This window comes from Lonchura striata, chromosome 1 (genome assembly GCF_046129695.1).
Source record: "Lonchura striata isolate bLonStr1 chromosome 1, bLonStr1.mat, whole genome shotgun sequence".
Lineage (NCBI taxonomy): Eukaryota > Metazoa > Chordata > Aves > Passeriformes > Estrildidae > Lonchura > Lonchura striata.
This window is the reverse complement of record NC_134603.1, coordinates 93,108,499-93,180,228: the sequence shown is the minus strand read 5'-3', so window position 1 is coordinate 93,180,228 and position 71,730 is coordinate 93,108,499. Positions and strand designations below refer to the sequence as shown.

Below are 71,730 nucleotides of genomic sequence, written 5' to 3'. Positions count from 1 at the left end.
TTGTGTTTGCAGTCATTCACTGGGATTCAGTGGGAGAGGACTGGAAGGAGATACTGGTAAATAATATATGTTAAGTTCCAAAAAAGTTCATTAGTGAGGTGGTGGAATTTTTCTGGGGGGGGTTCGGCCCTCCATCCCTCTGAAGTTCTGCAGTGCCATATGGCTGGTCTGCACTCTGAGCAGCTGGCACTAGGCTTCCTCTCGGGTCTGAGGTCTGTGCTCAGCTGGTATTAATTTGTTGCTTTTTCCACATGATATATTTTATTACACGTAGCAGTAGAAGCATTGGAAGGTAGAGTTTTACGGATTCAGTTTCCCTGTGATGAAGCCAGTAAAACCAGCTTTGTAAGGATATGTCTGCTCAGAGGGATTTGATTTCCATGCTGAAATATTTTGATTAAACGATGCAACAGTGCACAACCAGCTGTGGCAGGCTGCATGCTTACTTTTGGCTTGTGTGCTCAGGCAAGGGTCTCACCTGTGGTACTTTGAGACACAAAAGAAGCGAGGCTGAAATTTTCTGTGTCCTGCAGATTTTGGTTACAGGTAGTGGAGGAACTGATGATGAAGAACTGTGAGGGCTGGATTTCAGAATACCAGGTTAACTCATAAAGTTAGCTCAGAATTTATTTCGACGTCTCTAGGGTATCGCTGGAAAAATAAACACATAACTTAATGACTCATTGTTTTCACAGTTGTAATTTTGGTTCTCCTAAACTGCTAGTAGACTTTCAAAGCAAAAATGCCGACCCTTTGCCTTAGCATCTCGTTACTTTCCTGGTCTTGACATAACCTTATGTTCCTTGTGCTAATCTTCGTGTCCTCTAGAGGGAGGAGTAAGTTCATGCTCAGACTTAGAAAGTGCCAAGGCTCCTTTAATATGTCAAAAGTGCTAATTATGTTTCAATCATCTACATAATTTTCTAGAAGTTTTGATGGAGTTGTACATGCACTTAGATGTTATTTTGGCTTTTCTTTCTCCTGTTCTTGGACAGTTTTATATCTTCAGGACATGCGGGCATAATTTATTCTGGGCCAGGCCAGGCCTGCAACAGTGGTATTAATGCTGGGTTTAGGAGGAAGTTCTGGATGGCATATGACAAACCAAAGAGAATTCTTTCCCCCTATATAAATGATGAAGGCTTGTGGTAAGAATCTAAAAAATATTAAGGATATCATTCTTCAGCTGCCCAAATTCACAGGCATAAACATCCATCTTTTGTGTAATGCAATAGGTAGCAATCATTTTGCCACAGTCACTACCCTTAAACACAATTTGAGTTGTTGACAGATGCTGATTTGTTTCTTTTTTTCCCCTTCCTCACCTCCCCTCCATGCTTGTTTATTTTCAAAGGACTGACATAAAAACAAACTTGGCCTTTCTTCCTGACATGCAACAACCTGCCTCCAACCTCTGCAGCCTGCCTGGAACTGTAAGCTCTCCTAAGCAGCAGTGTGAATGTTAGACCTAGCCTGCAGCAGTAGGTTTAAGGCTATCTCTCTAATCTAGCCCAGAGATCCATGTCTGCAGAAAAGGCCACAAGGCTGGGGCTTGCAGTTGGCGGGTATTGCTTGGGGGTTTTGTGTGTTGTTTCCTTTTTTTTCCTCTTTTCTTTCCCTCCAAGACAGCAGGCTCTGGTTGCAGCAGGCTGCTGCAGAGCGGGAGGAAGGATGGACAGTGACCCTTCTCCTGGCATTAGGACTGGGTTAAGGGCTGGCGTGAAGGCCAGTGATGGGCACATGAGGACAGGAAGCCTTATTCATGGTTATCTTCCAGAGATTCAGAGCATTTACTTGCCATTCCTGCTCTTGGGCATTCTTTTCATCCCTTTGCCTAATCTGAGCCTCAATTCCTGAAGCTGAACTTTAGCCCTGTGCTCTGTGCTGTCACTTCCCTCCCAAACTCTGCCTGGGCAGATTCTCTGCAGCTGACTGCAGCCCCCTACCCATTAGGGTCTGGGGGAAGATCTGGTTTTTTAGTGCTCCCACCCCTGAATGTTAACCCCAGTTCCAACTCTAGCCTTGCCCTGAAACTGGAATGTCCAGTATTCCCCAGACATCATTCTGGGAGGTATGATCAGCACCAGCTGGCACCTAAACAAGGCAGATACAAAGCTGGTTCTGCAGCCCTTTCACTCCATAACCTATACCCATGATCAGATGGAGCCAGCAGCTTGCCAAGCTGGAAATGTCCAGAATCAGCCTAGTTTGGTGGTACTTCGAGGATCCAGAAATTAAATTCACTGTTCTTTCCTCTCTGTCTTTAGCCCTGGCTGTGGGTTGCCTGAAAGATGGATAAGACTCAGGATGGGCATCTCTGTGAAGTCTGAGTGCTTGATGCTGAATTCTGAGCAGGGAGATATTGCAGGTTTGCCACCAGGGCTTTGGTTAAGGATGTGGACAGCAAGTCTACAAAGGTGTAGTATCTTTCTGGATTCTTCACTGTGCAGACTGTAGTTTGTATGGTATGTAAATTAAGGCTGTCATATTCATAAGGTTGCTGTTGACCTATAAATAGTCAAAGTGGGTTGGAGTCATGGCTTGGACAGGGAGGGCTGGGTAAGCAAGCCTCTCACTAGATCTAGTAAGGATTGAGTGCTCAGGTGAGGTTTGGAATGTAGAGTTGTTTGGGGTAAGGTTTGCTCTGGGGTGGTAAGAGGACCAGTTTTGGTCTGCATGCCAGGGTTTGCATTTGGGATGCGCAGAGCCCAGAGAGCTGTGAGTTGGCAGGACGAGATGAAGGCTGATACTGACTAGAACTGGAGAGCACAGGGTTTGCTGCTTGTCGCTGTTTGAAAGGAAAAAGTCTAATTTATGTGTTTGACAAAAGATGCTGCTTCTAATTATTTTGCTTCTTGTTAGGAAAGAAACTTAAGGAATTGTTTGTTCTCTCTCCTTGTCAGGTTTCTCATTCTGTGGTTTTCAGTCAGGCATGAGCTTGTGGAGTGTTAAGTGGACACATGTTACAGAGCACTGTGTCTCTCTGGGCTATGAAGAGGCCTTTATGTGGACTTGAGAGCTACCACTGTGCACTATGGACCTCAGGTATGACAGATTTCTGGACCCTCAAGGAAATGTAAGGAGGTGGTACCATACTCTGTGAAACACACTGTCTGTACAACTTGCTGTGCTCTAACAGTGGTGAATATGGGGTGAATATCGTTCTTTTGGTGGTAGCTCAAGCGATGGAGCAGTGGTTTGTAGACACAAAAGTAGAGGGGAAAGAGCAATTGAAGAGGAGAAGGCATTGTCACTTTGTGGTTCTTCAGCCTCTTTTGCACCACATACAATCCAGAACACCATTGTTTGTTCTGGATGCTGTAGCCAATTGATATTTTCTAGTCCTCCTGCCTTAATGATCCAACCTTGTCTCAGGTCCTCACATTCACTACAGGCTACATGCCAGCTACAGATGGGGAAGAACAAAGAACAGCAGGGAGAGTTGGAGTCTCTTCTCAGGGCAGTTTTGAGTAGTTTGAAAAGCCACTCCTTGTGGGAGACAGGTGGCAGATTTACAGTGACTTGACTCCCTGACATCAGGTGCATTGGTGCAGCACAGGGTGCAAGTCAGTACTGGGGATGGGAAGGGACCAGATTCAGGGCTCAATCCTGCTGAAGACTCAGCTCCTGGTGCAACTGAATGAAATGGAGCTTTGAGCCTGACTTAAAGTGGAGCTGAATAGCTTGCAGCAGAAGAAGGGGTTTCTTGATCATGTTACATTTTTGGTGTTCTGGCACATTAGTGTTGGTGGAGTAGAAGAAAGTGAATGGTTCCTTCAAAGTTGTTTTAAAAGTATTTAAAATAAGAGTTCTGAAGAATCCATTGTGTATTTTTTTTCCTTTCCCTGAGCTTCTAAGGATTACTGCTTATAGCCCTGAAAAATTAGAAAATTCTCTCTTTGTGAAGATCTCTTTTCAGCCATCCAAAGTGATTGCATTAAGATGCCATTCAACATTATACACATGGTGGAGAGAAAAACCAGCCCTGGTCTTTCCCCAAAGTTGAACAGGCTCCAGCCTGTAATGGAACTACTTTTTTATTTGAGAGTGAAGAAAAGAGAGACAAAATTTTTTATTGCGTAAAGGAATTAGAAGCCAATTTGAACTGGCCTTCAGTGTTGGCTTTCCAAGTATTTCAATATAAAACTTTCCCAAGATCCTGGAAAATCCCTGTCAAACTTATTTTATGGATTATTTCCTTTCCCACAGGTGAACCAGGATCACTCTCATCCTTTTTTGCATGTGGGAAAACGAGTAGCAATGCTCACAGATGCTACTGCAAAGCGATTTCAACCTCAGTAAATAGAAATGAGATGTTGGCTTTCTGTGACCAGCCAGGCCCTTTTATAGGAAGCCCATCAATTACATTAAGTGCCCTGTGGCTGCCTATGGGTTGTGTTGTGCAGAATTAAGGGATTACAATTTGTATGGGATTAGCAACCTGAGGTTATCTTAGTTGGTCAGATCATGGGGCTAATAACACCAAGGTTTTGGGATCATTCCCTGTATGGACCATTCACTTCAGAGTTTGGCTCAATGATCCTTGTGGGTCCCTTCCAACCCAGAATATTCTGTGACCTGGAAATAAATTAACTATTTAAACAATGTTGGTGCTGTTTCCATTGCTCTGTGTATTGCTCAGGGAGATATTTAATGTCAATTTTTTGACAGCGGTGAGGCTGGGTGATGTGATGTTCTCTTGCTTTGTACTGGCTGGGATGGTGAAGTGTTAGAGGTGGGAGCTGAGAGGAATTAAATCAGTTTGGTGGCAAGGCTTAAATGAAAGTGAAGTGCATTTTGATTAAATCCTGAAGGTAGTTGATACAGGGAGAGCTGCCAGGAGAAACCATGGTTTTGTACCAGAAGGAAAGGGGACGAGTGAAGGAGAAAAATAAGATACCACGAGCGAAACCCTTAAACATGAAGGCACAGAGTATGTAGAGTCATTGATCAATGTGTGCTATGCTCTCAGCCATGCCTGCCTTTAGGGTGCCAGTGCACCACAACAGCACCTTCAGACTTGGCCACTCTTTGATGATGCTTTTTGCTACCTCACAGTTATGTTACCCAGGGCCATGAAGGGACATAAGCTCTCAGACCAACATAGCAGCTCTTACAAAAGCCTCCAGTGGGTGGTTCTGGGAGTTTGCTTTGGATTTGATGGGTGGTACAGGCAGAAGACACAGATTCATGTGGGAAGGCAGATCAAAACTGTAGCTTGTTAGGAGTGGTTTTTCTTCCAGGGTAGCCATATCCTTATATCACCGAGTGGCCCCCAGCTACTGGGTCTGGCAGGGTTCATCAGGCTGCACCAGACAGGGAGACTGAACTGCTTGTGCTTGGATGAAGCTGTGATGCCCACTGCCTTGTGGTTGTACATTTTGGTGCCTTGTCTGAGAGAAAAAGCTGCAGAGCTTTTCCAGGCTTTGTCAGTGGCAAGACCCACAAGCTGAATTAAGGGAATTGCTCCATGGGCATGGGTGTAGGAGCAGCTTCACAGTTCAGGGCTATGAGGGAGTTTTGGTACAGACTATTTACAGGCTGCTTTGGTAGCTGTCAGCATTTGTGGGAGAGGTGAGTGTGAAGGAGTGGTTTAAAAGAGGATGGATAGAGTGACACCTGGAATTCCTCTCATTTGTAAGAGGAGGATGAGCAACTTCTGTGGGCAGGAGATGGACAGCAGGGGATGTAGTGTTTCCATTTCAAAAGGAGGATTCCTCCCCATCCCTCTTGCAAGTTATAGTGAAACCCTTCCCAGCACTACAGGCCAAATTTTATTCTCAGTTACACCCATGCAACCTTACTGAAGTCAGCAATTGTCTGTTTTGCAACCCTGGCCTGATGCAATAACTTGAGGCTTACGTATCTTAGGGGCTCAAGATGTGCTTGCATTCCCAGCACGGTGCCAGTGAGCAGCGCTGGTCATGAAATTGCTGCTGCCCAAGTAATTGCTAAAGAATAACTGAGGTCAGGAGCATTGCATGGATGTAACTGACTGCATGGGGCTGGGAATACTCACGCAGCATCTGGGAGTTCACTAGGACCCAGGAGAGACCAACCCATCTCTCCTTCCAGCTGGAATGCCACTTTCCCACATCAGACACTCCCTTCAGTAATTATACCCTTTTTAGACTCACCCTTTAGCAATTACTCGTCTAAGCCCTGCCTCGAACTGACATCATTGGAAAGTCCAATAAAAATATGACAAGCTTTTAAACCATCCCAGAAAAGCATAATGCTGTATTATTAGCAGCATTTCAATGCAGCTGTTTGATGATGATTTTCTTAACCTTATCTCTTAACAGGAAGAGTTTGAGTTCCCTCCCAGCAAACAGCCTGAAGGGTCAGCAAAGGCCCTGCCTCATCCTCAGTGACGTACTGGCCTGAAAGGGCTCCCTGTCAGTTCCTTTCTGTTTCTTCTTTTTAACTCATCTTTGCAGTGCTGAACACATTCTTCTTGAAGACCCAATCTTAAGCTTCTCAGACCTCAAAATATTGTCCATCACTTAGTCAGTAGCTGTCTTGATTCTTCTTTTTCAAAATACTACTATGTTCTCTCTTTCAAATTTTTTAGCTTTATTTTCAAAATGACCTCTTCTTTGAAAACATAAAGCCATATTCAGAACTTGCACTTGCTCTGGGAGAGAGGAAACAACAGTAACTTGCTTTACTTTCTGAATTACTTTTCTTTTTTGAGGGAGAGGGTGATAAAACTTCAAATTATTCCATTAATTGGACCCTCTATAAGGACACAAAGTTATCACTGTTTTTGCTGCAGCTGAAGCTGAAAAGTTGAACCTGAATCAGAGCAAAGAGTTGAGAGTTTTGAGGTTTCTTCTATTATGATCCTGTCTGAACTGGCACATGGCTCATCCTAATGACATCAGAGTTTTTTGGGGTTTATATTTTAATTCTTGGTTTGCATGGAAACAGTAGTCTAGAAAAGAATTTTCCAAACAAATAATAAGAAAGGAAACTACACACTTAAAAAAGTCAAGGGAGCTAATTGGAAAATTTAGCAGGAAACGATTCCTGCTCTGTAACACCTGATGATGGAAGCATGAGGCTTTGCAATTGTAAACAGATTTTCTTTCCACCCTGCTTGGCAATCATCTTCATTTTTTGGGTGTAACCCTTTCATGTACGCAGCTGCACTCCCCATTCCCACAGCGAGGCATGCCGGGTACACCCTTTGATCTCTCCTTCCAGCCTTTGCTTGCTTGCATTGTGTTTATTACAACTTTTTCAACTCCTCCAGAGCAGGGCGTGATGGATGATCCTTGAGGATCTGCCCTCTAGATCTCTGTGATTGTACTGAGTGGATGGTTTCTCCCTGACAGGTGCGGGCATGTTGATTTAAAACCAAAACAAAACAAAAATCTTTTTAGTAAAGCGAAACCTACGTGGTGTTAACTCCTTACTCTGCTGTTGTGCTCAGGGCAGGAGAGCAGAGGCTTTGCTGGGCTTCCATTTCTGCCTCTGGCACCATCACCCCTTTGAATCACAAATGCCTCACCCAGTCCTGGCTCTTGTCATTTGCTACCAGCTGTGGTTGTTCCTCAAGAAGTGGGATGCACCAACCCCTGTTCCAGCTCTCCATCTCTTGGCAATGTGTTTCTGCTTTTACTTTGTTCTCTGCAAGTTGTTTTGACTTGTGTTTTCTGTGGTACTGGGCCACGGGCCATGGGAGTCAAGGGGCTTCTCCTGCAGCTTGCAGCAGGCTCGAGGAAGGGGGTATATCAAGTCCTGTACTCATGGCACAGTGAAGCCTCTGCTAACATAAATCTCCATACTCTGCCCTGACAGATGCTCAGACTGTTGAAAAAGGTACTGCTGGTCTTTCCAGCAGCTCCCCTGCCCCTGAGCTACAGTGGTATTTGCAATTGTTCATCATGTTTGCAAAATACCAGAAGTTAAAACAATTGTCCAATTCTTCCCCCTGCCCCCCCCTTCCCCCCCCCCCCCCCCGCTTTATATACTTAAAAACTAGTTGCAGACCTCAGGCTCTTTGGTGTATTGGCAGAACTGTAGTTGTCTGTTGTAAGAGAACATGGAACCATTTTCTGCATATGCAATTTGTGAAGCAATATCAAAAAGCACATTTTAAAATGTATATGTTATCCTGAATGTTTATGTAATTTGGAGTGAGGTGCTTTTGGTTGGGCATGTATTACTTCAAGATGAATCTTTCAAAAAACGTATTGTGGATTTTTCTTTAATAAAGGAGGAAAAAATAAGTCACATCCCCAGTCCACCATTTGATGCCTGAGGAGTTTGGATTGAATTGTACATTGAAAGAAGATGATATACAAAGAACATGCATCAGCTCAGCTACTTTTTAATCTGTTCCATGATTTGTCCACACTCAGCAGCTTTTTTTTTGGCTGCAACAGAAAGCCAGGGCAGTGCTTCAGGCAAAGGCGTCACCCAAGCTACCTTAGTTGATGAAACTAAAGTTGCTTCCTGAGCATTACTGTCCTGTACATTGCTGGATGAGTTGGCTCTGCATCTGTGGCCAATTTGGATATCTGCAAGTGATTTACTGTGCTCTGAAATGCAGCTGCTTCATATACAGCATCTGATCTGCGACCACCACTGGGAGTTGTCCTTGCTGAAAGTCAGGGAGAGATTAAAGCCAGCTGAAAAAAACAGAGATTATGGTCATTCTGGATAGCATTTTTCCATTAATGCTTTTCATAAAAGATGGAAAACTAATCCTCCAAAACATCTGAGCTCCAGGTGTTTTTTTTTTTTCTGGTGGTTTCCCTTTGGTAGTGAATTACTGGGAGATGGCAGGAAGACTTGCAGAGGGCTGCCTCTTCTGAAGCCTGTGCAAGAGATTTCTGAATGGGAATAAAAAAATCCAACATTTTTGCTATTTCAGGACTGAATTAGCAGGACAAATTCATTTGGATGCATTTGATCTTGATGATTTGAAGGCAACGATACTTCACAGCCTTGCAAATGGGGAAAGCCCACAGGGACAGGCTGAGAAACAGCAGGAAATCCCATCTCCCTTTTCTCTTATTTTCTCATAGTTATCTGAGATACACTGACTACCCTTAAGAAAGGTTTAGTTATCATGTTTGTTGGCAGCAGAGTGTGTGTAATGTAGGTACATGCGAAAGCATTTGGTGTGAATATTCCCAATATTCCCTGAAGTGTTACTTAACTAGTACTTGGATAGCAATACTAGATACAGTCCACAACCACTGTCACAAAAAAAGCATGGCCTGTCAAGTATGAGTGTGGGTATTAATGCAGGGTTTAATACAAATTTGTGTTATGCAGAGAGATACTGACCTTGTCTGTGCTGATTTGAAATTAAATATAAAACAACTATGATAAAAGAGGTTCATCAGAAAAAAGTCAATATAGAACAAGATCAGAAAATACCATGTTTCTTAATTTTAATGAAAACAGATGGTATTTTTCCAACTTTTGAGTCTCTGTAAGAAAAAGCCCCAACAACTATTGGGGTTTTTCTTTCAGTGAAAATTATTCTATGTAAAAAGGTGCCACAAATGTCCTTCTTCCAACCACAATTCATTGATGTAAACCTCATGAGTCTACTATGTAGGACATATCCAGCTTTAACTATTTAGACCATTAAGAAAAACTCCCTTTTGATATTTTTTTCTGGCTGAGAAGTGAAGATAATACAAATAATGTTAGCATATCTACAAAATCCAGCAGTGCTGGCACAAATATGGAAGTGTCTTAAAAGAGAAAAACACACACAAGTGTGTAGGACTTATTGTGAGGGTATTAACATTTTGGAAAGAAAGTAACAGACTATTTCTTAGTTATTTCCATTCTATATTAGGGCACAGTGTGCTGTCCTACAATGATATTTTTGACCAGATCATGACCCTTTGTGGGCATGCACTTAACACTGAGATGTGTGTGCAAACTCTAGCAAGGAGGGGGTTGCATGAAATAGATCAATGTTCTCCTGCATATTTTTTGGGTATGAATATGTATCTGACCTTTGCTAAATCTGATTTTGTCAGACAAGCCTGTATTCCCCACGTGGGCGCTGTGCAGCCGCTGAGAAAATGAGTATTCCTCAAGCAAGTGTGGAAGCAAATGTCATTTCCAGTTCTTGTCTGACGGAAAAGTCAGGTTTCTTCTGGAAGAGGCTGTTCTGCAGGATGCCTGGTACCCCTCTGCTTGGTTGGTTGGTTGCTCACTCTCTGGGGAAGGGATGGAATGGGGAAATCAGTTAGTAATGATGATGATGATGATGATTGATTGGACTGGACTCTATTTCAGTCACAGAGAAGCAATGCTCACTGGTGTCAAATGCAGCACCAGCAAATGTGTCAGGCATTCAAACCACTGGTCTGCTGGGAAAATGGAGCCTCCAGGAGCAGCACGAGGATGTCTGTGGAAAGCCTCACTGAACCAGGAGATGATGTACATATGTGCTTACTGAAATCGACATTTGGGTGGAGTATAAATCCTAATTTTTATAGGTATTCTTGTGGATCTGTTTTTCTATGCGTCCATTACACCCATAAATGCCCATACAGGAAGAACAAAGTCAGTTACTGCCATGGTAATTAAAGAATTATAGAAACACAAGGAGCTTTCACCATTTACTAGGAGAGATGTCACCCCTGGGGGAAGGCAAAGTCAATGGAGAAGCATGGGCACGGAGGGATGTCATCAGTGGGGTGAGAAAATCTGCAGGCAATTCAGATGGATGGATGGATGGATGGATGGATGGATGACTGCTAGAGGCTTACACCAATACCTGTGATATAAAGGAGAGAGGGAGCTCTTTCATGAGGCCCTGTGTAGCCACAGCAGCCCATTTTGCTCCATATCAATGGCAAGAGAAGAGCAGATAGGAAAAGCAAGGCATTTCAGGACTTGCTCCTCCTCCATTCACAAATTTTATAGTACTATTTCCTGCATTGTAGAAAGGTTTAAGCAAGTTTGGGGTGTCCTTTATGCTGTAGGAGCCTCTTCCCAGAAGAGGACAGAAGCTTAATAGGTGTGTGATAAGCAAAACTTGGTGGGGAGAAGGAACACCATCAGTATCCCATGTTGCTATGTGAGATCTCACTGTGGTTCATCTGGGACTGGTGGGAGCTGGGCACACAGAGAGGGTTTACTCAGCCTCTTCCCCAGCCAGATAAAAAGGTTTTCAAATAAGGAAATTGGTGAAATAAACCACCAAATCCAGCAGGCACAGGCATATGCTGGAAACAGTCCCTTGCCTTTTTGTTCCTCTTAGGAAAAAGAGTGTAGGAGTAGGATGGGACTCATAGAAGCAACATCCTGAAAGATTGGTTTTACACACAGCCATGGGGGTGAGTCACAATCTGGGGTGTTGTAGCAAAAAGGACTGGACTCTCCTGATATCACCTGAGACACTGTTCTTCCCCATCCATTCCTGAAATGGAAGATACTGCTGCTTTCATTTGGGCCAGCCAAGAGTGTAGCAGGTCAGGACTAGCTGGAAAAGAATGTGTTCATCCATACCAAAATGTAACATACTAGGGAAAATATTCTTGTAGCAGAAGCTTACCTGGCCAGCCTAACTAGGAAGATCTCACTGGGCCACGCAGTGATGATGTGGATTTTCCCTCCTTCCCTCTTTCATCTTCCCTCTTTTGTGTAACTTGTATTCTTTGCAGGCAAGGGGCAATGTCTAGCTTGGTTGAGATCTTGCTGTGATAGAAAAGATATTATTCAGTGCTCATTATTGGTACTGTTTGCTTGGATTATATTGTCTTTTCAGACTGAATACACAGTACATTAAAAAGCACACAGTAATAAAAAGTAACAAATAATGGAACTGTAAATATATTTTGGCCCACTCGTCAGTTGCTGTAAATTATTCTGTATGCACTGAAACCTCCTGATAAAGTGCTGCCTTTTTACATGGCGTAGTAAAACATATGTTTAAGCAGGTTTAGGAAGAGACATTAATAAAGCTAAAATCATGTGACAGGCAGTTTGATAAAGTAGCTTCAAATAAAAACCTTTTGACGGAGGTATTCAGCAGGATGGGTTTATGAGCTCTCTTTCTGTGCTGATTATTGCATGTGCTTTTTGAGACAGAAGGAAGACAGGATTAAAAACAGAGCTTGTCTGAAAACCATGTTGAGGGATGACATTTGGTATTGGCAGGAGGCAGCAACATTAAATGTGATTAAACGCTACACACCAATCATGTTGCTTCACATAGAACTCCTTGGCATTCGTTACAAGGCATGAATTGGGCACTGAGTTCTTCCCTGAGCTTCTTACCTTTTTTCCCTTGGCCTGGTATGCTAATGAAAGCCCTGGCCTGCTCTTTCATCTTGTTCCACATTTTCCTTTGTTGATGTGGAAAAGCAGTGAGGGAGGGTGCCTGGACTGGAGAAGGAGAGATAAAGCAAGTTTGTTTTTGGCTGAGTCAGAGGACAGTCAGATGAGTTTTCTTTGTAACTTATTAGCTACGTTAATCACTGGGACTGCAGCTACTCCCACTGATGGCCAGAGAAGGGCTTCAATTTCTCACAACTTTGCTGATACCAAGTTTGCAGAGAGTTCTCTACAAAGGCACTCTCCAAGCACGTACAATTAGAGTGCTTTAATAGGCATGCAGGACATGTGGAAAGATTTTTAATTATATTGCATTAAATACAGCACAACCTCACAGTAGGAATGATCTCTTTATGTAATTTCATATTAAGTGAAATTATTTTGTATAGTAGTGATGTCATAAGAGTATCCCTGGGCAACTGGCTAAGAGTGACTTTTTTTGAGGAAATAAAGTCTGGATTTGGCAGTGCTAGGTTCATGGTTGCACTTCATGATCTAAGAGGTCTTTTACAACCTAAATGAGTCTATCATTCTATGATAATGCTAATACTTTGTCACACTGCATGTACTGACAAGGGGCTTAGTGAGAAGCAGTTTGGTTTGTACTGGGTGAAATCATGGGTTGAACTTCCAGAAGTTTTTGACACTGTTTGAACACACTTATGTCAGGATAATGTAAATTTCTCCCCTTGTTTTCCTTTATGAATAAAAGAAGGGAGAGGTAAGATTTTTTTGGTAAACAGTTTATCCCAGTGGAAGGAAGTTCAGCATCTGGGCTGAACTGGGCTTTGGCAAATACCTATCTGAAGATTTTTGGGCTCCTAATCTTCATCTGGATGGATATCCCTGGTTTCCAAGCAAAGCTTTTCTAAAATAGCTGCCTGAGTAACTATAAAATCGAGAGAAAACAAATGGGACTCACTAATGCCTCACTAAGGCATCTCTGAAAAGTTTCCTTTAAAACAGAGGAACACTTTCCTGGAGGAGCAAAAATGACAGATGATTATTTTTCTGAATGAAAATAGTACAAGGATGAGGGGAGGTGGAGTAAAAGGTCGCAATGCCCTGAATTATCCTGAAGTCTTACTCTTCCTGTCAATGCGGCCAGCATTAGATCCCCAAATGCTGAATTGTTCCAGTTTTTGGGTTTTTTTTGGATGTGCTCAGCCTCTGCTGTGGGCAGGGATAGGTTCAGAGCCTCTAGAATCAGCTCCTTTACTTTCTCCCTGTCGGGTTTCCTGCCAGTGCTCGCACAGGGGGCCAGGTTGCAGCAGCAGAGTCTTCCCAGGCTGACCCTCCCTCACTTCTTTGTCTGGAGCTTACCCTCTTCCCATTGGCACTGCTGACAGTTCCCACCTAAAAAAGCCCAAAGGCTTTCCTTTCTGCCAGCCCTGTGTTTGCTAGAGCCGATGTAAAATCTGAATATGCACAGCACATGGGCTCCAGTTTCTATTTGCTTGATCAACCAGAGCATGTGGGGTTTTATAATGCCCTGTAAAAGTTATAACTTCTCAATCTCTGTAAGTCCCACAGATGAATGCAGGCAATCCCACTTGCTTCCAGCACCAAGTCGGGCAAGTCATTGCTCCTATCCAGCCCCATTGCTGCAGTGTCTGTTTTATACCACAATAGGATTTTTTGGGTTTTCCACCCCTCTCTCTTTCTCCTTTTCATTGTTCACAGTGTGATTGCTAACCTGAGCAGTGATTTTCAGTCTGGAAGGCAAGTGAATGTCAGGGAGGAGCTGGAGGGTGTGCAAATAGAGAGTGGCATACGTTCCTGGCTCGCTGGTACAACACTGTGGCAGAACGGACCTGTAGCTGCCAAGGGAAGTGGGCATTTCCTCGAGTTTGGAAGATGGAAAGTTGGCTGGTTCCACGCTGCAAAGCACTCCCTCTCCACTGGTGGTTGTCCATGTGGGTTTATTTTCAGAGCCACTTTACTGTGGTCCCTTCTCTAATCACAGCTTGCCAGACCTGTAAAAACAGCGCCTTGTTCTCTCTGCAGGGCTGACTGATAATTACTCGCAGCCACCAGTGGCAGAACCAAGGCAGGCAGGCAGCCAGGGGCATGTTCCAACCTGCAGCTCATCCAGGGGCATGTTCCCACCTGCACTCAGTGTGAGGATGGTTTGATAGTGAGGGGATGGGAGGGTAGAAGCGACCTGCCTCCCACACCCATTGCACTGCGCTAGGGCAACTCCATGGCAGCTGCACCAGGGATGCATGGGAGAGGCAAATTCTCCCCTCCTGGCCCAGGAAAAGGGCCTGGCCTTTGAAAAGGTTAGAATACAGCGTGACTTTGGAAAGGGTCAGTGGGAAATAGTGGGAAATAACTCCTGGGGGAGTCTGGCTGGCATGTTGATATGGTTTCTTTTAAAGGTGGCTATACTCTGAGATAAAACCTTTGCCTGGTGAGTTGGAAGTCCTTCACAACTAAGTGTGTGTTGGAAATACCTGTGGATAACCTGTGCTTTAAGGTAAAGGCTTAGAATACATGAAAACCTTTATGTGCAGTGTGCTTTTCTATTCTTTGCAAGCTTACTCTGTAGGTTCTCAAATAACACCTACCAGAGGATCTACAGCATTCTTTTTAAAAGATGGATGTCTAGACCATTGACTGTTTCGGATCACTTTTCATAAATAAGGAGAAAAGGAAAATGATCCCTTCTGATCTCTTGAGAAACAAATGATTCAAAGCACTTTTACAATCATATTCATCAGAGCATTGTCCAAACTTATTTTTTATGAGCAATGTTTCTTTCTGAAGACCAGTGCTGGAGCTAGACGGAAAGAAGGTCTGGGCAAAATTTGAAGCCTCTATGTTCCTTTCCCCATGGAATGTGCTCACCCAAGCTTTGTAGTTTCCACACTGCTGTACTTTCCTAGCCTCACTATTCTATATGGGGATGATGCTCAATAGGGTTGCTCCAGCAACCACACAGAGAGGAGAGGGAGGCCAAGGCCAGCAGGGCCAGAACAATATAGACATAAAGGAGATAAACCCACACAATATTTGAAAACAGAATTTCTGCTATCCATCGGTTATTGGCAGTGCAGCAAATCCATCCCTTGAGCACAGGTACTGATACCAAAGGATTTAAATATAAGATGTGGCTCAGTGGATGGAATTGAACATTTCTTTAATCTGATGATTTTCAGGTTAGCATCCAGGATCACAAGTTGCAGAGAGAGACCGCTGTTCTCCTTGGACCTCCCAAACAAGTTGCAGGAGCCTGGGGAGCAGGGCAGGGGCCTCAGGTCTACCAGGTGATGCAAGAGGAGACAGAGGGCCTGATCCTTACCCTTTTTCTTATGCTTTTTAATTAGCTGGAACTCAAGGAAGCTTACTGAGAACTGGGATAATTTCATTTCATATGTTGGGGGGTGGAGGCCTGCCTGTATTTCCCAGTTCTTTAGGATATGTGTGAAAACAACAGGTATAACAAAAGGGACCATGAATGGAACATGCTATAAAAAGAAGGCAATTGTCTGATGAGATTGCAGTTTATAAATATAGCAACTCTATAATCCAAAAAGGAGTTTCTGTGCCAAATACTTCTATGTTAGAAATAAACCTATTTCATCATAAATCAAATATTTCTTCAGGCAGCATGCTTCTACAAACTGAGCTTATTTGCCAGTCATTAAAATTAGTCTGCAGTTCTTTTGCACCTCAGGAGACCTTGGTTCTTCTGTGCTTAAGTGGAAGAGCTAAAATCTATACCTGCAGTGTGGATGGACACTTACATTTCTTAGTCTAAGTCAAGAGATTTAGATATAAGAATACATAGCTGGTGTCAGACAATACCTAATCTTCTGCTAAGTCCTCCAAGGTACCATAAGCATGGAGTGCTACTTCACAGGATGAAATTAATCCCCTTTTCTTGTGCCAATACTGCTTGTTTCAGTCAGAGCTCCTGGAGGCAAAAGATCATGCTGCAAGAGGACCACCATGAGGACTTCTTGGTTTTGGCCATGCCCCATGTTACCCCTCCTCTTTCCAGGAGGTGAGCTTGGCAAGAGCCAGTTTTCCATTGTGCCAGGCCTCCCTCAGGACATGCTGCCTGCCAGGGTTGTGAGGGGAGGGGAAAGGCACAGCAGTGCTCTGTTGAGGCAGCACCACTTGAATGAAGCATGTCTGAAAAATTCCTAACCACAGACCTGCTGTTAGCTGCAGCAAGATAAAAGGCATATTTTATGAAAGTAACACATTCCAGAGTTGCACGTGTGAGTCAGGAGATGGACAGCATGTGCATGAGTGTTTGCTCTGTTTGACTCTACCATTTTGCCTCTGTAGGATCGAATATTTATTAATTTCTGCTTAATAAGAGATCTTGAGACCATGTGAGCCGCACAGGGGGAGTGCAATATGTTTTGTTATTTTACTGTGCTTTTCTCTTTTGTTGAAAGACTTTTTTTTTTTGTATGCTATTTTCTGAGGTCAAATGCAAGATGCAGGCATAGAACTGTGGTAGCTGGGATGATTTAAGGGTAAAAGAGAAAAAAAGGTTTTTTTTGTTTGATTAAAAATCTTTTGTCAGACCAAGTAATGTGGCTGGAAAGATAGACAAGCTTTCCACCTCAGTATCCCTATGTCATGTCTCTTCTTTTCCCACCTAAGTTTTCCTAGCTGGTCCCATACAAGGTGCTGATTCTCACATAGCAGGGCAGCACTCAAGTGCTCTCGCACTATTGCTAATCCAGGGAGAAGGGGAAGTCAAACTGCCAGCTTCATAGACCTGTGATCCAAAATGATCCTTTGAAGATAATTTTTCCCTCTTGAAGCCCTTCAACACCCGACATACAGTCATCCAAAGTAAAAGTGGAATTGTCTATCTTTCCGAAAGTTATGCTTTAACTCAGCCACAAAATGTAGGTTTGATAAAAGATTAGATTTACAAGGTGAGATAGCATAGTTTGCCCTGTGCCAGGGACCAATTATATTATCAAACCTTCTGGCTTAAAAATGTCATCTCCATGAAAGGTAGCACACTGTTTTAAGCTATGGCTGTATGCAGGATGGAGCATACTTAGAAAATGATCTCTGTTACATCTCTTTCAGCCATCTTGTGCTGGCGTATCCACCTGCTTATTGTGTTTGCTCTTTTCCTGCAAAGTAGTGGTTTGCTGACCTTCTGACAGTGTCTGAGGGTATTCACAGATGAGAAGAAGGTGTTGAAAAAATATCCTCTACCTGAAGCAAACTGAGATTCCTGCAGTTGCAGGGCTAGCAGTTCACAGCTGGAGGCACAAGCTGTGTTTTTGCAGGCTGTGGGAGTCTAGGTCTCTGTAAACCTGCTGGGTTTCAAGCAGCAATAATGTCCACTGTGAGCCCTGTGCCTACCATGCCCTGCATTGCTCCTGAATCTCCACGTTGCCTTACAAGGTTCTGCTGCCAAGGCTCACACTGTATCACAGTATTACTGAAGTAAATCCTTAATACAGGGCCAAGCTGCCCTCTGCTAAAAAAATAATAACATTCATAGAAAACATGTATATTGTATGCAGAAACATGTTGTGTTACTCTTTTCTGCAAGAAATGACCAGCCTTCTTCTTGCAGGTATTAAAGAGAAAGATAATGTCAATAGGTCTGGAGAGGTAAGATCTGTAACTCATACACAAATTTTTTTCTTGAATCCCTTAAAAAGTGACAGAATATCTTCTTTCAACAGAAATCATTGGTATTTAAAACTTGCAGGAAAAAAAACAAAATTGTATTTTTGTAAGTCCTTGCTTCACATCATGGATTATCCTAAGTGCAACTATTGCTGAAGTCTACCTTCCTTCCTGCCATGCTGTCCCCTCACACCCTCTCTCTCCAGGTTTTCCTGTCTCTCTGCACTGAGTTTGGAGCCTCTTGCTTTCACAAGCGATGCCCTTCCTGACCCCTGTCTCCATATCTGCTCACACATTCCTCCCTTATCTTGCTCTCAGGCTGCTCCAGATTCCCTCCGGACCATAGCCCATACTAGACCACACATATTTACAGAGCCCAGCTTGGTGCCTTCTAACAGAACTGGCTTTCATCCTGACACTGAGTCATATGACCTTGCTCTCTTTTTTCCAAAACCTTCTGTATATGCATGAACCCTTTAAATGGTGGCATCCGAAATGTTTCTCCATCCACCTCCATACTTGTAAGTCTGCATATATAATCAATGTTTATATTAGGCAGCTCTTTTGCTATTCTAAGTCTGTTCTAGCTGTATTTTACCTAGACTTTGGTGACCTCTGGGTAAAGGCTCTGCTGTGCATGTTTATAAATCATTAAATGCACCATTGATGCTCAAAAAAGAAGAACATTATTCATCTTTGAAAGGACTTTGAAATTAGTTTTATGTTTGAAGCAGATTAAGTAAAATCTGTGGGGTGAGAATTTAGTCAATAAAGTCAATGGGAATTCTGCCACAGGGTGTTTTTGAGTACAGTCTTACAATTATTTTTTTCCTGTTGCAGGTTTAGGTTATTAGTTTGCTTTGACTTAATTTTTATATAGATAAATATTGTCTATATAAAGCTCCCTTTCTCTCTTAAATGTCACAGATTCAAATGTCTTCTGGCTTTGTAAATTTGTAAAGTTGACTACATTTTGCTTGTTACAATAATGTGATCTCAACAAAACATATTCTTTTCCCAAAGGTTACATGGGGCAGCACCTCCTCTTTCAGGGCAATACCCAGATCCAGGGAGAGAAGACTCTAAAATACACCAAATGTGTGTTGCTATAACATGCCTGTGCCTAAATATGTGGTGCTGTTACAAATTTCAGCCCTGTAGAAACCCTATTGTTCATCATTGTGACAGGCTCCACCCCAAACAGTAATTACAGCGAATCTCCTGTCATAAATCCGCTGGCATCCTAAGTGAAGCCAGTGCTCTCTGGAAACAGAGGTTATCTCCTCCTTTTGCTGCTGGTCCTTTGAACTTCCTGTGGTCAGGGAATCCTCCTGGTTTCAACTAGAATAACAATTATGAAACTATCCCTGCTCTCCTGGCTGGGGTTCATGTCTAATTAACTTTAACAGGAGTCATAATTTTAAGACTGATTTCTCAAAAGCATTATAACTCAAGACAATTAAGGCTTGAGAGAGAGCGCTCGAGACAGGGAAGGGAGGAAAACAGAGGCACTCCTTGGGGCAGGGCACTTCATGCGTATTAAAGAGACGTGACTCATTCCTGCCTCTAGTCCCAGCAGAAGTAATACCTTCTGAATAAGTTCTGCGTGTTAGATAAAAACTTGTTTGCTGGTGCAAAAATTGTATCACGCGTGTCAGAACAAGCACCCTGATGGGCTATTCCCATCAAAAACAAGGGCAGAGAACAGTGGATTTTTCAGTATGTTGGTGTAAATTTTGCACAGGGTTTTCAGCTGTGGAAACTCATGAAAGTCTGCAGAAAAAAGGGATGAAGAAGGAAATGCAGACCAATGAATGAATGAATGAATGCAGTCACTCTTCTGGAGCAGGATGTTTTTATTCTTGTTATGCATTAAATATGTGGAAGTGTATATAGAATACACCCATCAGTCAATTTGATAGGCAAAACCTGATATTCTCGAGGACATGTGAAACTAGAAGGGAGATGATAGCAATGTAGAACATGAAAATCCTGGAAACCCCTAGGTCTGACTTTTTGTATGTTTATTTAAAAGTAGCTCTGCATGCAGCGCTGTATATATGATAGGTATTATCTTAAGCCAGGGCATCCCCCAGACCTCCCATAGACATGATGCCAGGACAACATCTCCATGCATGAAGGATCTAGTCTTCAGCAAACATACAGGAAATCAGGTTTTGTTACAGAAATCTGAAATGTTTGTTTGAAATCTGAAACGGTTTTAAGGAAAATTCCTGCTGCTACTACAGGGGTGATCCCTCTCATTACTAGTAGCATAAGATTCTAGAGGAAACAGGGTGGTTTTTTACCTCAAAATTGGCTCAGAGCAAGTTTAACTGAACAGAGCCAGGCAGCGTACACAAAATCCTCACTGATGTTCCTGGGGATGAGCTGTTGTTGCTAAAGCCACAGTGGACTATTTCACTGAAGGACTGTATCCACAACTTCCCCTGGAGCAGCCTTCCAGTAGCCCTGCAGAAAGCTGCTCATCTGCTCCAGATGAAGCAACACAGCAAAATGAATGGCTCAGTATGGCGAGAGGCTATGAGCGAGCCTACACAACCCATGGTCTGCTCAGGAAGCAAACTCTGACTGCCTCAGGAAGAAAAGTCTGACCTAGGCAGTGGAGCATCTTGTGTCCTTGGAGCTGGAATCTGGGAATTTTGTGCCCTCTGGGAGGGAGAGAATTGATTTTCTCAGTGTAGAAGCCTGGGGGCAAACTAGCATATAAGTGGTATGGACAATCAGGGGCCCAGGAGTGAAAGAGGGAGCAAACCGCAATGATAGCGTGGATGTATCCTAAGGATGATGTCTAATGGTTTTACAACATATTGTTGTAAGTAATGAACATTAATCTTCAACTGTAAATCAGCTTGTTTGCTGTTTACTCATAAGAATTTTGCATTGTTTTCTGCTTGTTACATTTCCAATGTTAGCATAGCTGTTATATTGCCTCATCTCATTAGCTTTTTTGCTCATTTGGCACCTCCAAAAAACAGGGGAAATTTTTGGAAAGTATTTAGTCATTATTGTTACTGGCAAAAATATGACCAGCTCTAATGTTTTAGCATACTTGAATGTGAGTATCACTAATGCTTGGACACCTCTATGTCCCTTATTCTTCCATTATATAAACAATGCTGACGGCTCCACCTTCTAATTGCTATCATCCAGAAACAAGAAATAAATTAAAAAAAACATGCCCTAGGAAAAGCCTTGTCTTTGTCCACCCAAAAGGCAGAAGTATCAGGATGTCTACTGAGTTTGTCAGAATTTGTGTGTATGCTACTGAATAATAAAGAAGGTAATTTATGTCCTTTGGAACAAGGACATTCCAGGACAGATGTGGTGTGATCATGCTGCTAGCAAACCTTTTTGAGGCACAGTGGTAAATGGAAAATCTTTGTTACATGAATGAGAAGGTGTTGATTTGGAATAGTCAACATGGATTTACCAAGGCTGGATCATCAGATCACACAGGCTTTGCAGGACCTCTAGAGGTCTCTCATCCCACCCCTCCACAAAGTAGGTCCAGGTAGAGCAGGTTGCTCAGGGTCTTGCCCAGCTGGATTTTGAGTATCTCTAGGGTGGAGACTCCCCAGTCTCCCTGGGCACCTGCTCCAGTGTTTACCCTCATGGTAAACCTATTTTCCCTAATACTGACTGGCTTATTTTCCCTAATACTGACTGGGAATTTCCCCTGCTTGACAAAACCGATTACTCTGTGTGATAAGGGAAGAAGAGTGGTTGTTATCTGCTCAGAGTTTAACTTAGTTAGGCATGATTTCCTAGAGCACCTTTGTATCTAGGCTGGAACATTCTGGTCTGAACAGGTGGATTAGTGGGTGGGTGAAAAACTGCCTTGCTTTTTAAGCTTAAAGGGTTCATTATTCTACCTGGAGGCTTTTATAAGCAGAATTCCTCTGGAATCTATTCGGGCAATTTAATATCTTTGTCAGTGATGTGAAAGTGGAGACAGTGTGCACCCTCATCAAGCCTGCAGCTGACACCAAACTCACCAAAGGAGAGTGACTGACATGTGCCAGGGCAGAACTGCCAGAGCAGCTGGAGGAAGGGACCAGCAGGAACCTCATGTCATTTGACAAGGACAACTGTGAGGTCCTGCAACTGGTGTGAAGCAGCTCCTTGCAGCAGTACAGGCTGCTGCTGAGCTCTGCAGGCAAAACTTAATAGCCAAATATGTCCAATACACATGAGAGCCCCTTCCTCCTCCTGGCCAGCACCTCTGCATCGGAGCTCTCCTTAGGCACACTGTCTCTCTCATGCCACTTCCCATGTGTGTGCCCTTTGCCCAGCTCACAGAAAGGTGGAGCAAGCGCCGAGTGCTCCCGCTTCTCCCAGAAGAGCCAAGTTGCGCTTCCTCGTGTTCTTGTCTGCATCAACAAGGTGTATTAGCTAAAAAAGCACAAGAAAGCGCAGTGCTCTACACAGCAGTCCAGTTCGTAATTATTATTTTATTGTTTTCTTGCGGACAAAATATTTTCAAGGATGTGGCTAGAGTCTGTCCTGGAGGTGAGGCCATTCCAGTCATGCAACTGGCAGGACTGGACTTGTTCTTAATTTAAACACATACTACATTTAACAGAGTGGTATGGGCAAGTGAAATTTCTGCTTATATCGAGGAAAGTAATGTATATAGTGTGTTACATAGTCTTTCATATTGAGTGGTTTTATAGTATCTGTTCACAGGTGTTTTAAACCCTACTTGAGCACACTTAGGTCACTCAAAGCTATGCACAAGGCATAGGAGGCATTTGTACAGTGAGCTTATCTGATTTCCTACAATCTATTTGGAGGTAATTTTCTAGAAATCCATGCAGAAAAAAAAATAAAACAGTTGACCCCTCAATGCCAGCACAGGAGCTCAGAGCTATGCCAAGAAAGTTAACACAATGTAATCATTTTTCTTCCTTGTTTCCCATCAAAATAATTTTGCATGTATAGGGTGAACTCTGGCTGGATGCTAGGCACCCACCAAAGCCATTCTATCACTCCCCTCCACAAGTGGAGAGGGGAGAGAAAACAGAACAAAGAGTTCATGAGTTGAGATAAGGACCAGGAGAGAGGTGACTCGCTGGACACCATCACGGGCAAAACAGACTCAACTTGGGGATATTATTTTAATTTATTACTAAAAAAATCAAAGTAGGATAATGAGCAGTAAAATACATCTTTAAAACACCTTCCCCCCATCCCTTCCTCTTTCCAATTTCTACCTCCTCTGCTGTGGTGGTACAGGGAGACAGCAAATGGGGGTTATGGTCAGGGAATCAAAGGATTTTCCTGCTGCTGCTCAGAGAGCAGCTTCCCCTGCTCCAGCTTGGGGTCCCTCCTATAGGAAACAGGTCTCCATGAACTTCTCCACTGTGAGTCCATCCCATGGTAACAGTTCTCCATAAAGTGTTCCAACATGGGTCACCTTTCAACAGGGTGCAGTTCTTCAGGCACAGCCTGCTCCAGCAAGGGTCCCCTGTGGAGTCACAAGTCCTACCAGGAGACCTGCTCCAGTGTTTCTACAAGTCTACAGGTGGAAAGAGGAGTCTGCTGCAGGGAGCTTCCCACAGGTTCACAGGCATCCATCTCATCTGGTGTGGGTCTCCTCCATGGGCTGCAGGTGGATCTCCATATCCCCATGGTCCTCCATGGGCTCCAGGAATACAGCTGCCTCCCTGTGGTCTTCACCACAGGCTGCAGGAGAATTTCAGCTCCTGGAACACCTCCTCCTGCTCCTTCTCCACTGACCTTGGTGTCTGTAAGGCTGTTCCTCTCACTTATTCTAACTCTGCTCTTCTCTGGCTGCAAATTAATAATAATTTGCAATAAGCTTTTTGCAATAAGCTTTTTTTCCTTCTTAAATATGTTATCACATAAGTGTTGCTATCACTCCTAACTAACTCAGCCTTGGCCAGTGATAGGTCTGTCCTGGAGCTGTCTGCCACTGGTGCTGGGGAAACTTCTGGCAGTTTCTCATAGAAGCCACCCCTGCAGCCCCTCTGCTACCTCAGACTCAACATAGATGCCAGCCTTGCTTGTTCTCATGCTGCTAATCATGCAAAAAATTAGCATTTTTATGGAAACAGTTGTTTTTTCCTAAAGGGAGATAAATCAACCTAGCATAGAAGTGGATCTAAACAGAAAAAGAGGAAATAAAACAGTAACTTTATTTCCTACATATCTTACTCAGACCTACTTACATAGAGAAGATATTGTAGATACCCACACATCCAAATCAGATGGAGAGCTGGGAAGAAAACATGGATGCAAAGTAGCTTCTTTAGCATCTCATCATATTAGTACTTTAATTCTCTGGTCTCTTTATCACTTTTGTAATTACATGGAGCAGAGAATGAGAAGGCAGAAAACTAAATGCAATTGATTCTGCTATTTGAACTACAAGGCTTGTGTAGGTGTTTGGGGGAAAGAAGCAAAGCACAGCAGCTCCTGAATGCTGAGTAGCAGAACTACAGAGATAAGTGAGGAGAAGAATATTTCAAGTCTGAGAAAAACTTAGGCAGCACTGGAATTTGGTCTAGACTGGAGAACACTTCCACATTTACATCACCACAACTTGAAAACTGTGGAAATCACAGATGTTTCATGATCCCCAGTGGCTGCCTTACAGTATTCTGGTCCCTCTGATGAGAACTGCTCAAGGCTTAAATGAGTTCTAGCAATGGTTGTGCTTTTATAATGGAGGACAATACAGCTGGAATAAAAGAATTCCCATTTCTGATCAACATGACTCAGCTGGAGGGAGGAGAGGCTGACTTCAACTTCACACTGAATTTGTCATTAGAGAGTTAAAGGAGGTGTATGAGAGAGAAGGCTGCCTCTTATTCCTTTCTTATCTCACTTGTACTGCACACTTGATAGTAACAAAATCCCCTGTTGAATTATGAGAATAAGAAGGACTCCTAGGAAACTTTCTGAAGTCAATTTCAGAAGTTATTTATTTGAAAAGGCTTTTTTGCACCCATCAATTCTTACAGCTGCCTTTGCCAAGTAGCACAAGGTCCCTTTTGGTGTGGTGAGCTCTTGCTGGCTGGGTGTACAAGCATGCACAGCTGGAGCACACAACACTGTGATAACATCTGGAATTTGTACAGAAGGTATCTTGGTGAGGAGGCTTCCAATTCTACCAGAAGATAAATTGCCCTCCGTAGCCTCAGGGCTCCGGAGAACAAAATATTCCTTTAAGGATGACACCTCCACTCCTCAGCTGTGAGCAGAACTTCTGGCACAGTAAAGAACTGAATCTTTACTTTCCCTGGTTGTTATCAAAATAGTTGTGGTATGACCCACAAACTGAACATGAAATGACAGGTCTGCTTGCAAAAACTAGTGCAAAGTGAGTTAATTTGCATTCCTTTGCATATATTAGATCCAATTCTCCATTATCCTCCAGACTTGTATATACCATAAAAGTTCAGCATAGGGGAGATGTGCATGAAAATCTTTTAATAAAGTTCTACCCTTCCTTCCTTCATTAAGTTGGTAAAGATGCTTGGAACCTTTATAACTGCTGTGATCTGGTATTCCCTCTTACAAAGTGTTTTAAATTATGGTGGTAACATTTTAATAAGGCTATCGGTGCCTCAGGCCAGTACCATAACCCAGTAATTTCAGATGCTGGGATGACAAAACATCTGTTACGATGTGCAACCTTGCTGATGGAAGATTTGCTCTAATGAGGGGGAACCCTGGGTGTCTACAGGGCAACTGTAGAGGCTCCCATTTGATCCTTCACTTTCATTTCAAAGAATGTACAAGCAGAAGAAAGGGATGGGTGTCAATAAAATCATGGTGCTCCTTATCCCCTTGGGCTTGAAGGCACCTGGGTGTTAGTTAGAATAGCCCCAGTGTGAAGCAAGTGTAAAGATCCCTTGAGAGCTTCTGTTGTCCTACTTCTCACCTTGTGATCTGTGGTTGAACAGCTCTGTGGTATCTAACACCAAGTGTCAAACTGTCTAAATAATGAGGGGCAGACGCACCTTGCCAAAAGTTCGTATTTTACTAAAATACGAATGAATGCATTTTGCATGCATGGGATGTGGCTTGATCCAAGATTTTTGTCCAGCTACTAACTAATAATTAGAAATAGCCTTATAGTGCTCTCAGCACTTTTAAGTATCTTGAGATATGTTAACTTCTCAAGCTCTAGCAAACATCACCTGGTGTTGGTGAAAGAAACAGAATGATGAAGGGAGACTTTAAAGGAACCATAATAATGTAACGTTAAATATTTTACCTTGTACAGTCACTGTTTGAATGCTCTACTTGCAGCAACATGAAATCAGGAGCTGTGTAGAAATACTGTGTGCATGCCCTGTGGGTCATGGTAGGACCATGCTGGGAAAACAATGTCCCATGCTAGTCTTCCTCTACCTGAAGCTGAAGAGGGAGGCATCCTGAAACTTTTTGTCTGGGTAGTCAGTCAGGTTTGACAAGGCTGACACATCCCTTACCGCACCCTCTACTTTTGCATGGTATAGAAGGAATTGTGCAGTCCTAAGCTTCATTCCTCTTGATGAATTCAAAGGCTTTTTTATTTTTAACCCTGACAAAGACTGAGGTGGTAATATTCCAGGGATTGCCTGAAAGGAGCACAGTGGCTCTTCTGGAACTTGGAAATGACAGCTCTTGGCAGGCAGTCCTGGACTTGATACAGGCTCACAGTGAGCACCTTGTACCAATCGTACCCTGCCCTCCAAAAACTCTACAAACATTCACTGGGGTATATCTACATTTTAAACTGCATTTTGCTGCAGGGCTCTGTAAATCTGCCTATAATTAGACACCATCTGAGTGCGTTTAAGATATATCTTCCCCATGACAGGCATACAGCTGAATAAATGGTCTGAGCCTTCTAAGTTTGTTATTAATGATATTTTGGACCATGTCTGCTGTTCTCAGAGGTCTTGCTACTAGCACCAGCCTCTCTTCACATGCACAGAACAATTCAGACTCTGGAGTGTTAGCTGTCAGTTTTCTGGGGAGAACTCTGCCTGAGCAAAGGGAGGAAGTGGAAATGCCCAGGACTGGCTTTCACGTCATCACAAATATGGACTTTGTGAATGCTGCCACTCAGGCGAAGCTGCCTCTTCCCAGGCAGCCCCTGCACAGAAGGGGTGGTGCATATCAATCACCTTATAAAGACACACAGCCAGATTAGTGGCTTGCACGTGCAAACTTATCCTTACTGCACAAAACTGTAGGAGTTAGGAACACAAGAGTCACGTACTGGTTTACCTGGATGATTTGATATGTTTGGAAGGCCAGAGCTGGATTTTTGCAAGCTACAGTAATGGAATCAGTTACCAAGTCATATTCGTATTTGTACTTTGAATGTCAGATGTCACTGGTTATCAATGTGTATCAGCTACTTTAAATTTATTTGGTTTCTATCTGGGCAAGGAGGGCATTAAAGGGAGGATGGCATTAAATAAGCTCAGAACAAGCCACGTGAAATAGGAGGGGCTGGCAACTACTGCCAACAGCAATGAATTAACAAGCCATTGAGGGGAATTTCAGTGTGCCCCTGGGAATTCAGTTCTAAAGATAAAATACAGAGGTTTCCCTGGTATAGACAGGGACCAACACAGCGTGTTAAGTTCAGTTCAGGTAGTGTCCTGAATAAAGACCCATTATCCAGCAGCCTAAGGCTAAAATAGGACATTTGGGTTCACTGTTTGGGGTTGGAAAGGAGCCTTTTATTAAAACTAAAGAGATATGCCTAGCACTAATATTATGTATAAAGGAGACTCTTTCTGTTTACTGAAGCAGTCATCAGCTGCTGACATTTTGCCTTTTTGGAACGGCTGTCTCCTAATATCCTCATGGTGTCCGCAGTTCTAAGGGAGGCACGCTAGGAAACAGGGCTGCAGCATGGACCCTGGCTCTAGCCTGGGTTCAGGTGCCTGTAAGGAATATTAAATCTCCTTTAGACTAACTTGCTTAAAGAGGGGCTCCTAAGATCTATACAATTTTAATAGGTCCTTACCTTAGGAGACAGAACTCTGCTAAAAGAGATGAACTATAAACTCCAAATTAGTGCATTTTATTCTCTTCTGCATGTAGTTTTCTTTGGGAGGAAAATCATATAATCATGTTTTGATTTGAGTGGGAACCCTAAAAGTCAGCTACTTCCAACCCCACTGCCATGGGGAAGGACACCATTGGGGAGGGACACCATGAGACTGCAGTTTGCAATTTACTGGCCATTTGCACTCAAGAACTCTTTGATACCAATGAAAGTCAAGGAACTTAGGATGTGACCTTAGCTGTGTCAGGACCGGGCCTTTCCAGGAATGGTGGAGCAAGATTTAAGTAGGATCATCCAGCTATTATGCCAATATTTTCATGCATTTAGATGAATTTCAAGCAATATCTATGTGACTTGATCCTGCTTCAAGATAACTGAACCCAGCTAGGGTAAGCACCCAAGAAATATTGACTACTTCAGCAAATTTAATAATTTGTATTTATTTATTTCATTTCTTGACCTATTAAAACATCTAAGATAGGAGAGCTGTGCTGCTCACAATATCATCTCAGTCTTAACTTCTCATTCTCATTTCAGTGGGGCTAATTGTGCAAGTAGGACCACCAGAACCCAGTCATTATTTAAGTATTTAAGGATTTTTCTATGTGTCCAGGTGGCAGTGACTCACCCAGGCCTCTGGGTGTATCACACACATGCTGTCTCCATCAGAGATAATGGTGTGTCTCACTGAGCTGGCACACCAATCCAAGCTGAAAGGTGGGGCTGATTTGAGGTGGTGCTAAAACTCAGCAAGAACCTCAAATCAGTGTAATACTATTGGATCGCTAAATTGTGCATAAATATAAATGGACAGCTTTCAAAGGGACTTGCTGGGAAAAAAAAAAAGCTTTATGTTTGTAAGTCTGAATAGAAATGCCTGGCTTGACACACCACCATGCAAAAATTTGACTTTTATGTATATTGGTAGTACCAATTCAAAGATCTATATTTACGTTTCAAAAAGTTTGGACTCGAGTATCAAAGCACAAAGTTTAGGTTTCTCTCATTCTGCATTTCCTGCCTATTCTACACCTGTTTTCTACTTTTTTTCCTTCCTTCTTCACAGCAGTAAGCCTCTATATTTGTTTTTCTTACTCATCCTTGTTTTGTATTCTGCTCCCTTATGGCTTTGAAATGTAATGTCAAACCATCCAATCGTGCAGATGTAATCTGCATTCAAAACAGCATCCCAAATCCACGTATATACACAAATATATATGTATGTCTGTATACATATATATATATTCACTCATATGCAATGATTCACATTACATATTATACAGCATATATATTACAATATAAAAGTCACTGCATGACTTCACATATAATAATGCACTTTGCGTTCTACTTCTTTGTAGCGCTCTTTACAGCTCTGAGCAGTGCCACCAGGATGCCCTTCAGGACCAAACAACCCCAGGTTTCCTTGGAGGAGCTCCTATGCCTCCTCTGTGCCACACTTTGCCCATCACTTCCAGCAGCAGGGCAGATTTTCAGGTGACCTGTCAACCCAGCAGTTTCAGTGGCACTGGGGAAAACTGCACTCGTTTGGTTTTCTCTTGAATAGTTTAGGAAGTCTTGACCTTTGATATGTTTATCTAGATCTTTCTTACGGTCTCATGACCTATCAATTGGGTTTAAAATACCAGGAAAATGAGGAGTGCAGAAAAGACAGAAACAGGCCCAAGAATTTATGCATGTTGTGGGCTGCTGGTAATATCACACAAATTAAAAAAAAAAATTCCAGCAAGTGTGCTGTTGCAGAGCATCAGGTGGCTGATACGGCTGGTTCATGTAGTACACATTGGGATGAAGGCCTCAGGAGTATTTCAGAAGAGCCTGGTACAGTTATGCACAAGTGAGTACTGCTTCTTAAAATCATCTTTGTTTTTCAACACCATGGACACGTGGCCAGACCAGCTGAGGCAGTGTCACTGAGACTAGCTAAGAAATGGTGCTCAGTTGACACTCAAGACTAATCTGATGGTCACTGGCTGGCAACAAAGGCCCCTCTGGGCATCTGACAGTAAACTGCCTTTGCTGACACCCTGTACATGCATGGATGTATTAAAATGTCTTTATCTCCCAAGATATGGCATATTTGAAAGTTAATCACAACTTTCACAGCACCAGAAGGCAGGAATCAAGAAAATCTGAGGAGAAAAGACAACTTCAAATGCCCGTGTCTGCGTATCTTCTTTCTCAGGCAAAAATGAAGTCAGTGCATGGCACTAGTCCAACATTTCATGCACCGGGGCACAAGTTTCAGCCCTGTTTCAGAAATGCACTGGACTTGGAGTGCCCAAAGCCCAAATGTGGGACCGTGTGTATTCTGGAATTGATGAAACACACACGTCGTTTTCCCGACGTGTATCAACACCCTGTGATGCGCAGGGCAGAGGGCAGCTGCCAGCAGACCGGACACATCCTCGACGCAATGGTGCCGATTTACCCAGCGCTGCCTGGTTCAGGCGCCGGGTTCTTTTCGGAGAGGCACGAAGGTGTTTGGCGTCGAGGGCACCATCCATCCTCCCCGCAGCGTTTCCAGCCCTCGGACGAGCCGCTCCATGCTCCGCGGCTTCGGCCGCAGCTGCGGGGCAAGCGCCAGCCCGCAGACACGGTACAGGTCGGGAGGGAGTTTCCAGTGGACTCCAATCTCCGCTGGCGGCTCCTGAGGGCAGCACACGCACCGGGAACGGTGCTGGAAACAGCGGTGCGATGGCGACAGAGGCCGTGCGCTGCCCGGGCGGCCACCGGGGAGCGACACCGCGGCGGGGCGGGGGCCGGGGCCGCCGGGCAACCCGGGGCGGCCGCCGAGGAGGCGCGGGGGACGCAGGCGAGGCGCGGCTCCACGCCCAGGAGCGCCGCTTAAAACCACCGCGGAAAGGTGTGGCCTCGCCTTTCCTCTGCCGGCGGGGAGGGGACGGGACGGGACCTACGCTCTTGCCGCCGCCGCCAGCAGCCCTCGCCGCCCGCCCGGCTCCGCAGCGCGCCCCTGCCCTGCCTCACCTGCGGGCCGCCCCGACCGCCGGCTCCCGGCCCTTCCCCGGCCCTCGGCGGACTGCGAGGGAGCGGCGGCACCGCGGCGGGCGCTGCCGGCCGTGAATGCTCGGCCTGCCGTCGGGTCCGGCTCAGTGTCCCCTCGCTTTGCCCCTCGGCCCGCGTCGCCGCGGGCGGCTCCCCCGCTGCCATGAGCATCAACGGCGGGTCCCACCCGCGCATCAACACCCTGGGCCGGATGGCGCGGGCAGAGTCGGGCACCGACCTGCGCTACGAGATGAGCTCCCATGTGGGGGGCGGCGGCGGCGGCGGCACCCACACCCACACCCACAAGACCTACTACTACCAGAAGACCTACGGGGGGGACTACGCCTCCGACGGATACGGGTAGGTGCGGGTCCAGCCGGACCCCGCCCCGCTCCCTCGGGGCCGCCTTCGGACAGCTGCCGTGAGCCCGCTCGCGGTGGGATTGCCTAGATGTGCGGGCTTGCAAGTTTCTTTTTCCTGTTCCTCCCTGAGGCGTCTTAACTTCTAAAAGGCTTTTAAATGCAAGCGAAGAACTTGGTGGTGACTCTAGTTGAAGAGAATAGCAGCACTAAAAACAGCGTCTCCCATTTGCGCTGGGGGCTGTAAATGGATCTGTGCTGGCTCTATTGACCCAACAGTTCTGTGCTGATAAACCCCTGCCTTGCTCAGTGACGCAAAACAAGCCGAACTGAAGTGAATTGTTTCATACCCCATACACCCAGGCTCTGCCTTCCCCAACTGGTTGCATAACTAGGGCTATAAAACCATTTTAAGTAGTGGGAAATGTTCTCTTGTAAATTTTTGAGTTTGTTTCTAGCTTGTGTGAGGCCTGGGAGTTTAAGTAATGATCTTTTATAGAGCCGTCCCTTACATTTGGTGGCAGGGCCAGAGGTACATGACAAGCAACATCAGTCTGCTCTCCTCGCCTCTTACCTTTCTAACTTTCTGCTTGCCCTGGTGATGTGAGCACAGTCAAGATCTTTTAGGCAGGGTGCCAGCTGTGAATCCTGGCTTGGGGAATGCCTCTTCTCATGGATGCAGCTGTACCAGGAAGCTGTGCACATCGAGTCTGAGAAAGACTTTCTGCAGAGTGCAGTAATCATGAAGACTTCTCCATTTATCTCCTTGCCTGGGAGTTCACAGGACTGAAAAGCAGGCGGCAGTTACAGTCACTGAATGAAGCAGTGCTGGTGTATGGTACAGCACCATCACAAAGCACAGCTGGTGATGACTGGTTCGTGTGTGTGGAATGGCTGTATTAAGTCTACTGGTTTTGTTATGGATGCCAGTGACTCAGGAATCGATGCAGAAGCCCTGTCATGTATGTTGTGTTAGAACTTAAGCCCTAATTTTATGGATAGTACATAATTAGATTGAAAAAGGGTGGGAATTAAACATACATGGTAAATAAACAGCAGATGAGAAAAGGCAGGCTTTTTTATATCAAGCAGATCCATAAGTGGCCATAGAGAATTAGGGTTATCCTAGAGAGCAGAGTGTGCTCTGCTGAGGTATGTCAGGCCAGTTGCTAGAGGACCTCTGAATGAATGACAAAACTTGCATTCTAGGGATTTTTTGTTTATTACTTTGCCCAGTTCTTAGTTTTAGTTCTTTGTTTGACTTTCGGTTTGTTGTGTGCATAGGTAAGTTAGTTACAATGAATTGCAGCTAGAACACATCCAGTTACCAAAAGAGTAGGATGATATCTATTTACTGCTATATAATAAGAACAATTCAGTACCATAGCATTGGTAAGTACACATGCTAGGACTCCAAAATGCCATTGCTGCACTGCCTGTGTGAGGATTTGTTTTGCTGGTTGTGCTTCATTGCAAATACCTTTACTATTTACAAGAGGCAGCCATGAAAAATGAATGGCAGTGCGTGTTACTTCCTGGCTGTTCTCTTTTCTCTCACTTTAGACTGGTGCAACTCTATTTGGATTCAGGAGGATGATTTCCATATCACTCCCAACTTTCACTAGAGGAGAAATGCTTTCCTTTAATTTAGCATTCTTTGGCTACAGTTACATATTTTAATCCAGCCTGTAGTTTGTTAGGCTCTTCTTTCTGTAGCATTTTGTGGTGGTGTAGCAAGAGTGGAAAGGACAGACCTGATCAAGAAGTTAGCAACCTTACATCAACATTCTCCCGTTTGCTTTTTATAACATAATATTCGTATCTCCTTTCTGGGGAGCTAAGTCTGGCAAGGAGGTTGCAGTGAAAGTTCCTGTTCACTTTATTGTGAGATTTCTGAGTGGAACTAAAGATAGTTATTATTGAGATGAGACAAAAAAGAAAAAAAAAAAGGCATTTACATATTGTTTTGTGTGAAAAAATCTGACCATACCAAATACTTTAAATATTTTTTTGCAACAGAGTATATGTATTTGCCACCTTAGTGAGTTGCATAGGTTTAATTTTAGGCAGTGCTGATATGCATTAAAATGTGTCTCAAAATAAGTGGTTTATTGTCAGTTAATGAAAAAAGCAGTTTTGCCAGATTTTGTATGTGTTTGTGTGCAGAAAATCCACTAAATGCTCTGCATGTTGTGCTGTTGGGACCAGAGCCATCATCTGTGGAACTGGTTTTATTAACTACATTTAGCCTGACATATTCAATGCCAAAGTTTAGTGGCATCTACTGAACTCAGAAAATGAAGGCTTCTTTTTTCCATGGGGAAGATCACTCTATCCTAATTTTTAAATGCAGCAGGATTCAAGTTAGGGTCTAGTCTTGTAAGTTTTGGGGCGTATTCTGACAAACAAGTCTGTGCTGAGTATTACATTACTCACAGAGCAATATGAGACGCTCCCTACCCTTAGGGCTCAGCAAGGTGCTTTTACAACATTCCCCATTTCTTCTGGCTTGGGAACTCAGGATGAGCTTGGCCCGGAGTACAGATACTCAGCTTGACAGTGACTCACACGCTGCTGAACTGCCAATTCATCAGTCAAATATTTATCAATGTCTTTGCTATGGAGATAGAAAATCTGATAAACCATGAGAGAAAAGAAAAAAAAATGCAAAGCTGTGCAGTTTTATTTGTCATTGCTGAGATTCGGGGAAAAAATAGCCTAGAATTCACGCTTACTGAGTGACATGAACATAAATTAATTTACAGAGTTCTGCTTAAGGATTACTCTAACTTCTGTGCTTCAAGTTAGAAAAAGAGTTATAAAATTACCTTCTCTGCTGTGACATTACTCTGGGGAACCAAGAACTCAGGCTGAACCTTTCCCAGGTCTCTGTTCCATAGGGACAAGCAGGTGTGAGAGCTTCTTGTCAGGAGAAGGGGGTTTCCTCTTGTCAGGAGAAGGGGGTTTTCTCTTGTAAGGAGAAGGGGTTTTCCTCTTGTCAGGAGAAGGGAGTTTCTCTTGTAAGGAGAAGGGGGTTTCCTCTTGTCAGGAGAAGGGAGTTTCTCTTATCAGGAGAAGGGGGTTTCTCTTGTCAGGAGAAGGGGGTTTGCTGCTCTTCGAGCAGCTGCTCTCCAGCAGAGGTGTATTTCCATGGTCCAGGCTAAGGCCAGCGTTTGGCACCTGCCTCTCCCAGAGGCGGAGGTGGGAGAGGCAGCGTGTGAGCAGCCTGCACCATCGGGCAGGTACGGCCTTTGGGAACGCTTCTGTTGCTCCTGGTGACTCACACCAGTGGGAAAAAGCATGAGGATTTCTGTGAACAGGTGTGGCACCATCCCTTGTGAAACCATGCATGCTGCGAAGGCACTAAGTCTCGGGGGTCCTAGCAATTCAACAATTCACTAGTGACTACTAGATTATTGCACATTTTTAATGGAATTTAGAGCCTGATTGTACCAGATGCAGGCGTCTTTTGAGGTTTCAAAAGAAGTCCTAGTCTATGTGCATACTTGGCAGACGGGACTAGTTTGGTACGGCTGTGGTGTGCCAAAACTGATCCTAGTTAGAGCAGAGACACATGGGGAGAACTCTTCATGATTTGACAGTTTGTGTTCACCTCCTTCGAGGTGGGAGGGGGAAAGCTGGACTATAGCATTTCAACTCCTGGTTATTTTCTTATGGATATCGTGATTCACCACCTTTATGCCATTGCATTTTCCAGCATACACACACCCAGCTGGCAGGTGGTGGCGGATGGGCGGTGGTATGTGCAGGCTCTGTGCTGGGAATGCAGATTCCAGGTCAGGTTTTTCTTCTGACTTGCCTACCCTGGGCATACCAGGTAATCCCTTTATGAATCTGTTGCTTGTTCAAACAAGTTTGTGTGGAGGGGGTGGGAAGTGTGAAGAAAAAGAAGTGCAATTTTTTTGTTCTTTTTGAGTTATGGGAAGCGTTCAATATTCTGGATCTTCTAAAAGATTTTCTTTTAAAGCTTCCTCCACTCTTTGGATGAATAAAAAAATTTAAAAGCTTTGATTTTTTTAAAGGGCTGAAAGTTTTGTGGAGGGCTTGGAAATTTAACAAGGAGAATTGTAATTAATTTTAAATAGTATATTTGGGACAAGAGCAACATCTTTGTGCAACCTTCCAAAGCTTCAGGGAGTTGTGAAGCTGTGGGAAGGTTCCTCAGAATTGCTGGATGTGTTTCTGTGTTTCCTTTGCCCTGCTTCTCTGGGCACTGATCACACTCTGGATAACCCAGCAGCCTCTGGATGTGCAGTAGCAAAGGCAGACTCCGGAGCAGCCCCACGGTGGAGGTGTTTGTGCTGGGGGTGTGTAGGTCTTGCAGCAGCAGGAGGAAAATGAGAAAGCAGAAGGTAGCTGGCTTCCTTGCCCCTTGGGTTCTGCAGTGGTGATATGAGCTCCCACAGTGGGCCTGTGAGGTTGCACACTGAGTGTTTGAAGAAGGTATTTGGTTTATTCAAAAAATGCATACCTTGGTTGGTGCCAGCAGTACTCAGCCCTGCTATGTTTTGGGGAAGTGGGCACTGCTGACATGTCTGTCTGTATGCTCATAACTCATCATATGGCCATGAACATGTTTCTCAGTCCCTTTTAAGGGAAAAGCAGGAGTAGTTCTTTCTTGTTTCAGTGGAGCTGGGGGTCTTGTAAGGATCACAGGTACTGCTCATCAGTTAAACACAAATCCTTGTTCAGACACTAGGGATTCAACAGTAATGGCTGGATTTAGTTCAGGTGGGATATATTTCAGCAGGGAGGTGTTACCTGAGCTGCTATCCTGCCCAAATCCCAGTGGCAGCAGGGGTTGGGCTGTCTTCTCATTTCTCAGGGGGAGCAGAAGGGTAGTGTAGCAAGGGAGCAATGTGTTCTGCCTTGACATGCACTGAAAAGGGTGGCTCCTGTACAGAATGATGACAGGGAGATGCTGTGCCTTTCCTACGGCTCTCCTGACAGTGGAGAGCAACAGGCCTACATTTCAACACTCCAAGTAAAAGCAATTAATCTGTGTTTTGAAGTATTTTAATAATTTTAAAACAAAGACACTACCCCCTTTTGTTTTCCTTTGTTCCTTTAATAGTTAGTGACTATTAAAATTAAGTTATTTTAATGAAGAACTCTGCTTAATAGGACCTTTTTGAAATTCATGAGTTGCCTTCCAAATAAGTGCCATGGTCTAAAATGAGTTATAGGGACAAATACATAGTTGAAGTCAGAAGCAGTCCAGTCTGTTTCCCTCAGCACTGTTCTGCAGGGTTTACAAAAACAAAGCAGCACAGCAAATAGTCAGGTTATTGCAAATGTATGTATTTTTTAGTAGTAGATCCTGCACTCTTTTGTTATGAGTCCTGCTAAGAGACCAGCCTCCAGTTCTTGCCATTTCTGCTGGAATGGTTGGTAACATATGCTGCATTTACAGGAGTGCAGTAAAACAAATGAAAAATTTGCCCATATTTTCACTGCATGGTGTGCCTACAGTGTTGGATACCACAGGATCCTACTCATAGGTGCGAGGTTTAGATGCTGCCAGAGTTAAATCAAATTGTCATAGCAGCAGTAGGTGTTAAAATGACCAAACATTACTCTATACTCATTCAGTTACATGTAAACAAAATCAGGCAAAACAAGAGATACACTGACAAAATACTATGTCATGTAACCCAATTAACTCTGTGTTCTCTGAGGATTGTTGGTATCCTGCATTTTTCTAAGGGGCATAAATGCATTTTTATGTAACATGTAGGTTACATATTTTTACTTTAAAAATCCAACTTTTTTATTGGCTGTCCAGCATGTTCAGGGCTTGCCTCAGTTTCTTTAGTCCAGTATTACATGGTTTTACTTTGGCTGTCTGTTTGTTACTGCCTCAAGGTTGGTTGTCTTATTCCTCTGAATTGGAATTCCTGCTTTGATCTGCTCATCTCCATTAAAGGCCTGTTGGCTTCATTAAGAGGGACACAGAGAGACTTTGAAACTGCTAATGGAGTGCCTTCCTCTCACATGAGTGAAAAGTATTAAAGATGTGTCCCTTTGCTAGTGCCATCCGATGTATCAACATCAGTGTATGTCTGTTAGATGTTATCTCACCATATATTTTTATTTTTTAAGTTCAGAGATCGATTTATGCCCTTGGGCATGTTTGTACAGCTAAATCCCCTTCAGATTTGAAGTTCTTGATTTCTATTGGCTTGGTGGAGCTATGCCATCAAACATCAGCTCCTATGCTGGCATCTGCTGCTTCTATTTGTGCCCCAATAACCTCATTTAGCTCTGTTTGGTCTTCTGACAGGTTTGAAAGACAGTGCCTCTAACAGGTCATGACCTTTTTATCGTTATCGTTGATTGATCTCTGTATTTTCACTGGCAAAACTGGTTAGATTTTTAACAACAAAGAAAGTGTTAATAAAACAGTGTGTTCTTTTCTGTTTTCAATTTGTATAGCTCCAACTTTTGTCATTATTTTGATTATATCTTTATCTGCTGGATTGGAGAGCCTTAAATATTTGGTGCTTTCTTCTTGTGAACTGTAAACAAGTTCCATGTTACTCTATTTGAAGACCTAGATAGGGTGTACTTAAGCCTCTCATTTCAAGGCTTTTGCTCCTGCTTTTGAAATAGTTTTGTGCATTTGTATTTAGCCATCTTCAGGTTTTCCATTTTTAAAATTATTTGAGCAATAATTACAGATGTGGCATTCAAATATCATTAGAATGAACACAAAATGCTTGTATTTCTTCTTTGTATTTTAATTTAATAGTTTGATTTATTTGAAAATAGTTTTTCTTCACAATTTCTTACCGTGTTAACTGTAATAGCTATTGTTTAGACCTCTTGTCATGATGGAGTAATGTCTTTGAGTTCAGTGAAGTTACCCTTAAGCCAGTGAAAATAGACTGACCAGTTACAGTATAATTCTGGTCACCATCTATACTTTAATGGATATCCAGCATTTGTAGCTGCCAGAACATGATGGAAAAAGTGATTAAAGAAAAAATACTCTTCCAATGTTCTAAAAAGAGAAAATTGCTCAGAATGTTCCTCTCTCTTCTTTATTATGTTTCATTCATGAGAATAATTGTGGGTGTAATTAAATGTAAATTTCAGATGCAGTCAGATATTTCTATATCTAAACACAGCATTGATGCCTAAGGAGAAGGAATGATTTAGAAAAGGAAGCTGACACAAAGCCTGGCACAAAATCAAACCTGTTATTTTCCATAATTGTTTTCTTTAAGCTGTTTCCAAGACACACAGGGGTGCATAGCACAGTGGGGCGCAGCGTTTGTGCAGCCAGAGGGTCACAGTACAAGCTGGGGGCTGCATGTGTACAACTTGTTTTATGTCACCCAGTGACTCTGCAGTTTTCTCTGCACCTCTGAGGGGCTGTTCCCTGGTGTGGGGGAAGCTGCTAAAAAGTTGCTCAAACCTTTTGTATTTGTTCCAGATGAGCTGATAGGGGAACAGCAGGCTGCTGATGCATCAAAAGCACATGCTGCAGAAGAGTTCTTAAAAGTATTGAATGTTTCTCACCACTCCGGTGATCTTGCCAAGGACAGTTCTGCTTTTTCATTGTCACAATTTCTTTTGTGAAGGAGGGTCAGAGTCTGTTCAAGTCAGTGGAAAGATTTCCTGTGAATTCAGATTGCTTGCTGGCTCTGAGTTAGGCAGGTTCATGCTGGTACTCTTGTTGGCATTAGCATTGTAAGGAATGTTTGTCTCTTCAGTGATTTGTAATGGAAAAGGTTCACCTTTCCTCACCTACTGTGAGTACAGGAAAACTAGGCAAGGCTTGGAGACATCTTAGCTCTTACTGTCTGATAGGTTAGTTTTAGTTTCACTGGCAAGTGTTTGGGTTTAGGAGCCACCTAGACTTGCTTGAGAGGTCTGATCCCATCACTAAGGAATGGTTCCTCACTTGAAGCACCTCACCCCCATTCAACTACAGTGGCTCACTTTGATGGCTGAATCCTAAATGCTGGAAAAGCAACATTCTGACAGTATGCATGCAATAGATTATGTGTAAGACAACAACAATTACTCTGTTACCTGACTTCTTTTTTTCCCCCACCAGTGTTTGTAATTCTGGAGTTTTACTTGGAGGCTCCAAACTCACACTTTTATGTATTTGTAGGAAAGCATGTCCACTGACTCTAGGCCCTACATCTATTTTTGTAGTAGCTTGTGTATCTTGCAATTCATTCCTAAGACACTGCACTAGCTTTGTGCATTTCTGCTGATAAAAGGGCCCTTCTTACACTTGTGTGGATTTGCGTGCTTGCCTAGCTGAGGATCCTACTTTCCTTGTGTGCCCTGACATTTGATGACTGGTGTGATAACATGAAGAATTACATCACACAAAAGCTATGCTCTAATGTATTGACTTTAACAAAGACTGTGAATAATTCATTCTAGCTGTAATGCTGCCAAAGTTTCATCTGTCAAAGCTGCAAATACCTGTGCTTGAAGAAAAACCTTCTCCTTTATGGCATGCCAGTTTCCATGTTCTACTCTGTCCTGTGGCAAAGTCAGGCCATGTCTGCTGTTGCAGGACTGTAAAGTGGCTCTGCCATCATGGAATTGTCATTAAAATTTCACAGTGCAGTTGAAGTGTGTGTGTGTCTTTGTGAACCTATATGAGGTAGATTATTGAGTGTAACTTTTCTTAACTGTTTTGAATTTATGTTTCTTGTATTCTTCAAAATGTGCAATTGCTCTTTATTTACATAATCTTCTTCTCCACCACAACAGCCAGAATGGGACCTGTACCATGTCCAGACGCCAGAACACCATCCAGGAGCTTTTGCAAAACTGTTCGGATTGCCTGACGCGAGCTGAGCTCATAGTACAGCCTGTGAGTGTTTCTTGGTCTTATGAATGTTATCAATATGTTATTGCATATTCTGTGTTGTTATCTGGACTCACAACCTCTGCTTCTTCATCTCCTTTCTCCCCTTTCAGTTGTTTGTGTGAGAAAGCTGGGAGTGGAATGACATACTTCCTTCTTAGGTCTCCTTCTTCCCTCTGTACAGCATTCAGTTAAAATGACTGAAATGCATCTGGTTAATAAAAGGGGTCTTCGCGAATTAAAAAAAAAACAACAAACCCACCCTCAAACAGATTCTACTGCATCTTATTTTTCAGTTTTATATCTGGACCGCTGTCAGTGTTCACACCTGTTACTAATTACTACTTACACTCTCTTAGTGTGTTCTGTAGGATATCGTCATCATTTTCAGGGCCATAATGAACCTGAGCCACCTTAGGAAATACCTTCATTACCTTTATTTTATTTTTCCAGCTGATTCCTAAAGAAGTAGATGAAACTAGACTAAAGTTTTCCTGGCTGTTTCAGCTCAAATACATACAACATAATCTCTGCAGTATGCTACTCTGGTACAAACTCAGAGTGCCTGGGGGCGGTTTACTCACTCTGATGCTAAATTCAGTCCTGGCAAACATGGGGTGGGTGTCCTCTGTTCCTGCTGCAGTCAGAGGAGGTGCGGGGTGGTGAGTACATCCTGCTGCTGAGGCCACTGAGATGTGAAATGCTTTCACAGTCCTGGCAATAGATGTGATTTAATGCGCACTTTTGGACCCTCTGTGGACAGAAAATTCTTTGAGAAATGAACTCTGTGGTTAGGAGTTCATTTCCTTTTCAGAGATACAGGACGTGTGAGCATGTTTATACAAATATCAATGCCAGAGTAAATACTGCCTTTTGTTCAGGATTAATATTATTCCAGTGAAGTTGAAAGAAAGAGATGTTTAGTTCCAGCTTGGTGCCACAACATGCATTGCCTGCTTTGTTTCTTTCTTTTCTTTCTAAGGGACAGAGCAATGAGGTCCATAATATTTTTTTTGGAAAATCAGGTCACAGCTGCATTATGTTTTGCAGCGTGCAATGAGGTCAAAGAGCCGTGTCTTCCTGGTTGAAACACCACAGCCATGCCGGTCCAACTGCACTGAGAGGGTGCATGAAAATTTGCCTAGACTTTGGGTGATAAGGTGGGATGCAAATCTGATGGGGCATGGAGCTGGACCCAGGCAGATGGAACCTTGTGGAAAATCAAGCAATATCTACCATCTCCTACTATGACAGTGTTTCCTTCTCCTTTTCTGAACACAAAAGCATAATGTCTTAAGAAGTTAGCACACCAGGTGAAGCCTTGCCTCCACTGAAATAAACAGCAAGATGTGCTGCTTTTTATCGAAAATTTTGTTTGATAATTACATTTTAATAGTTTTCTTCCATATTTTATTTTAATAAGCACTTTCCAATGACTGTGGATCATCAGCCTTCTGCCAGTTAAAACTTGCAGTCAGTGACCTGGTAGTTGAAACTTATCTTGCTTCCTAAAAAAACCCCCAGTCCACACAACACCTTTTTTAAGACAACCAAAGGAAGCTTAGATGATGAATATTTAATTTTATCTCCCTCTTTTTTTTTCATTAGGAATTGAAATATGGGGATGGTGTCCCACTTAGAGGTAACAGAGATCTGGAAGACTGTTTTGCACAGGCAAATGATCAAATGGACATGCTGGATGGACTGATCAGAGAGATGAGGCAGATGGGCCAGCCCTGTGACATGTATCAGAAAAGGTATTGTCAGGGAAGGATTGGGGTGGGGAATGTGAGTGATAAAAGTTTGTGGTGTCTCAAGTGCTCACCTTCCCCGGTGTTGCAGGATGTAATATAATTCAGTAAGGTGGAACTAAATCTGTTTGGTCACAATAACATGGATAAGGGTCTTGCAGTAATATATTTCTGATAGAAATTGACACCTTGGTTGTCTCCTTGAAATCTTAGTTGGTATATTTTTTCCACAGTCTTTGCTTTCAACACTTAATTTTGAATAGTTGGTAGTCCAGTAGGAGAGATGAATTCCATTGTTTGTGTGTTTTCTGGGTGTTTTGCTCGCAGGCACTAAGTGGTTCCTTCCCTTTCAGGCTGCTTCAGCTCCAGGAGCAAATGCGTGCCCTGTACAAAGCCATCAGTGTTCCCCGTGCCAGGAGGGCCAGCTCCAAAGGTGGTGGCTGCTTCTCCTCTCAGAGTGGCTCGGGCTGGGATGAGTTCACAAAACGTGTCACAAGTGAATGTTTAAGCTGGATGAGGCAGCAGAAGGTAAATCTGTGCAAAACCCAGGGACAATGCTAAAACTTGGTGTTGTTTATGAATGTCACCTCATATGTAGTAATGTTTTGGGTACCAGTAGAAAAGTAAAGGTACACATGAATGCTCTGGTATTATTCCATGTTCCTTTTTTTACCCTTCCAATATTGTACATATAGTGAATTCTCACTGAAATCCAACCATGGATTGGGGTGTTCTGTTGCAGAGGAAAAGATGTGGGAGTTAGATTTAAAAGCTAAATGAAACACAGGTGTTAACATAAAAACACCATATTTGTATTAGAAATTATTGTGCTCAGTATTTCCCTCCTTTCTTCCTTGCACAGATTTCCTTTGATTCATATTTATTTTAACCTTTTACACTGACAGGACCATCTTCACAGATTTAACCATTGTGCAGTGTTTTACAGTTGCTCTCCCCTGTTGAAACTCAAAATGTCTCTCAGACATTTTTAGAGGTTCCAAGCCTTGGTCAGAAGCATTTTAGACCCTGGCAGGCAACTAAAAACAACTATAATTTTGAGTTTGAGCCATAGAATAAGTTACCAACTTTAGAGGTAGAACAAGCAGTCACAAAAGGTTAAATAATATAGTAAAAATAGTTACAAAACAGAGAGGAAATTTTTTTAGTATTGTACAGGGGGGGTTTAATACTTGTACAGGGGGGTTTTTACTTTATACATAAGGGTCAAAATTTCTAAAATAGAAGAAAGTGGGCTAATCCTATTCTTCTTCCTTCTTCTTCCTTGCCTCCATGTTCTTAATAATGTTGGCACTCACAGATTAGTTTAGAGTAGAAAAGCACTTTATAATATAAATAGTAAGTATTGGGGAAAAACTATAAACATGTAGTATGTAATATAACATATAAAAGATAGCAACAGCCCTGGGCGGGGGGAGAGAAGAAAAAGACAGCAGACAGAGAGGATGTCAGGGTGTGTGTGTGCCTCTACCCAAGCAGCCGCAGCCCAAAAAGACAATATTTTAGATAACTAACAATAAACTGCCTTGAAACCAAACAGCAAGAGCCTGCGCAGTTTTTCTTTAAAATCACAAGTTAGAGGAGAAATTTCACCACCACATGGAACCCCAAAGCAAAGCTAGGGTTCTCACACTCCTCCTCTAGTCTGTCTTTATCACAGAGAGGTAGAGCTGATTGCCATGGGACTAAACTTTCAGAAGTCAGTGCTAAAATGGACTCAGAAGTGCTGAGCTACTGTTCATTGCATTCTGAGAACAAATTTGCCAATTCACAGCTGTTGCTGATGTAACCTGGAATGGAAAACACACATTGTTTTTGTGCTGCTGAGGTGAAAGTTGTGTGTTGAAGTCAAAGTTGTGAGTTTGTGGTTGGACAGCCCTTTCTGAGAGACAGGCAGGGAGGGTGGAACAAGGTAGCTGAAGTCACATTTTGCAGGCTCCTTGTAAATTGAAATGGCATTATTTTTATCTCTCTTTATTAGGTTGTTGCTTTGCCATTCTGTCATTAATATCTTCATATGGCATTTGCCAAGTGGCTCCTATGCAAACCAAATGAGGAGGGTAGAGCTCTGTAGAGTTGCAGTGTTTTTAAGTGAGTGCTAGTTACAGTCTAGTCTTTCCGTGTGGCATGTTTGAGAGGAGGAAGGGGAAGTGGAGATGCATTCCTTGAGTGGTGATGGGTTATAAACATTGTGCCTGGACAGCAACAGCCAACATTATTGCTTTACACATGCTGTGGGAGAGGAGGTTGATTGTCAGACCTGCCATGGCTTGAGAAGTGATGTTGGACAGACTCTGGGCACTCTTCCAGCGATGAAAGATGGTGAACAGGCTGCACCTCCCAAAGACACCACGTGATGCCCTGCTCAGACACTCCTTGCTAAACATAGGGAGCAGAAGCAACTGCTTTATAGCTGTGTTCCCACACTAAACCTCCTGTGAAAGTAAAAGGCTCCCTTTCTCTCTCTCTCTCTCTTCCCCTTCGTCCCTCAGCAAAGCTGAGGTGGAGTCAGTAAGGATTTACCTCACTGGGAAAATTTATTTTAAACTTGCCACAATGCTGCTTCTTTCTGTCGTACCTTGCTGTGTCTCATTACTTGCTCACATTGAGGCTAGGATAATGTTTCCCCTAGTAATGTGGTGAGATGTGGGAAAAAGTTCTAAGCAGCTGCTGTTTTTTGCTGCTTTACTGGTTTTTGCCTGCATGGTTTGCTGGTAGGAGAATCAGATGGTAGGATGGTCAAATTTCCAGTGCAGAGCTGGGGAAATGGCAGTGAAATCCAGACAGCCTTTGTTTGCATATGGCAGCCAGCCACGACTGCCACTGTTGCCACAGTCTCTTTGGACTGTTTGAATATAACAAGAAGGGTCAAAGTCCTCTAGCTTTCAAATGGCTGAATGAAAAATGGTTTCATTTCTTGGATCATTTTCAGTACTGCCTTTGAACCCCTATGCTTGAGTTCTGGCTTTATTGTCATCTGGTGACTCATAGAGATTTGACTCCAGGCTGGTAATTACCAAGTTCAGTTCCAACCCAAGATTAGGATACCTCTTTATTTACTGGGCATGTGCACAGACAGGCATTCAGACAGAGTTGTAGTGTGTCTTTGCAGCATAAAAGAGGATTTGGAGTTTGAGAAGCCGAATTTAAAGTTAGGTAGCTTTTAATATTTGAAAAAAATGAAACAAGGAATGCAGTCAGTTTTTGGGTTAGTAATTAGCATGTGTATTATTGTTTTTCAAGGCTGTTTCTAGACATTTTCTCTTGGCATCCTACAATAAATGTTGCCAAAATACAAGACAAACAACACATTTTCTAATAATTTATCTTCTGTGGAGTTTTTTTAGTGTGACTGCATTTAACTGAAGTTTAAATGAGCAAAATTAAAGTGGAAATCTGGTGTACTGGGCTATAGAACTTAATTGGGCATTTTCACATGAATTACATGAATAGCATTGTTTGATAAAGTCATGGTTTGTTTTCAGAGTGATAAGAATGTAATTTTACTGTAGAACATAAAATAACAGTTTGGTCCAAAGACAGCAGATGAAAATACACTGCTGAGTGTGCTTCATCTAGTGTAACTTTAAACAACTGAAATATTTTTCCTATTTTGTTTCTTCTGCTTTGGGAGCCTGTCACACAGTTTAATTGTTGGCAGTTTATAGAAACTGTAACGCCCTATCCTGAACTTCTCTTTATTTCAGGTTTTTTTACTTTCTGCTACATAGTCTGTTTCCTTCAGTTCAATTCTTTTATGCTCCAGTTTAGGCAGTAATGTTGGAAATGAAAGTACCAATCCTGTTTCTTGTTACTAGGTTGAAATGGAGCAAGTGAAGTGGGGGTTTGATGCAGCATCCATTGAGCAACAAATTTGTGAGCACAGGAGAACTCACAATGCCATTGGAGACTATCGTTGGCACCTGGACAAAGTCAAAACAGATCTGGTAATTGCTATCCTCCCTTACACAGTGCTTGGTCTATGGATATGGCGTTGGCTTACTGGTGTTCCACTACAAAAAAGGAATGCTGGAAAGTTCATCCTCTCTTCAGAGAGCATTGTTGTCATGATAGCAACCACTTTTCAAGTCTTAATTCCTTGATAATTTTGTGTTTCACTTCTTTCTTCATAATTTTAAAATAAAAATTTAGTAGCTATTTAGCTTTTTGTTGTTGTGCACCAAGTCTGGCAAATAAGTATAGCTATATTATTTGTGAGAGAGATGACTAAGAGTGATTATTCTCACTTGCTGTTTCAGTATATTAAACAAGAAAGTGAAAAAATAAGGTGGGTGCTCAGATGCAGCCTTGAGTGATCAGGTTTTGTCTGTGGGCTAAGATGAAAGCTTTTTCTTATGTGTTGATACTATTTTTCTTTTTTTTTTTTTTTTCCCTCTGAGGCTTCTGTGCCCTCTGAATTTTGTGATTGCAATACAGAAGTGACTGAAAATGAAGTGTTAACTTCCTCTCCTATTAGCCCAGCTGTTAGATATAGGAGAGAGGAGGCTTATTTAATTTCCATTCATCTTTTCTCTTATTTGGCAGGAGAGAGCTCAATCTAAAGAAAAAGTAGTCTGTTCTGGAGCCCTGATCTCTCAACCAAGCTGAAGAGTGACAAGGATTTTGCTCCCTTTTCTCTTCTGCTTCAAATAGGAAAGGTGATAGTCTGCCCTGTGGAATATCAGTTCCAAGTCTGGGCAGCTTCCCAGCTATAGAAATGGAATAAAGATTGGAGCTGCCTGCTTATATCTTAATTTATACTAGTTCACAATCTCCAGAGCTTGCTCTAGGACTAGCTGGTGTAGGAGTTTGGTGCAGAAAGAAATCCAGTTTTGGTTGTTGTTTTGGTGTTACAGATTATGTGCAGGCTTGGTTATATACCAAGCATCCCTGACAGTAATAGGTTTGTCCAAACCTTGGTTATGTACTTCCTGAGTCATCCAGTGGAACAAATCTGCTATTGACAGATGTCTCTTGCAGGCATTTGCAGGTTACCACCTGCAATTATTATGATATTGACACTGTAAAGGAAATACCAGCAAATAGGCAACTTGTAAAAGGCTCACTGAGTTTTTGCTGTCTCTGTTCCAGCGGGAGAAGGCTGCAGTTCATCAGCTGGAGGAAGAATATGAAGGCCTGCTGGTAAGCAAGGGATGTGGTAATTTCTGAGGCCCTGTTTGCTTTATTAACACCAATGTGATTGTCAAGGGACACTTCAGGTTTTGACAGAGTGACAGATGCACATTTAAATAATTCTATTCAGTAGTAAACTGCAAATGCTTTGTAGTCTCTGAAAGATTCAGTTTGAGTCATGGACTTGAGATTAATGCATTGCCTGCTGTATAATTGACAATCTCACAAGGAAGTTTCTAGTTTGCAGCTGGTGAAGAGTAGACTTTACCTCCTTAATGGGAGTAAATGTAGTGATGAAATTCGGCTGTATATGAAGCTTAAAAAGTTACTCAAAGGTAGGACTAGAACCAACCAAATTCTGTGTAGGGCTGTGCAGCTTCTCTGCTGTGGATCTTCATGTAAAACACAGTGAGAATCTTATTCAAATGGTTTATTTAACACTTGGGATCAGAATCTGATTCCTGGCAACCTTATTTTAAGCAACAGGATGTGAAGACAAAGGTTTTTTTCTTGAAGTGTAAACTGTGCAAAAGATGCTGCTATAACATCAAGGATGTACTATGAGCAGCAAATGCAAGTAAAAGGACACTAAATGTTCAGACATTTCTTGTTCTTCCCCCCGTGCCTTTTTGCTTGCCTTCCTACATGTCTGCTACACGTGTGTTAGAAATAACTTTGAGAAGGTGCTGACATCAGATTCCTATTCTATAAATCCTGACACCTTGTGCACTGTCTATTGCTAACAGGTTTCATGGTTCAATAAACCCAGGCACATCTGCTGTCCATTGCCAACAGGTTTTTACAGACATGTGGATTTGATTGTTATTTTACTTCAAAAAGCAACAAAAAACCCAAAAAAACACCCCACAAAGCAAACAAACAAACAAAAAGTCAAAAGCCATGCTGTGGTCTTGGCTTCCCACCCAGCTCAGGCATTTATATGTTTATGGCTTCTCATTTATGTACTTCCTTGCAGAAATATTCCTTTGAGAGAATGGATCAGCTTCGCCAATTCCAGAACCTCATCCAGGCCACCAGCAGAGAGATCATGTGGATCAATGACTGTGAGGAAGAGGAGCTGCTCTATGACTGGAGTGACAGGAACACTGATATTGCCAGAAAGCAGGAGTCCTTCTCTGTAAGACAGCTCAACCTCCCTGTGCTTTCCCTCAGCCCTCTCTCGGAATAGTCAGGGAGAGGCTCATCACAGAGTGTTTCTTCACAAAGTTCCTGGGGTTTTTTATCAACAATTTTCAATAAAGTACTATGTAATCTTTTGAGTAAGGACAGGACAGTTTTTGGAGGATTTTGCTCCCATTCAGGGTGCTGTCATAGTTTATTTTGACCTTGGAATGTGGCCTTCTTGGTACAGTCCACTACAGACTAGTGATCACCTACAGCTTGTGCACAGTCATTGTGCTGGCATGCCAAACTAAGGGACTTGAATCAAACAGATTTAATTCTCCCCACTGGGCCTATGCATGGGTCAGAATTCCCCGTATTTGGCCCTGATTATCTGTCACCAGGAAGTAGAGCTGTGCTCTCTTCCTCTGATGTTTCTGCTGGCAGCACACTGCGTGCACGGTCAGAGGTAATTTGCCCTGCTCCTTGTCATCTGTGGGTGTGTAGGGAAATGGAGCATGTGTGTTTGTTTAACCAGCATTAGTGCTGATCACCAAATTGAAAAAGGAATGGTAGTTCACACTATTATGGAAGTGCCTTTTTTTTTTTTTTAGTTCAGTTGTTCTGGATGTTGCAAGATGTGGTCATTTTTTATTCCATCATTCTTAAGAAAGGCAGCATTTTGTGTGCTTTGCTCTCTTTAACACCAAGCCTAGAGACTAGAATTGAGATGTTGCACCTGCTTTGATTCTACTGTCTTCATAATTAACTTCAGTACACCTAATGGAAACACAGTGTTAGAGGGAATAATTTTACATTATCACAAATATCTGGGAATTTTTAAGCAAATAATCCTGTGCAGTGTACCTTTGGAGTTTGTTTAATGCTGTGTTTTGGTTATTTAGAAACGTATGAGCGAACTGGAGGTTAAAGAAAAAGAACTCAACAAGCTCAAGCAAGAAAGTGACCAGCTGGTGCTCAATCAGCATCCTGCTTCAGACAAAATCGAGGTGAGTTAGACTGTGTGATCTCACTTGCTCCTTTAGTTGCTACAAGGAAGAAGTTCTCAGTGAAAGCTCACATAAAAATGCTGTGTTTGGGCACAAGAAGGTTTGCCTGCCCAAAATCACGTCCATTTTACCCAGCTGTATGAGCTGCTCTTACAAATATTACTACCTTCCTCTACAAATCTGGCCATTAACAGCTGTGTGGTGACAGATGCAAGTAAAAATGAAATCTAAACTTAGGGTGTTACCTGAGTGTGTTGAAATTGCTGTATCTCGTTTGTGCTGACTACAGTGCAGCAGAATTTATGATAGGAAGGCAGGTCATTGCTGTTCTGCTGTCTTAGTTGGCATGTTTTAAAAAAAGCCACACCCTTTGTTGAGGGTTTATGTTTAATCCAGGTGCTAAAACTTTCTGCAGATGAAATTCATAGTGCCTTTCTACAACTTAGCCAAGACACTTTTGCTTTCACAGCTTGGTGTTTTAGTTAAAAAGGCTGCAACAATTTGGACATTTTATTAGGAAATGCTGTAGTTGCAGTTTCAAGAATGCATAAGAGCTCTGCAACTGAAGAAGCTAAAAGGCAAAAAAAAAAAAAAATCCTTTCTGCCTTTCAGTGTGTTTACTTGGTTAACTGTTATCATATTGTGTAAAATCCTCTTTCTCCTGTAGTCAGTTTTTCTCATAAAGGAAAGATTCTTTTAAGCTCCAGCAGTAAAGTGAAAATTGTGTGTAGTTTTTTAAAGAATATACATTTTGGCTGTTTGAGTATTTCAAATCTAAAAACAAGCACATAAAATATCATGTTTGGAGGTACTCCCTGAAAGAATGAGAACATGGCCCTTTGCAGCTGAAATTCTTTATTTGCACTACTGTTTGCCCATTCCACCCCTTTTTGTTAATGTACCTGTGGCTTTATGTTGATCAAATAAATTCAGGTCATGAACAGATTTCTCTTTGTGTCTCACAAGCAGGTATTTAACTCATTTCAGTTAGGTGGATGCCTAGAAGTTGCAAAACTATTTGCATGAATTACACCGTTTGTGAATTTGTTTTAGCAGATTTTTTCATTTGCATTTGTGTGGAGTGTAGATAATTTGCTTGAGTCTAGGTGTGGGAGAGAGATCAGTGTTGTGGCCTGAATTTTGTACTGTTTTTACTGTTTTTCTTAGGCCTACATGGATACATTGCAAACTCAGTGGAGCTGGATTCTTCAGATCACCAAATGTATTGATGTTCATCTGAAGGAGAACGCGGCTTACTTTCAGGTGAGTAGTGATGTGGAGAATTCACACTACTTTTAAAAAAGTGTGAATCCCATCAAAGTTATATTTATTGTGCAAAGCACACTGTTGTCATGTTATAAATGCTACCATTGTGCCAGAGGTGAACTGGGATTTCTCATTAAAGGCATCCATCAATTTTTAGCAAATATTTTTAAGAGCTACACACAGCCAAATTCACAACATTTTTTTCCTGTAGTTCTTTGAAGAGGCCCAAGCCACGGAGTGCTACCTGAAAAACTTACAAGACTCTATCAGAAAGAAGTTCATCTGTGATAAGAGCATGTCACTGCAGACTTTGCTGGAGCAGATCAAAGAGCTGGAGGTACTGTCACACTTGCCTGACAGGTTATGTTCTGCTTTTCTGGGAAACCAGCTGCCCTCTCTAGATACCAAATGTAAACCCAAGTGCACTGCAGTGTTTAAGTACAGTACTGTATGAACTTGAGACCATTATATTTTTAAGTCTGGAATGAGTCCAACAAATCCCCAAGTTTCTGAGATACTAACAAATGAAAAAAAAAAAAGCATTACTTTTATTCTTAGGTAGTAGAATATATTTTGCCTCAAAGGATAAATGCATTTGATAAATGATTCATCATGTCACTCTATCACTCTAGTCTTTTAGAAAGGATACAAGTCAACTTTTTTAGCTGTTTTCTTATCACGAGTTAAGCACTACAGTCCCAAATTGGAGAAAAAATGGTCAGTGGTATAAAAAGCCAGTTGATGAAGTCAGGTTTAAAAGTATAGTTGTTCTGGTTTTTTTAGCATTAATTTTGTTAGATTCTTTTAATTTATGCCTGTGTTTCTTAAACACCACTTTGACCACATTGAAGATCTGTATGAAAAACCTGCCATGCAAATTTTGCAAACTTTGCATCTTGCCAAAGCTGCCAAGATACTTAGATGTTTCTCTGCTCTTTTTAAAGCTGCAGTTTTACATTGTAGCTCCCATTTGGAGCTAAAGTAAGTTTTGCCTACTATAAGCTCCAGATGTATCTCTCTTTTAATTAACAATGAACTAGATGCCTTTTCTTTTTAGAATAAATTTGTAACATATAATTTACCTTTGCAGAATGAACGAGAGAGAATTCTTGAATACAAGAGGCAAGTGCAGAGTTTGGTGAATAAATCCAGGAAGATTGTGCAGCTGAAGCCACGTAACCCAGACTATCGAAGTAACAAGCCCATTATCCTCAAAGCTCTGTGTGACTACAAACAGGATCTGGTATTGTATCCCTTTTTGCCTGAGAATGAACATAATGTAAATTAGAACATTGCAAATTACTTAGTAAGCAGACCCTTGAGCTGATAGGTGTAACCCCTTTATTTGCTTTTGGTCAGCTTGAATTTCTTTGACAGAAGAAACCCTGCATTTCTTGCCATTATGAAAAAAAAGTAGGTTCTTATTGGCTAATAAATCTAGTCAAATTTACTATTATTAATCTATTAAATAGCATTAATACTCATATTTGAAATTAGAACATAAAAGTCTTATTGCTAATAGGATTGAAATTGTTATAGAGATGCCTTTATGCATCCAAACCTTTTTTTTTTGGTGATTGCTCACCTTTCCAGTGCCTCTGTGGATCCTTAGGTGAGCAATTCATCTAACAAAAATGAAGAATATGCAGTTATTCATTGGTATTGCCATTTCTTTTCTGGATGGGCTATGAAATGAATGATGTTTTTTCTTCCTCCTCAGTACTGAGGCTGCTTGGGTTTATTTCTATTTTTATTTTTTTTTCCTTAACAATAACTTTAAATGTGCTTTCTGCTTATGTGCTTTTTCCTGCACCTGTGGCTGCCTGGTGTCAGTATTTTTGGCAGTTGGAGCTGGTGAATCTGGCTCTGCCACACTCACTCCTAGTCTGCTTGCAAATATGGATGCAGCACTAAATATCCGCATGCCTTCAGCTCACTGGCTTAAAGCCATGCATGGTTGCATACCTTACCAGGCCATGTGTCCACATTCAGTCTTTGAACTGAAATGTGGGCACAGGTCTGATGATCTAGCAGACTGGCAACTGCTCAGAGTGTTACTCTTGGGCTTTTTTGGGGGTTTCTTCATATGTAAACCAGATTCAGGGAGAAGGGGTTGATCTGTACTGGTCTATTGCCCCTGTGGGAAACTGAGATGCACACCCAGACCTGGCAGCTGGGAGGCATTCCTGCTTCTGTGATCTAGGTGCATCTTCCTTGTCTGTCTCTCCTGGAAGCCCCACTTTACTTGACTAAGGGAAAACCCTGTTCTGCATCCCTTACAGAAAACAGTGCGCAAAGGAGATGAGTGCATCCTGAAGGACAACAATGAGCGCAGCAAGTGGCTGGTGACTGGCCCCGGAGGAGTGGATATGCTGGTGCCATCTGTCAGCCTTATCATCCCACCCCCCAATCCATTGGCAGTGGATCTTGCTACCAAGTGAGTTGCTGCCTGAGTTTGGATGCTTGCCAGTGGGGTTAGAGTTCACTCAAAATAGCAACCAGTCACAAAATATGTTCTGTGCCTTGTTCAGGGTGCACTCCCCCTGCCCCTAAAGGTGGGGATTAAGGACTAGACCCTTGACTTGAGGAAATCCCAGAAACTTGCTGGGATCTAGGCTGGGGCCTAGAAATGTTTAAATGTTAATGTCTGTGAGATTTTTCTCATCTGTACTAATGAAAGTCATGTATAAATTAATTTCCAAGATTTTTTCAAGTAGAGAATGAGTCTTAACACACTCCATCCACATTTGGTGGATGTTTCTTGGGATGTTTTGTAGCTGTGCTACAAGGACAGATGCATTCTGACCATGCTTTTTTTCCCCTTCATGCCAGAATTGAGCAATACTATGAAGCTATTTTAGCTTTGTGGAACCAGCTGTATATCAACATGAAGAGCCTGGTGTCCTGGCATTACTGCATGATTGACATTGAGAAAATCAGAGCCATGACTATTGCCAAGGTAAGACACCATCTGGCCTTGCCTGCAGACCAAAGATATCCACAACCTGCTGTCCCAAGCAGACCCTGCAGTATCCTGTGCAGATGTATGTTCTACAAGATCACAGGCCTTCCTTTTGCTAGGTTGCACAAAAACTCACACATATGGAAGTTGTAGTTTTATTCAAGGAGAAACAAAATGCTTTCCTACTCAAGCAGATAAGCAGGAAGATTATCTAAGGGAATTTATTACATACTTGCTGTATTTGTTCCTGCTGTACAAGGGCATGAATAAACAGAGTAAGAGGTAGAAATGTCAAACTGCTCTTGAGGTATGAAATGATGGTAATAAGGATAGGTTAATTCAGATGGTACTCTTAGCACCATGCTTTTAGAGGCAGCTTAGTTAGGATTTATTCTAAACTGTGATTACTTTGGGTATTTTATAGGTTTATTAGTTTGTTCCTTAATGATTAACTAGTCATAAAACGTCCCCCATTGCTTTTTTTCCTTTTATTTCAAAATTCCCTTCTTCCTTATTTCAGCTGAAAACAATGCGTAAGGAAGATTACCAAAAAATAATAACTGACCTGGAGATCCATTATCAAGAATTCCTCAGAAACAGCCAAGGCTCAGAGATGTTTGGTGATGAAGACAAACGAAAGATGCAGACTCAGTTCACTGATGCTCAGAAGCACTACCAAACCTTGATCATACAACTGCCTAATCAACCACGACAGCCACAAACAGGTTTGTTGTCTTCCTGGCTTTTCTAGAGTTTGGATTGCTGGAGTTTCTTTGTGCCAGAGGTGGCGGGTAGTGCATTCTTTTTATGCGAAAATGTTCTCTTCAACATATGAATAGGAATATGTTCAAGAACTGTTCTGCTGTCTCCCAGCATAACAAAACTGGCCATGCACAGGGGAAGATTTTCTTCTTCCTATGTTTGATGGGCATCTGGGAATAGTGCTCTAAAATTCAAATAGTGCTCTAAAATTCATGGAACTTGTTGGGAGAATGAGAGGAATTTAGTCCATCTGATAAATTTTCTGTTATTAGGAAGCAAAATCTCACTGCTGCATTTTAGGAAGCAAGTTTATATTTTTGTGAAGGAGATTTCAGTCTCTGAAACAGCTGCCTAAGGGCCCAGATCTGCCACCTGTTCTCAGTTCTACAGATCAACTCAGTGCTTGGGTCACTTGGGCACTGCCTTGGCTTCCTACATGTTCCTGCTCAGTTCTCTGGCAGCTGATGGTTACCCAATTCATTTTACAGTGGTCCCAACTGAGTGCTGTCCCGTGGGCTCCTCAAGCACCATAATCGTTAATGAGAGAAACCGAGAGCATGAGAAGCAGGAGGCCTGGCTGCTGATGGAGCTTCAGAAACTTCGGCGTCAGATTGAAGCTTCTGAGATTCAGATGGTTCAAAGAGCTCCTCTTGGAGTGGATCAAGGGGCTATGCATGACTTTTCAGCCAGAATAAAGGACTTAGAGGTAACTGTGGATGTTTGTCTTTGAGCATCTCAAGCTCTGTATGACTCTGTGCTGTAGTTCTGTTTATGATCAGCTGGGAAAGACACACATCCTGTGCAGAAAAATCTCAGTTGGAGGCTAACTAACTGAAATTAGGTTGGAGATAACTAACTTAATAATGATTTGGATTAGAATTTACCTTCCAAGTAGAAAAAATTGACTCTTGAAGTTTAGAAATCAAATTCTGCCAGGCAAGGAATACAGAAAGACTGATGTCCGGTGTCTGGGAGTTCATGTTAAGTCTCATCCAGAGTAAAGCACCATTAAAATGTTTTTCCAAGCACTTCACTTAACCACCTACCTGTAGAGTGCTGTCTGTGGGATACAGATTGGATACACGAGACTTACTATCCCTTTCCTAGCTCTTTAGATTTGTAGGAGACTATGGAGGGAAGATTGGTGCAGAAAGGTAATAGGTTCAGCACATGAGAAATTCCCATGGGGAAATGAGGTTGCAAAGGTCTCAAGAGAAGAAAGACCTTCTGGTCTTTCTGAGCTGAGTTTTGGAGTGTAGATGCTTAAAAAGACATGCAACCTATTGTGGATAAAAAAGAAATTGCTCAATAGTGCTTGCCTTGAGGAAAGCAACCTCAGTCAAGCTAGTTATGTAAGAGCAGACTGCTTGGATAAGGAGACCAATTCCATATGAATATGGAATAGAATGATCGTTCAGCCAACAAAAAATATGTCAACCAGGCATTCTCTCTTTTTCCTTAGGGTGTGCAGAACGACTCTCAAATAATGGCTGAAACCCTCAATAAGCATAAGGACTTGCTGCCTAACTTCAGAGGCTGTGAGAAGTATGTGTACTTGCAATCAGAGATAAATGCTCTCTTTCAAAAACTGGAAAATATTAATGGTGTTTCTGCTGGCTACTTAGACAGGTAAGTAAATTGAGGCTATTGCAATAAATATTCACTTTCTCCTATAATTCTTAGTCCAGAAAGCTGCATTTTGTTACTAGTAGTACTACACCTTCTCTGCAAATTGTGTTCATGTTGATAGAAACAGACATAAATTTCTTCTCTTTTCTGGAGCACTTAAAAAAAATAAGGTGAGAAGCATGGGTATCACAGAAATTTCTTGTGTTACCTATTATCTTTGACCAATCATCTGCAATTAATTAAAAATATTACTGTTCCTTCCTTGGTCCATAATGGATTTGCCTTGTATCATTTACTTTAGCTTGAATGCACTGAGGTGTCTGCTCCAGGTTATTCTGCAAACAGAAGATGTGATCAGAGTTTTTGAAGTCAGACTGTCTGAAGAGGAGACTGTTCCTTTGGATCTTGATAAAGTGGAGGCTTATCGAGCTTGTCTGAAGGTGAGGGGCCAAAACCCAAGGACACACAAAAGCAAAATTCGTAGCTGCCAGCACTGATAAATTGAGCTGGGGGAAACCCTTCCAAAACCACAGGAGATAGAACTGCTGATCCTGTTGGCTTTGGTTTTTTTTTAATGTATAGACATGTAATACTTTGTAAATCAAACATATTCTTGCTGGCTGGTCAAGGGAGGGGATTGTCCTGCTCTGCTCTGCACTGGTGCTGCCTCCCCTTGCGTCCTGTGTTCAGTTTTGGGTGCCACAAGATAAAAAATATATAAAGTTATTAGACAGAGTCCAAAGGAGGGCTGTGAGAATGGTGAAGGGCTTTGAGGAAACCCTATGAGGAGCAGCTGAGGTCACTTGGTCTGCTCAGAAAACAGATCAAAGAAAAGAGAACACTGAGGGGAGACCTCATTGAGGTCTACAGCTCCTTCACTAGAGGAGGGGCAGACACTGATCTCTTCTCTGTGGTGACCAGTGGCAGGACCCAAAGGAACAGGAAGGAGCTGTGTCTGGAGAAGTTTAGGCTGGGCTTCAGGAAAAGGTTCTTCATCCAGCAGTGGGCTGGGCACTGGAACAGGCTCCCTGGGGAAGTGGTCACAGCACCAAGCCTGACAGAGTTAAAGAAGCATTTGGACAATGCTCTCAGACAAGTAGTGTGACTCTTGGGTATCCTGTGCAAGGCCACATCTGGGAGTTGTTCTTAGCTGGTGTAAATTTGAACTACAAAAAAAAATAAACAACCAAAAACAGCTTGAGCATGTCACTGAAGGCTGTAGCCATCCCTGTGACTGGGGGCTGCAAAGCAGACCAGTGCCTGTGCTGCTGCTGTATATTCTATTTGGTGATGCCCACAGTGTGTGTACCTAAACAAGTGTGTGTGTGAAGAAACATCTCCATGGAAGATATTTATAAAAATGTAAATAGGAAAACAAACAAAAAGAAAATCTGTGCAGATTTTTAGGTGTTTAAAAACTGAATATGCCACTCCTGAATCTTGATTCCACAGCTGTGGCAAGTGTAAGAATCTTTTATACTTCAGTGAAATTTTCTAGCCAGTTTTTTCTAGGAACAAGCAAGGCTCTGATCTGGTAACTGCTCTGCAGAGTTCTGAGAAACTGAAATGTTAGCTTCAGAATGTAATAGCAGAGGGCTTTGGTTTAGCGAATTATTTAGTCTAACTTTAAACACATCTTTAAGCTGAGCTGTGTATCAAAATAGGTATTTCACTTTAAACAGGTTAAGTCCAGCTGATATCACTATACATACCTTACTGAGTTAAAAACAACATCTTTAGAGCCAAACGTACTGTGCATGCTGTTGAATCAGTTAAGTATCAGTGTCTTCTCAAGAATAAATTAAATGACAACATTTTGGTTTTTTCTTCAGAAAATGAAAGCAGACCTAAATATGAAGAAGTCATTACTGAATACCTTGGAAAATGAGCTGCAGAGAACACTTCAGATTCACTCACAGTCTTGCCAGTCATACACCCTGTATGACATGGACATTGGAAAGTACTGTGACAAAGTTACCCAGCTAATAGACCGCTGGCAGAGGGCTGATAAGCAGATAGATAACAGGTTTGTTCATGTTTTCAGAGTGTTTTCCTTATTGCTGTTGCTACCAAGATCATCTTAGCAGTGACCTGATGTGCACTAACCTTTGCTTCCAAAGTACAAATGGTGACTTCAGGGCAGTAAGACTCGAGCAATTGTGAATAGGTTGAACATACTTCAAAAGGAATTGTGTAAGACCAAACAGAAAAATGTAGTTAGCCATGCAAATGTCTAACCTGTGTGCTAAAGAGTTGTTCAAATTTTTTTTTAATTCTTGCTAATGCTGTTGGACTAAGTACTTCCAGTCAGCATTTTCCCCCTCAAAAAAGCAACTATGCTTATTCCTCAACACCCTGTACTTGAGGGTTAAAAAAGTAACACTAAGAATTAAGTAACAAAATCGAACCTTGAATCTGAATTGTGAACAGAAGGCATATTCTGATTCTTTGAGGGGGAGAGGTGGAGGTTGGGGTATGACTTGTTTTAGTTTGTTTTATTTTGTTTTTATCTGAGGATAAAATATAGTCCTAACTGGTTGCTGGTTCTCCAGTGAACATTGAGAACAAGAGTACTGAAGTCAACAAACTTGGTTTTTATCACTGCAAGTTTTATTCATTCCTCACTTTGGCAGGAAGGCCCAACCTCTGTGTATTAGAGTTACTCAAAAGTCAGGCATTAAAACCCCATATTGAGTGACTAATAACCAGTACAATTCTCATTTATTGAAAATTTTTGTTCAGAATCTCCTTTTCAGAGCTTCCCACAGTTTTATGTAACTTTATTTCTGTGTCTTATTTCTGAAAACTGTAAAAAGAGAGAGAAAGAGAATGCACTTTTCATTTTGATAAGTTTTTCCCTTTTTTTTCCCTAGGTCATGGGATTTAGAAAGGCAGATCAAACAGCTGAAAACCTACCGAGATCTCTACCAGGCTCTTAGCAAGTGGATCTGTGATGCCAAGCGCCGGCAGGATGCTATTGAGTCTATGAAGCTGTGTGATTCCAACACTATCATGAGATACCTACATGATCAGAAGGTATGCAGCACCTGAAGGAGTTGTCTTCAGTTATCTGGATTTTAAATTGTTTTGCTATACAGAAAATATCAATATCAACGCAGTCGGCAATACAGTGGCCTGTTTTGAGTTATAAAGTATGCAAGCTACCAAAAAACACCACATATGTAGAAGGCAGGAGGGAGGAAATATTATTGTCCTCATTACTTTCTGTCAGCACTGCAACAGATTATGAACAAGACTGTGTTTGGCTCCTACACATTCACTGACACTTTTACACATCAGCTTTGAATTAATTCAAGGGACTGTAAGATGGTGCAACTTATGGGACAAATTACAGCACAAAAATAAAAATCAAGTAAATACATCTGAGCTAAAGTCAAGGAACTCTGCCTTCCCAGCTCTGGGGGTTTGTCAGTTGCTGAGTGTTCTCTCTCAGAAAAACCTTCTCATGCCCAAAGAGCTTGCTGTTGTAAAAACTGTCCAGGTACAGTTTGTTTCAGGTCTCACCCTCAGGGGCTGCAGTAGTCTCCTGCTGCTGGTGCTTTCTGATGGAGGTAGTGTGTACAGGAGGAAATACTGGTAAATCTTGCAGGAGTGTTTCACGGCTCACTTTTCTTTTGGCAGAACTTGCACAGTGAAATCTGTGGGAAGCGAGACAAAGTTGAGGAGCTTCTCAAGCATGCAGATCAGTGCTCAGCTGCAATTAAGGTACTTGGATCTCAGCATTTTTGTGGGGTGTGGTTTTTCATGGTCAGGCTCATCCCATTGTCTCTGCTCTGCTGACGGTGAAAAGTCAGCTCCCTGGTGTGTGTGTACAGAAATTGCTGGAGTGAAGTACTTTTGAGTAAAAAAAACAATGAAAGGAATTTGTGTACTTGCCACCTGAAGACTATGGGATCATCCAGCAGATACCAGTGAGAGCTTCTCTTCAGGTGAATCAAAGCCTCCTTCTAGCCAGACCAAATTTTCCAGTTCATGTGTTAAAAAATATGAGGAATTCAAGAACCGATTGGTACTTAATGAAATAAGTCTCATTAGGATCTGATCTAGGAGGCAAGACAAATGCAGATTAGCAAAAGGAATGGTGTGCAATAGCCATGAGAATCAGGAACATACAGAGAATGGTTTTGTGGTCCTTGAATTTTTGTCATCTTTTTATCCATGCTTTCTCCAGATCAGTCTTACTCTCTGTGACAAAGTTTTTGCTGTATATATGACATGGCATATGTGATACAAAAGAGATGCAGATAATGTTATTTCTGATGAAGTTTTGGTGGATTACAGTACTTAGACCAGTTACTCCAGTGAATATTTTTCATCTCCGTGTAGCCCTCAACTTACACAAACAGTTGTCTTCTTGTTTTTGTAAAATGTTTTTCCTCTTTTTCCCTTGTCATTCTCCTCCATGAATCTTCACTGGGGTACTTGAACTGATGAGCTTCTGTTTATGACAGAGGATTATCTCTACGTGGTCAGAAATATAAACAAGGGGAAAATGTAGCTTTCCATTAAGAAAACAAAACAACCCAAAAACTTTCATTTTCTGAAATAGATTCACAGAGAATTCTTTGGCAGTTTCTAAATGGGTCTTGCTTTTTGTCTTGTTTTTCAGGATTATGAACTACAGGTTGCTTCCTACAGTTCGGGATTAGAAACATTGCTCAACATACCTATCAAGAAGAGTGTGGTTCAGTCTCCTGCAGTCCTAATTCTACAAGAGGTACCTTTTTTCTCTCCCTTCGGTCTTTTGAATGCACTTGTTTGTCTGTGTGAGCCCTTGTGAGTCATACCCAGGTGTATTCTAATACTTAGCACTGTCACTGGTAATGTGTGCTAAGCACGTAAGCACAACGAATTAGTGCAGAATACTCATTGTGCTGTAAAATCAGACCTGGGCTTGTTCAGACATTAGATTAGCCCTCAGGAATTTATCTCATTCCTATTCAGTGTCCACTGCATACATACTGTGAGAAAGGTAGATTTATGCCCCAAGTGGTTTAGTCACTTTCAGCCTGGGAATTAACTGCTATTAAAAATTTAGCTTGGGTTACTTGTGACTGTCAGACAGGAAGAGCGTGATGAACCAGGGGATGAAGGCTTAAATTTAATATCACATCAGCAATGGGGGGCAGACAATCCTGAAAAAACAAAAAAGGTGTGGATTTTTCATAAGGAAGAATTCACACTTTTAGAGTCTTCAGAAAGTTGTGTGAATTTGTGAGGAGTAGAATCTGCTTCTTACTTTGTCAAGTGATGTGTTTGCTCAAGTAGATTGGAATCCATTAAATGGTCTGGGCATAGGTATTTTCATGTCTAACTCTAGTACAAGCTGCTAACAATTCTGTTTCTTTTCAAGGCTAATGAGGCTCAGTCCCGCTATATAGAGCTTCTTACAAGATCAGGAGATTATTACAGATTCTTGAGTGAAATGTTAAAGAGCATGGAGGATCTGAAGGTATTCTAAATCTTTTATTTTCTGTAGCTTTCATTTTTATCGCAGATTAGAAAACTATCACTGATCAGAGGCAGAAAGTACAGTATAAAATAGCTCACAATACTATATCCAGAACTCAGAGGTGTCCTACAAAGGAGGCATATTAGCAGTGTCATGCATCTTTTGTGAAAGAGTACAGTGTTTTACAAAGTGACCTCCAAGGTCGTGTGTGAAGTGAGGTAGAGAACTGGTCTCCTTGGTAAATAAGGACGTGCTCATCAAGGCACATGAGTGATCCTTCCCTGTGCATCCCAGCCTTGACCTCGGTGACAGCACAGCTACTTCAGTGTTGAAAACTTGCTCCTCATGGTTGAGGGCACCTCATTTTAGACCATATTCTAAAGTGTTTTGAAAGAAGCAGCTTCTGATTCGATGCAGCTCAGTGAAACAGAGAGGCCCATTTAAGAAGTTGCATATGTGGAATGTGATTTTCACCTGTTTGAAAACTGGGGAGGTTCTAAAGGTGACTGTTCCATATTTCGCTGGTGAACTTCTGCTACACCACATTTTAGTGTCAGTAATGCACCTCCCTCCCTCCATAAAGTATCTTTTCCCCTCTGAAAGTCATTATATGCTGATTTCTGAATAAGGCTTGACTCTGAATAAATAAAGATTACAGAATTTGAAGCAGCAAATACATTAATTTTTAAGTGGTCAATGTTACTATATATATTATTGTATGTGATGATTTTGAAACAGTTGTCACAAATATTTATGGGAGTTTTTCTGTTTGTTTGTTTTCCTGCTATCATGTTGCAGATGAAAAACACCAAAATTGAACTTCTGGAAGAAGAACTCAGACTTGCTAGGGATTCCAATTCAGAGACAAGCAACAAACATAAATTCCTGGAGCAAAATCTGCAGAAGTACCAGATGGACATTTCTCAGCTCAAAGCAAAGCTGATGAGTTTGGAAGAAATGAAAAGACAAGCTGAAATGGATGGGAATTCTGCTAAGCAAAACCTAGACAAATGCTATGCTCAAATAAAGGATCTAAATGACAGAATAACCAGGTTGACTTATGAGACTGAAGATGAGAAAAGGAAAAGGAAGTTGCTGGAGGATAGATATGAGCAGCAGAAGAATGACTATGACCAACTGCAAAAAACAAGGCAAAATGAGAAAGACAGCCTCGGCTGGCAGAAGTTAGAGTCTGAGAAGGTCATCAAGGAGAAGGAGTACGAGATAGAAAGATTAAGGGTTCTTCTTCAGGACGAAGGCACACGGAAGAGGGAGTATGAAAATGAGCTGGCTAAGGTAAGAAACCAGTTTAGCGAGGAGATGAGTAATTTAAAGAACAAGTATGAAACAGAAATTAATATTAAGAAGACAACAATCCAACAGATAGCTGCACAAAAAGATGATGATGCAAAAGGCCTCAGAGCCCAGGTTGACAGACTGACAAGAGAGAACAGAGACCTTAAGGATGAGATCGTGAGGCTGAACGATGCCATCCTGCAGACAACAGACCAAAGGCGGAGGGCAGAAGAAGATGCTCTCCAGCAGAAGGCTTGCAGTTCTGAGGTGTCACAGCAGAAGCATCAGTTAGAGCTGGAGCTGAAACAGATCATTCAGCTTCGTGGGGAAGACAACTCAAGATACAAGCAGGCTCTTGAGGAGGCTGCCTCAACTATTCAGGATAAAACTAAGGAGCTGGAAAGGCTAAAGCTTCAGCTTCAGGAAGAGGCTAAAAGCCGATGGGAACTTGAAAATGAATTGGCTAAGGTAAGAAACAGTTATGATGAGGAAATTATTAGTTTAAAGAACAAATATGAAACTGAGATTAATATCACAAAGAACACAATTCACCAGGTCACCATGCAAAAGGAAGAGGAGACAAATAATTATAGAGCACAGCTTGATAATGCCATGAGAGAAAATAGGAATTTGTGTGAGGAAATTAGGAGACTGAAGAATACGATAAGTCAGACAACAGATAATCTACGGAAAATAGAAGAGAATGCTCAGCAGCAGAAGGCAGCTGGCTCAGAGCTTTCTCAGAAGAAACAGCAGCTGGAGATTGAGCTAAAACAAGTTATTCAGAGACACTCGGATGAGAGCATGCGGTACAAACAGTCACTTGATGATGCTTCTAAAACCATTAAGGAAAGAAACAAAGAGATTGAAAGGCTGAGAAAGTTGTTGGATGTAGAAACAAGTCAGAGGAAAGAAGTGGAGGATGAGAACAGTCAGTTGAAAAGAGTCCAGTTTGACCTGCAGAAAGCGAACACAAGTGCAACTGAGACAATTAACAAGCTAAGGATTCAAGAGCAGGAACTGGCCAGGCTGAAAATTGACTATGAAAGAGTTTCACAAGAGAAAAAAGGCAGGGATCAAGAAAGTGCAAAGTTCCAGAGCACTGTAAAAGACTTGCAGATCCAGAAACATAAGCTGGAGGAGGAGCTTTGCAGACAGAACAAAAATTTAATGGAGGAAACATCCAGGAGGAAAAAACTGGAGGAGGAAATAGAAGGCATGAGGAGATCTCTGAGAGACCAATCGGTTAAAATAACTAATCTCACACAGCAGATAGAGGAAGTATCTATTGTAAAGAAGAGGAATGAAGATGACCTTAGACACCAAAGAGAAGTATTAGATGGTCATGTGAGAGAGAAGCAAAGATACATGGAAGAGTTGAGAAAATACACGTCTGATATTGAGACTTTACGTCGTCAGTTGGTCCAAGAACAGGAGCAATTAAAACAGGCTCACCTACGATATGAGCACTTACAGAAAACCTCTGAGGAAAAAAGCAAAGCCTTGAATGAGTGCAAAATAGAGATCGAAAGGCTTCAGTCTCTCACCGAGAACCTTACCAAGGAACACTTATTACTGGAGGAGGAGCTGCGAAATGTTAGATTGGAGTACGATGACCTCAGAATGGTCAGAAATGAAGTTGATGAGAAAAATACCACCATTGCTGAACTAAAGAATCAGCTTCAAATGAGCAGCAAGCAAACCCTGGAACTTCAGGGGTTGCTTAATGATTTACAGAAAGAAAGGGAAAAATTGAGACAGGAAATTGAAAAATTCCAAAAGCAAGCTCTAGAGGTATTCACACATATTTTGATCCCAGCTTTACTGTTTCTCAAATATATATTAATTGCAGTTGTTGATTTGAACAAATTAATTCACCCTTTGCTGTTTGAAGTCACTGTACTTGTGACTGACATCCTCTTTATGACCCTTCCTCTTGGTTAAGTTTTAAATAAAAATGGCAGGATTTGGCCTCTTCCTTAGCCTCTTTACTCCCTGGGAGCTGTTCTAGGGAGCCATAAGCTATCATCACCTAGGAGAGCTTTGTTCTCAGGCTTTGCCCCAGAAGAAATCTGTGTTCTGTGCCAGTGTCCAGCAAACCATCCTAGAGAAAAATGGGAGCATGTGGAGTACCACTGTGTTTTAACAGTTCCCTGCTGGCTGTGTGCTTCCCAGGCTGTTTCAGCCAGGATGGGTTAAAGCCATCCTTTGAGGCTGACCTGAGTGCTGTCACAAACTAAACTGGCTAAAAACCCCAGAACCAACAAGCTGTCAAGGTGCTGATTAACTGGGTAAGATGTTGACTCCAAGTGAGGATTAAGAGTCATATTGTCAGCTGTACCTAAGGTACGAAAAGCCTATCTTTCATGGACTGTTTTGGGGATTTATGTTCCTAAGTCACTAAGGGCATTTGCAAATTTTACTATTGGCCCTTACTTCTTGAACTTTAGGTGACAACATAAACAAGTTAAACAAAAAAAAAATTTAATATTTTGTTCTTCTGCCTTCTTGTTTCTTGTACAAAGAACTACTCTTTAAATATGTACAAGGGAGCACTTGTGAAAATGTATTTTTTCCTAGACTTGTCCCTTATATTTCTTTTCTCATATCCTTTATTCAGTTTTTCTTTCCTTTATTCTAAAAATCCTAATACTGATATTAAAAAAATACTAACATTTAGGATTATATAACACCTGTGCATATATGTATATTTATATATATATATATATATATGTACACATATATATGCATGTATTACAAGTAGATAAACTTGTATTCAGTTTAATATGGACTGCATACAAACATGCATGCTTGTGGATGTTTGTGCATATGCATATATGAAGGAACTGCATGAATTAAAATGGAAGGCAACACAGGTATCATTATTTCGAGTGACATGTGAAACTAACAGCAAAGCAAAAATTGAGTCATAAGTTTCCTTTTTAATCCATGTATGGCCAGTCCTTAGCTGATACAAATTCCCCTGGATTAGTAGGGCTGCCAGGACATCTGCTGAGCATCAGGCTATTTATGAGTCTCAAATGCGCTGTGTATTTGTCAGTGTACTGTGAGAAGCATCAAAAAGTTACAGAGAACTAAATCAGCTGAAGGTCGAGGCTATGGGTAACAGAATGGAGTCTCTTGAGTCTCTGTCAGGACTGAAGACACTGTAAGTGAAGGGATAATGTGCCTTCTGTGGTTCATATGTGTCTGTAATCTTGGGTAAAGTGCCTCTGTGACTAGAATGTTTTCCAGTGGGAGCTTGCTGGAGGTTAAATGACAGGCTGGAGAGCACTGTAGGCAGAGGGCATAGCTCTGACCAGCACAAACTCTAACCATCCTTTCTTGGTTTATTTCTCCTCCACAATTTTAGGCATCCAGTAGGATTCAAGAATCCAAAAGTCAATGTAGTCAGATTATGCAAGAAAGAGAAACCCTGCTGATAAAAATGAGTGCTTTGGAGCAAGACAAAGCCAGACTGCAGAGACTAGAAGAGGAGCTGAACCGTTTGAAAGTTACCCTGGAGTCAGAATCACGTCTGAAGCAACGCCTGGAAAGTGAGAAGCAACAAATTCTGAATGACCTCAATCAGTGGAAGAGCCAGCACTCCCGAACAGAGGAATCCATAAGGAAGATCCAGTGTGAGAGGGAGAAGAGCGAGAGGGAGAAGAACAGCCTGAGGAGTGAGATTGAAAGGCTGCAGATGGAAATCAAACGGATTGAGGAGAGATACCGGTGCAGACTGGAAGAGACCGCTGTCAAAAACCAGTCAGAGTTGGAGTCAGAGCGTCTCAGGCTGCAAAGAGAGATTGAGAAACTCAAGCAGCGCCCATATGGGGCTCACAGATCTACCCAGACCGAGGAAGACTTCTGTATTGATGCCTCCAAGCTGGTGTTCAGTGGGCTGAGGAAGAAGATCACAGCCATGCAGCTGTATGAGTGTCAGCTGATAGACAAACTCACACTGGATAAACTGCTGAAGGGGCAGAGGTCGGTGGAAGAGGTCGCGGCTGACATTGAGCCCTACCTGAAAGGGGCAGGTGCTATTGCAGGGGTGTCCCTTTCACCCAGACAAAAGTACTCTTTTGTTGAGGCCAAACGGAATCAGCTGCTAACAGCAGAAAATGCAGTCCTGCTCCTAGAAGCCCAAGCAGCAACAGGAGGTGTGATAGACCCACATCGAAATGAGATATTGACAGTGGACAGTGCTATTGCCAGAGATCTGATTGACTTCGATGATAGAGAACAGATCTACACAGCAGAAAAAGCTATTACAGGATTTAAAGATCCTTTCTCAGGCAAAACTGTGCCGGTATCTGAAGCCATCAAGAAAAACCTGGTCGACAGAGAAACCGGAATTCGTCTGCTTGAAGCCCAGCTGGCTGTAGGGGGGATAGTTGATCCTGTCAACAGTGTTTTCCTACCCAAAGAGATAGCTTTATCTCGTGGGTTGATTGACAAAGACCTGTACAGGATGCTGAACAACTGCCAAGGCAGTACAAAGAATTTCATTGATCCCACCACCAAAAAGGCAGTCACTTACATGCAGCTGAAGGAAAAATGCAGGATTGAACCACACACTGGTCTGCTCCTCCTTCCAGTGCAGAAGAGGAGTATGTCATTCCAAGGGATCAGGCAGCCTGTCTCAGCAGATGCACTGCTTGAGGCTGGCATCATTAAGGAATCAACAAGGAATGACTTGGAAAGAGGTGCAATTACAGTGGAAGAAGTGAGTGAGAGAATTATTGATTTCCTTCAAGGCTCTAGCTGCATTGCTGGTATCTACAATGAGGCTACTAAAGAGAAACTTGGCATTTACCAGGCTATGAAAATAGGTTTGGTTAGGCCAGGGACGGCCCTTGAGCTCCTAGAAGCCCAGGCAGCCACAGGGTTCATAGTGGATCCTGTCAGCAATGTGAGGCTGCCTGTTGAGGAGGCTTACAAAAGAGGCCTTGTTGGAATTGAATTTAAAGAGAAACTTCTCTCTGCTGAAAGAGCTGTCACTGGGTACAAAGACCCAGAAACTGGAAACATCATTTCTCTGTTCCAAGCAATGAACAAAGAGCTCATAGAGAGAGGCCATGGCATTCGTCTGCTGGAGGCCCAGATCGCTACTGGAGGGATCATCGACCCCAAAGAGAGCTACCGCTTGCCCGTAGAGACGGCCTACAAGCGTGGCTACTTCAATGAGGAGCTCAACCAGATCCTTAGTGATCCAAGTGATGATACCAAAGGGTTCTTTGATCCCAACACAGAGGAAAACTTGACCTACTTGCAGCTAAAAGAAAGATGCATAAAAGATGATGCAACAGGGCTCTGTCTTCTGCCCCTGAGAGAGAAGAAAAAGGTGGTGCACACCTCACAGAAGAATACCCTTCGGAAGCGCAGGGTGGTCATTGTAGATCCAGAAACAAACCGGGAGATGTCCGTTCAGGAGGCGTACAGCAAAGGCCTCATAGATTATGACACCTACACAGAATTAGCTGAACAGGAGTGTGAATGGGAAGAAATAACTATCACAGGATCAGATGGCAGCAGTAGAGTAGTCCTTGTTGACAGAAAAACAGGTAGCCAGTATGACATCCAAGATGCCATTGATAAAGGCCTGGTGGAGAGGAAGTTTTTTGACCAGTACCGTTCCGGCAGCTTGAGCCTGACCCAGTTTGCAGACATGATTTCCTGCCGTAATGGTACAGACGAGGTGTTCCGGCACGAGTCAGTGACTCGGTCTCCCACTGTGCTGAGTGTCAGGAGTTCTTCAGTGATCAGGAGTGGTTCTTTCTCAGAGACCCCCGATGAGTGCAGTCCTATTGCAGCCATATTTGACACAGAAAACTTGGAGAAAATCTCCATTTCAGAAGCTATACAGCGGGGCATCGTGGACAGCATCACTGGGCAGCGGTTACTCGAAGCCCAAGCCTGCACCGGCGGCATAATATGCCCTACCACTGGCCAGAGGCTTTCTCTCCAGGAAGCTACTAGCCAAGGCATCATCGATCAGGATATGGCCACACGTCTCAAACCAGCCCAGAAGGCCTTCATAGGGTTTGAAGGCATAAAGGGCGGACGCAAGAGGATGTCAGCAGCTGAAGCGGTGAAGGAGAAATGGCTGCCTTACGAAGCTGGGCAGCGGTTCCTTGAATTCCAGTACCTCACTGGAGGTCTTGTGGACCCGGAAGTGCGTGGAAGAATAACTATTGAAGAAGCCATTAGGAATGGATTGATAGATGGTCGCGCTTCCCAGAAATTACAAGACACCAATAGCTATCCCAAAATTCTGACCTGCCCCAAGACCAAGCTTAAAATATCTTACAAAGATGCAATGAACCGGTCAATGGTGGAAGACATCACTGGGCTTAAACTGTTGGAAGCAGCCTCTGTTTCCTCTAAAGGCATATCCAGTCCCTACAATGTCTCCTCGGCACCTGGCTCTCGCTCTGGCTCTCGCTCTGGCTCGCGTTCAGGCTCACGCAGTGGGTCTAGGAGAGGAAGCTTTGATGCCTCAGCAAGCTCTTCGTATTCTTACTCATACTCAGCCTTCAGCAGTGGGTCTATTGGGCGCTAATAACAAGTGAGGGAATGTGTCTGCATTTTATTATAGTTTAGATCATCCTATATTCCATTTACTAAAAGAAAAAAAAACAAAAAACAAGACACCAACAAAGTAATACAAAGCAAAGCCTTGAAGTCTTTCCTGGGTGTGTTACACTTTTCTTCCGAAAAAGCTGTAAAATGTTTGAATGCAAACTTATCAAATGTAGATTAGGGAATGCAAAAGTACTATTTGTGAATTTCAAGTTTCAGTTCCCATTTCCTCTTAGTCTTAGGATTTTAATAGGTCTCTGTATATTTTAAATACTGTGTCATGTGCTTTCTCTTGTTATCCATTACTATCAACCTATAAGGTGGTAACTGAGGTTTGAAAGCCTTGCAGTAGTTAACTTCTTAAGCACATAGACCTTTTTCAATTTGCTATTATGAAAAAAAAAGATATTAACAATATGAACAGAAAATGCCCTTAACACTGGTTTAGAATCCCTACCGTAAACATGAAACTGTCTTTCAGATGCTCTACTTCTTTATGTTTGGCTAGCCATTTTCTGAAGTATAACTTGGTGGATGTAAAGGGCTATTATTAGGCTGGGCTTTTGTTTTACTGTTAACCATATACAATTTTCTATTGTTTTGCTTGATTTCCCTGTAACAAAGAAAAAAAAAAATCTAACTGTACCATGTGAGCTATTCTGGACAATAAACTTCTGAAGTTTTAAATATTTGGTGTGTACATAATAATTTTATCTGTGGACATTCTTGGAAGTGCAACTTAGAGAATGAACCATTTTTAAAAGAAGCAGACATTAGCTTTTGTTGTAAAATGTGCGCAGGCACGTTACATTTCATGATGCTGAGCCATCACTTTTATGAAAGAGGACTTCTGACTCTGATTTTTCAATAGGAATATGAAGGTAGCACCAGTAATAGAAGCTATGCCCCAGAAGCAGAATGCCTGTTTACACACTTGTTTATAGAGTTAATGATTATAATAGGAAGCATATTTTTTCTGCTTGTGATCCAGCTCATTGTCTCTGCAGCTACACAAGGGACTGAGTCAGATTCTCCCTTACACATCCATGCAACTTTGGGCAGTGAGCAGAACAAAAAATCTGGCTGGCTTAGCTGGCCAACTGTGGCACAGGAACATCTTTCAAAACCTGAACAATTGCCTTTTGCAATATCCTTTTGCCTCTTCTGTTGGCTCCTGAAAGCCTAGCTTGAGAAAACTGCAGTAGTGTATCAGTGCTTTCATGATACCTTGCTGTCATCAGTTTTATGTAGGCTGCTGGCATCCTGTGGACTCCTTTTATCTGAACTGAGAAACCAGAGCAGAATTATGTGACCACAGTATTAGAGGACAGAGGAGTGATTTGAAACAACTTCAGCCAGTGCAGAAAATGACTGGCATACATAGAGGCTGTCCTGTCCTCTTTCCTGTGACACACAGTGCAAATACCTCTGGGTAAGCATGATGATTGATCAGTTGCAAGAATTTAGTATGGTTTTATACAACTGCTTCAGTGACATGCTATGCTTTTTTACAATGCTTTAGTGACAAACCTGTTAGTATAATTTGCCAGTAGCTGAAATAATTTCTTCCCTTAAGTTCTTCAAAGCACATACCTCCTTTTAGCCATGGACCATGTAGGAACCTTGCTGCTCTATGAATTTTAGTTCCCATAGATAGAAGGAAGATGATGGGCATAAATGTTAGCCACCATTAATTATGCTGCCTAATTTTTTGTAGAATGTTTCTTTTCTGCAGTTAGGAATATCCCATGTTCTGATTGTGCTGTCTCTGGATGTAGTTTACCCTCTAGTCTGAGAATCATTTCCAGTGTTTCCTGAAGACGATGGCTGTGTATAAAATCTCTGCCATATATAAAGTATCTTCAGTTACTGGACTAAGAAATGTTTGGGATTGTTACAGGTCAGTACTGGAGTTCTCCACAGAAAGTAGGTGAGAAATCCCTAGAGGATTCTAGGGAGTCTTCACAGCTTTGGAGATTTCTCTCTACAGCTGAGTTTATTAGCTGTGCCACAGAGGAAGAGTCAATGTCTGAAAGTCTTTCTGACTGCTAGGGAGAAACAACTCTGTTAAAAAAACCAAAAAACAATCACTGCTGAAAAGAATCCCAGACTGATTCTGCAGGTTTAAAAGACTGTGGGGTTCCTAGGGTCTACAGTAAGAGTAAGGATGTTCATTACTAAAGGAATGTTCACTCTTGGGTGCGCACACCCCTCCAGTCTGCATGGGCTGAGAAATCCTATGCACTCCACAGCAGACTGGGCTTAGGTGTTTATTCAAGGCATTCCTGACATCTCTGTTACATTGTTTAAAGCTCCATCTTTGCATACTACCTTTCTTACTGCTCAGTCAATATTTTGTCCTCTCACAGTGACCGGAATAGGAGATGATATCGCAGAAATTATGGTGACAGTGCTTTCTCCTCTGACACATTCCCGCAGCAGCTGCTAGTGTGGTATTAATGGTGGCTTTATGTGGC

General features: G+C 42.3%; 1 protein-coding gene across 3 annotated transcripts; it reads left to right on the top strand.

Annotated features, from left to right (window-relative positions):
* Window positions 1-31,074: 31,074 nt before the first annotated feature.
* DSP (desmoplakin) lies at window positions 31,075-69,942 on the top strand. 3 transcript variants are annotated; one of them, XM_021534575.2, is made up of 24 exons: window positions 31,075-31,387; window positions 40,150-40,252; window positions 41,855-42,003; window positions 42,351-42,525; window positions 45,834-45,962; window positions 47,107-47,157; window positions 48,125-48,286; window positions 49,176-49,280; window positions 50,448-50,543; window positions 50,758-50,883; window positions 51,637-51,789; window positions 52,829-52,983; window positions 53,379-53,505; window positions 54,029-54,233; window positions 54,759-54,976; window positions 55,733-55,899; window positions 56,201-56,339; window positions 57,732-57,925; window positions 58,773-58,935; window positions 59,542-59,625; window positions 60,530-60,637; window positions 61,274-61,372; window positions 62,171-64,462; window positions 66,042-69,942. In XM_021534575.2, the coding sequence occupies exons 1-24, from the start codon at window positions 31,191-31,193 to the stop codon at window positions 69,231-69,233; spliced, it is 8,589 nt and encodes a 2,862-aa protein (XP_021390250.1). In that variant the 5' UTR covers window positions 31,075-31,190; the 3' UTR covers window positions 69,234-69,942. The 3 variants fall into 3 exon arrangements, with proteins under 3 accessions (XP_021390250.1, XP_021390269.1, XP_021390261.1); XM_021534594.2 differs by having other exon boundaries at window positions 31,107-31,387; window positions 62,171-62,668; XM_021534586.3 differs by having other exon boundaries at window positions 31,107-31,387; window positions 62,171-63,136.
* Window positions 69,943-71,730: the final 1,788 nt, after the last annotated feature.

Bases quoted from the DNA above. Each gene is read 5' to 3' on its own strand.
- DSP (XM_021534575.2), top strand. From the start codon at position 31,191: ATGAGCATCAACGGCGGGTCCCACCCGCGCATCAACACCCTGGGCCGG. The intron at 49,281-50,447 runs GTGAGTTAGACT...TGTTTTTCTTAG, and splicing joins CTGCTTCAGACAAAATCGAG to GCCTACATGGATACATTGCA. The intron at 60,638-61,273 runs GTACCTTTTTTC...TTTCTTTTCAAG, and splicing joins CAGTCCTAATTCTACAAGAG to GCTAATGAGGCTCAGTCCCG.